The sequence below is a fragment of the Sphaeramia orbicularis genome, chromosome 3, assembly GCF_902148855.1.
Source record: "Sphaeramia orbicularis chromosome 3, fSphaOr1.1, whole genome shotgun sequence".
Taxonomy (NCBI): domain Eukaryota; kingdom Metazoa; phylum Chordata; class Actinopteri; order Kurtiformes; family Apogonidae; genus Sphaeramia; species Sphaeramia orbicularis.
Genome location: NC_043959.1, coordinates 15,295,283 through 15,365,852, shown reverse-complemented (window position 1 = coordinate 15,365,852; position 70,570 = coordinate 15,295,283). Strand labels below are relative to the sequence as shown.

The 70,570-nt window shown below is 41.7% G+C and overlaps 6 protein-coding genes across 12 annotated transcripts; 5 read left to right on the top strand and 1 right to left on the bottom strand.

The window, feature by feature from the left end:
* The first annotated feature begins 4,910 nt into the window (after positions 1-4,910).
* Positions 4,911-13,883, top strand: gpn1 (GPN-loop GTPase 1). The gene is made up of 13 exons (XM_030122131.1): positions 4,911-5,224; positions 6,100-6,193; positions 7,645-7,751; positions 7,921-7,958; positions 8,043-8,121; positions 8,194-8,288; positions 11,052-11,097; positions 11,864-12,010; positions 12,100-12,182; positions 12,266-12,305; positions 12,580-12,670; positions 13,426-13,536; positions 13,606-13,883. The coding sequence occupies exons 1-13, from the start codon at positions 5,048-5,050 to the stop codon at positions 13,710-13,712; spliced, it is 1,215 nt and encodes a 404-aa protein (XP_029977991.1). The 5' UTR covers positions 4,911-5,047; the 3' UTR covers positions 13,713-13,883.
* Positions 13,884-19,384: 5,501 nt separating this feature from the next.
* Positions 19,385-24,652, top strand: LOC115410636 (stathmin-4-like). 2 transcript variants are annotated; one of them, XM_030122372.1, is made up of 8 exons: positions 19,385-19,463; positions 21,764-21,831; positions 21,924-22,025; positions 22,922-23,127; positions 23,264-23,378; positions 23,433-23,473; positions 23,565-23,582; positions 24,269-24,652. In XM_030122372.1, exons 1-8 carry the CDS (start codon positions 19,417-19,419, stop codon positions 24,275-24,277), a joined length of 606 nt encoding a protein of 201 aa, XP_029978232.1. In that variant the 5' UTR covers positions 19,385-19,416; the 3' UTR covers positions 24,278-24,652. The 2 variants fall into 2 exon arrangements, with proteins under 2 accessions (XP_029978232.1, XP_029978224.1); XM_030122364.1 differs by having other exon boundaries at positions 23,264-23,473.
* Positions 24,653-29,553: 4,901 nt separating this feature from the next.
* On the bottom strand, positions 29,554-30,451 carry il17a/f1 (interleukin 17a/f1). Its single transcript, XM_030122451.1, has 2 exons — positions 30,262-30,451; positions 29,554-30,028 (listed from the first exon to the last, which is right to left on the bottom strand). The coding sequence occupies exons 1-2, from the start codon at positions 30,447-30,449 to the stop codon at positions 29,752-29,754; spliced, it is 465 nt and encodes a 154-aa protein (XP_029978311.1). The 5' UTR covers positions 30,450-30,451; the 3' UTR covers positions 29,554-29,751.
* Positions 30,452-45,303: 14,852 nt separating this feature from the next.
* On the top strand, positions 45,304-48,090 carry il17a/f2 (interleukin 17a/f2). The gene is made up of 3 exons (XM_030122472.1): positions 45,304-45,333; positions 47,085-47,242; positions 47,362-48,090. The coding sequence occupies exons 1-3, from the start codon at positions 45,307-45,309 to the stop codon at positions 47,600-47,602; spliced, it is 426 nt and encodes a 141-aa protein (XP_029978332.1). The 5' UTR covers positions 45,304-45,306; the 3' UTR covers positions 47,603-48,090.
* Positions 48,091-51,966: 3,876 nt separating this feature from the next.
* LOC115413453 (membrane progestin receptor beta-like) lies at positions 51,967-55,089 on the top strand. Its single transcript, XM_030126315.1, has 6 exons — positions 51,967-52,085; positions 52,640-52,919; positions 52,995-53,107; positions 53,599-53,755; positions 53,827-54,027; positions 54,778-55,089. Exons 2-6 carry the CDS (start codon positions 52,665-52,667, stop codon positions 55,087-55,089), a joined length of 1,038 nt encoding a protein of 345 aa, XP_029982175.1. The 5' UTR covers positions 51,967-52,085; positions 52,640-52,664.
* A 3,023-nt stretch (positions 55,090-58,112) lies between these two features.
* LOC115410649 (uncharacterized) lies at positions 58,113-67,581 on the top strand. 6 transcript variants are annotated; one of them, XM_030122408.1, is made up of 9 exons: positions 59,048-59,073; positions 59,226-59,265; positions 61,193-61,308; positions 64,203-64,318; positions 64,446-64,506; positions 64,740-64,803; positions 65,395-65,457; positions 65,574-65,648; positions 66,709-67,581. In XM_030122408.1, exons 3-9 carry the CDS (start codon positions 61,300-61,302, stop codon positions 66,951-66,953), a joined length of 633 nt encoding a protein of 210 aa, XP_029978268.1. In that variant the 5' UTR covers positions 59,048-59,073; positions 59,226-59,265; positions 61,193-61,299; the 3' UTR covers positions 66,954-67,581. The 6 variants fall into 6 exon arrangements, with proteins under 6 accessions (XP_029978251.1, XP_029978284.1, XP_029978245.1 ...); XM_030122400.1 differs by lacking the exon at positions 59,048-59,073 and having other exon boundaries at positions 59,105-59,265; XM_030122391.1 differs by lacking the exons at positions 59,048-59,073; positions 59,226-59,265; positions 61,193-61,308 and adding an exon at positions 58,113-58,772.
* The last annotated feature ends 2,989 nt before the right edge of the window (positions 67,582-70,570 follow it).

Genomic DNA, 70,570 nt, shown 5'->3' with positions numbered 1-70,570 from the left:
TTCAGAGGAGGAGGAGTCATGGGTGTGGTTTGAGTCCACCTGGTCCAGAGGGGGCGGAATCATGGGTGTGGTTTGGGTCCACCTGGTCCAGAGGAGAAGGAGTCATGGGTGTGGTTTGAGTCCACCTGGTCTAGAGGAGGAGGAGTCATGGGTGTGGTTTGAATTCACCTGGTCCAGAGGGGGCGGAGTCATGGGGTGTGTTTAAGTGCACCTGGTCCAGAGGTGGAGGAGTCATGGGTGTGGTTTGAGTCCACCTGGTCCAAAGGGGGAGGAATCATGGATGTGGTTTAAGTCCATCTGGTCCAATGGTGGAGGAGTCATGGGTGTGGTTTGAGTCCACATGGTCCAGAGGAGGAGGAGTCATGGGTGTGGTTTGAGTCCATCTGGTCCAGAGGAGGAGGAGTCATGGGTGGTTTGAGTTCACCTGGTTCAGAGGAGGAGGAGTCATGGGTGTGGTTTGAGTCCACCTGGTCCAGAGGGGGCGGGGTCATGGGTGTGGTTTGAGTCCACCTGGTCCAGAGGGGGCGTAGTCATGTTCAGATGCTGTCTGTCTGGTACTGACTTTCTTTCTCTTGTTTTATTTTTTCCGTCCCTGTCATTGGACGTTGAAGGTCCTGGTTGTGACCCAGCTGATGGAAATGTTTGTAGAAGCCCAGTCTCAGGTGAATCTGGAGCAGAACCAGAACCGAGCTTTGGTTTGGTTTCATTTCACACTTTATATTTTTATCATCAGGCCTAAAAACCACATCATTAGTCTCTTTTCCATCGTCCATCTGAGCTAAACTGTCCCCATATTTGTATAAATGTGTTCCAAACAGAAGTGTGTAATGTTGGTTTTTCCATTCAATCCCAAATGTGCTGATTAGTTTCTTTCTTCTGGTAGATGTCAGTAGAAGTCATTCCATAAACATGAACATAAATCTATGTTGCTTTGAATCTAGAATGCTGGTTCCCCCTCTATCTCCTACTAAATTTTAAAATGATGTGGTTTCCTGGTGTGTCCACACATACACACACATTTGGGTTCAACTCTTCTTCTTCTCTTTTTCTAACATCCATCAACATCTGTTTGTTTTGGTCATGTGACTCTAGTTGGACTCAAAGGTCTTTCCATTACAGTTTTGTGTCATATACCAATTTAACTACAAACAAACACCTCTAACAACAACAACTATTCAGAGAAAAACTAGAGTTTGGGTCAAACTGTCATTTTCTCATTAAACACAGTTATATGAACAGTTAAATCACCAGATTAGAGGGAAAATGGAAAACAGACTAGTGTGTGTGTGTGTGTGTGTGTGTGTGTGTGTGTGTGTGTGTGTGTGCGTGTGTGTGTCCACTGAAGATGCAGACGTTCCTCCTGTATCTGAACATGTTTTGATGTAAACTCCTGACAGTTCAAACCCAGGGCACAGTGGACCCTCTGAGTGTAGCTGTTCTTCCTGTCGGTGGATGTGACCAATCACCTCCTGACTGTGTGTTTGTCACTGTCATTACAGCTGATAAAGGTTTAATTGTTTGCTGTGGATGAACAAGCCGACGGCGCTGCTCAGTGAGGGGGCGGAGCCCGTGGATGTAATTATTCCCAGGTCTAAACTGGAGCCGATGATTGAATCCTGCTCTGAATGTGTTGACGACGCTTTAATTAAAGGACGATCAGAGGCTCGTTAACAGTTACTGACCTTCACAACATGTGGACGGAGGAGTCAAAGCAAAGAACAGAAGAGGAAAAACACAGGAAGAACAGCATGAGGTTTACTGTTTACAGGGTCACACTAGGAGTACGATAAAAGGCTCAAAACAGTAACTTCAGTTAAATCAGTGTGAGTGTCTTTAAAGGTGGTGTGTGTAGAATGTGTGAATGTACAGTGGATTACAGCGACACCTTTGGTCTGAATCGGTGGTGGTGGTGGTGGGGCACTTCAAACACCAGCAGAAGCAGTGGTGGAGCTGTTGAATGTACAGTGTTTCCCAGAGTCTGAGACTATGGAAGGACAGGACAGAGAGGGACTGAGAGGGGCCTTTATATTCTTCTTTTTTCCATTTTGTCTTATTTATTAATTTTTAAAATATTTTTCTTCAATTATTTACAGATTTTTATACTGTTTTTCATAAATCTTTCTTCCTTCCTGTTTTTTTAATAGATTAATTTAAAAATTTTCATCTTTTTTAAATACATTCTTCCTCCTTCTCTTTGTCCTCATCATCTTCCTTTTCCTCCTCTTCATCTTCCTCCTCCTCTTCTTCGTCTTCCTCCTCCTCCTCTATTGTCCATCTGTTCCATATCAGGTCTTTGGTCCATCTGTGGACTGGATCAGATCTTCTGGTTTTGGTCCACAGGTGGTATGTATGACACTCCTGGTCTTAAGTCAAACCGGCTCCATGTGGTGGAGAACCTGGTCCTCTTCCGCCCCCTGGTGGACAAACGTACACATGTCCGCCACTGTCTTTTCCTTTTATTTATCACTAAAAACAGCTGAAAAGAGAAAACATCTGCAAAGATCAACTGAAATCAATGGGTTTAATAACTATATATATATATATATATATATATATATATATATACATACACACACACACACAGGGTAGGGAAGCAAAATTTACAATATTTTGAGGCAGGGATTGAAAGACAGTGTATGACCAATTAGTTTATTGAAAGTCATGAGAATTTATTTGCCACAAGAAAATTTCCATCATAGAAAATGTTTTTATTCTATGTGTCCTCCTTCTTTCTCAATAACTGCCTTCACACGCTTCCTGAAACTTGCGCAAGTGTTCCTCAAATATTCAGGTGACAGCTTCTCCCATTCTTCTTTAATAGTATCTTCCAGACTTTCTCATAATAGTTTTGCTCATAGTCATTCTCTTCTTTACATTATAAACAGTCTTTATGGACACTCCAACTATTTTTGAAATCTCCTTTGGTGTGACGAGTGCATTCAGCAAATCACACACTCTTCGACGTTTGCTTTCCTGATTACTCATATGGGCAAAAGTTTCTGAAAAGGTATGGATAATAGTGTTAGGTATGATTATGACATCAATATATGTTTGGTTTCAAAACAATTGACGTAGTGCCTTCTGAGAAAAAGCAACTAAATGTTAATTGTAAATTTTGCTTCCCCACCCTGTATATATATTCTGAGTTATTTCTGCTGTTATTTTGCTGTTGTTTCATTTGCAGCTGCTTGTTTTTTTTTCCCCACTACTGTTTCTTTTTCTTTAATAGTTTGTATATTATTCTTATTTTGTTATAATTTTAGGTATTTTAGGGATTGCAGGTAGATTTATGTCAGAGCAGAGCAGAGAAAAGAAGAGTCTTTATTGTTATTGTGCTACTCCAGTCAGTGCAACAATATTAATAAAAAAAAAACAATGTCAGAAAATAAGAATAGAACAGGTGCAAAAACAAAAACAAAAAACTGGTAAAATAAGAAAATATAATATAAACTTTAACAAAGTTAAATAAGAATAGCACTAAAAGTACAATAAAAGAAAATAGATATAAAATATGAAGACAATATTGTCAGTATTACCAGTATAAAGTCTATAAAAACAGTGCATTTGTAGTTGAATAAATATTGTATTGTTATTGTAAGAACAGATGATTAATGCTTGACTTATTGCACATAATTCACAATTTTATGAGTTTTTTTCTTCTCAGATTCACCCTCAGATGATCTTATTGGTTAAATCTGGCACTTGTGAGATTTAATGTTCAATGCTACTTATCATTTGACCTAAAAGTCTAATAAAGTCTAAATTTGGTTGTCCTCCGTTCCAGACCATGGAGCTCCATCTGCAGTTCCATGGACTCCACTGCTTTAACAGCTGTAGAATCAGCAGGTGTCCGTAAACACAGCACACAGAGTCTGTTCAGGTCAACACTGAGTCTGATCCACAGAAGCAGAAGAACCTGAGCTTCAACAACTGTTCAAACATCTGAGCCCAGATGTGAGAACCCAAACCCCTCCAGGCTCAGATCCACTGCTTCCCCTCCTCCTTCAGCTCAGTCTGGACTTACTGGAGTTCCTTTTTCCTTCAGGATGAACTTAGTGACAGTCTGTTTGTGCTTTTGTTGTTGAGCTCATCGTTAGCTAAAGCTGTGGACTCACCTGCACTCCTTCCATCTTCGTCCTGGTTTTTACTCCTTATGGACTCTATGCACAGCCTCACTACTTCCTGAACGTCAGGCAGCTCCTTTATTTCCTGTCTTTGATTATTGGACACATTGATTAATCCAGGTGTGTCTGCTGCTTCTAGTTGTGACAACTGATTAATTAGGCACACCTGGATTAATCAGTGTCCAATAATGAAAGACAGGAAATAAAGGACCCACCTGAAGTTCAGGAAGTAGTGGGGCTGTGCATAGAGCCCATTCTCATCTGTTCAGGTTCTTCTGTTGCAAAAGGTTCTAAATTATAAGACTGAGGCCTGTCATAAATATATATTTACATATTTATCTGATCCTGGTTGTTGATAGAATTACCGGTGTTGTTAGTGCTACATATTAGCTTAACTGCTTTGACTATTGTATGTTCCTCTACTTTCTCTGATTTCAAAGCTAAAACTGGAAACGTAAACTTAAAGGCTCTGAATGTCACTAACTGATTAATATACATATATGTTCTAAAATCCATTTACTGGATTACTTTCCGACACTTTAATTTGTTGTGTCCTTTTAACCTCCATTTTCTACTTGAATTTTCGCGCTGCTTTTCTTCTTCTACTATTTCATTTCAGTGTTAACATGTCTTCTTCTACTTGTTTTATTGGCGGGTGTTGCAGCTGACGCCCTTCGTCCTTCCACCTACTGGACCGGAAGAAACATTTCGACGTCAATTATTTGCCGTTGAAGTACCTTAAAATCATGGAAGATTTCCCGGAAATGTTATTAAAGAATACGCCACCATTTTATTTGATGTACATGTACTTACTCTTGTCTTTTCTTACTTTACTTCTCTTCCTCTTCTCATAAGCGTCAAGTTTTACGACAGTACCAACGTGTTGACGGCAGCAGGGTCCGGTTACCATAACACCGAACGACATGGCGGATGCTGCACAGTGTCCCGAAGCGGAGCCGGTTTTAATGGACGGACCGGAGAATTCTGGATCCGGGACAGACAGCGGGGCCGCGGGGGCTGCGGGGGCTGCGGTCCGGGACAGACCGGTGTGTCTGATCGTGTTGGGGATGGCGGGATCCGGGAAAACCACCTTTGTTCAGGTAAAGCAGCTAACGGCTAATGCTAGCTAACGGCGTGAGTTAGCATCACCGTCAGATGACAGTGAGAGTTAACGACAGGTGAGGCTGAAAACAGTCTGTAGTACTAAGGTCTTTTAACATAAAGAACTGTCCTGGTTAGTGTTAAATAGAAGCATTAATGTCACAGTCAGGTCATAGGTTTGATCAGTGCTAAATGTTAGCATTGTAGCTAAAAACATTCACGTTACTGAGTCTCATTCAACAGATGATTTTAAAATATCTTCATCAAAGCCTTTGACTGAATAATAAACTCTTATTATTCAACATATACTAGACTTTATTAAGCCTGAATAATTACGTGTAGCCCTTATTCGAGGCATATAGCATAAGCATTTACGTTTTAATGAATGGTTTTCACTTCTATTACAAGTTATTTTTTGGGGGTGTATCTGTTACCTTACTAAATGTAAAAGCCGTAAATATAAGTAAAAACTTCATTATATAGAAAATGACAGTATTTGTCCCAATATACACTGAATGTACTGCTGTTATGAAGACTAGTTAACTAAAGAAACTGTGGTTTTAATCGTAAATTGTGCTTTTCAGACATTACTGTGAATACTATGTTATAACTCAACTCGCTGTGTGCAGTAGAAGTTGTTTCAGAGGTTTATTTAACATGTGTCTGATACACATGAATAGAAATGTTACTTAAAATCAGAGTTCATCAGAGTGGAACTTATTACTAAGATTAGATCAAATTAGAAGGAAAGGAATAGGTCCGACTCTTTGACACATTCATTTCCAGGTTCCAGCTGATCTTACAGTTCTGCTTCTAACCTGTCTGGAACTGAACGGTATGATCAAACTGACTTGACCTGTTTTCTGATGTCCAGAGACTGACGGCTCATCTCCACTCTCACAAATCTCCTCCATACGTCATCAACCTGGACCCAGCCGTCCACGAAGTCCCCTTCCCTGCAAACATCGGTGAGGACTGGTCTATTTCCTGGATGTTCGCTCATACAGGTTCAGAGCAGCAGCTCATATGTGGTAGATTTACCGAACCAGAGGATGTGTGTAAGGAGCTGTCACCTGTGGGGGTGATGTTTCTAAATACTACAACAGAACTAAACAAAACGGTAACATTTGTCACTGAGCCAGTTTACATGACCATAAAAATACTGGACCAATCCCATATTGACCATAATCAGATGTGATGTGTTTACAGTCACTTCAGAAATGCGATAATTAAAAACCATGGTTTACATGTTTCAGTCCATTATTTGGTTTCTTTCAGAGTACGTACCTACATTACGACATAGGACGTACACTTCCTGTCATTTTCAAAACATCCGGTCTTGTCTTGTTACCATGGCAATACCTAAGATGTGAGCGCTGGCTGTCCTAATGTGGTAGGAGCCAATAAGACTACAAAATAGGTCACATGTTGCTGGTATCCTTCCTTTCATTTCATTGTTTGTTTACCCTTTTCCTTAGACTCACACTGTTGCTGTGTAACTTCAGTTTATATAAATTTTACTTTCACCTCCGCCAGGAGGTATTATGATCACTTGCATGTGTGCATGTTTGTTTGTTTGTTAGCAAGATAACTCAAAAAGTTATGGATGGATTTTCATTAAATTTTCAGGCAATGTTGATACCGGTACAAGGAAGAAATGATTAAATTTTTGGTGGTGATCGGGGGGGCAGAACTGTCTTGGTGGAGGTCTGCGCTCTCCGAGTGCTTTTTGTTTACACATGTGCAGATGTAAAAAAAAAAAACAAAAAACTAAAAATCAGATGAACCTGTTTACATGTGTGAAGACATCTGAGTATTGGAGACAAATGTAGGTGTGTTAATCTAATAACTGCTGTTATGGGATAAAGCCACACATGATCCTGTTTACATGATCAATAATAATCAGATATCTGCAGACATCAGGTAATGATGGGAGTATTGGTGTGGATGTAAACAGACTCATTATTTTGTGCTTAACAGCTGGACTAGTATGTGAAGGCTGTCTTTGCATTGGACTAAACCGATGACATCAGTACTACTTTGACTGCTATGTCTGTGTGGTCTACACATTTACAACTGTATGACATCAGAAGGACTTTATGGTTGGTCAATAATAGCAAAATGTGTAAAAAAAAAAAAAAAAAACTAAACAAAAAAAACCCCAGTAATAATAAAATAAGTGTTATTCATTTCCATATGTTTTTGGAGCCACTTGAAAAGGTCTGATGAGCCAAATGTGGGCCCAGAACCACAGGTTGAATCCCCCCCTCCTGAGATGAACCTTTTGGAGTGTGGGAGAGGTCTTGGGTGTGTTTTTGCACTGATGACGCTGTTAATGCCCACCGTCGCAGGAGTGGACATGAGTAAAGACACGTGTGTGTGTGTGTGTGTGTGTGTGTGTGTGTGTGTGTGTGTTCAGACATCCGAGACACGGTGAACTACAAGGAAGTGATGAAACAGTACGGCCTGGGACCCAATGGAGGCATCGTGACGTCGCTCAACCTGTTCGCCACACGATTCGATCAGGTGATCAGTCTAAACTGCCGTGGAAACGAATCCAGTGTTTGGTCCTGAAACTCTGAGCTGACAGTGGTGTGTGTAATGTGTGTGTTTGTGTGTGCGCGTGTATGCGTGTCTGTGTGTGCATCTGTGTGTGTGTGTCCGTGTCTGTGTGTGGTTCTGTGTGTTTTTTTAGGTGATGCAGTTCATAGAGAAGAAGCAGCAGAACCACAGGTGAGTGTCGGTTCCAGTTCAACAGCAGGAAAACCCACTGTGTCAGTCTGTTGTAGTCTGAGCGATGACCTTTGACCCCTGCAGGTACGTGCTGATCGACACCCCGGGTCAGATCGAAGTCTTCACGTGGTCGGCGTCCGGAACCATCATCACAGAGGCTCTGGTGGGTGTGGATTCTACGGTGGGGGTGGTTCTGGGTTGGTGGTGTTCCAGACTCTGACTCTGTGTTTTTCAGGCCTCGTCTTTCCCGTGTGTGGTCGTCTACGTCATGGACACGTCTCGTAGCGTCAACCCCGTCACCTTCATGTCCAACATGCTGTATGCCTGCAGGTACCGGACTCACAGAACCACAGCAGAACCACCTCAGACCCACAGAGCCACCTCAGACCCACAGAATCATAGCAGAACCAACTCAGACCCACAGAACCACCTCAGACCCACAGAACCACAACAGAACCACCTCAGACCCACAGAACCACAGCAGAACCACCTCAGACCCACAGAACCATAGCAGAACCAACTCAGACCCACAGAACCACCTCAGACCCACAGAACCACAACAGAACCACCTCAGACCCACAGAACCACAGCAGAACCAACTCAGACCCACAGAACCACCTCAGACCCACAGAATCACAGCAGAACTACCTCAGACCCACAGAACCACAACAGAACCACCTCAGACCCACAGAACCACAGCAGACCTACAGAACCACCACAGAACCACAGCAGAACCATCTCAGACCCACAGAATCACAGCAGAACCACCTCAGAACCACCTCAGACCACCAAAACCACAGAGCCGCCTCAGACCCACAGAACTACAGCAGAACCAACCCAGACCCACAGAACCGCAGAAAAACCACCTCAGACCCACAGAACCACCTCAGACCACCAGAACCACAGCAGAACCACCTCAGACCCGCAGACCCCCCTCAGACCACCAGAACCACCTCAGACCCACAAGGGGCAATAGGAAACCTGAGGTCAAACACAAATACAGTAGATTTGAACAGTTTCATTCAACACTATTTCCTGTGAAATTGATCTGTTGGTGTGTAATGGTGTATATAGAGACTTCAACTTTTATATATATAGCACCACATCATAACAAACGTTACCTGATGGCTCTTTACATATTGAACTGGAATAAACCAGACTGATAAACCAGTTTACAGAACCAACAGGGGTACACAGTAGTGAGTGCAGACAGAGGAAGGAAAAAGTACCTTTAACAGGTTTAAACTTGGAGTAGAACCAGACTATAGAGCAGGGGTCTCAAACTCAGATCCTCGAGGGCCGGTATCCTGCATGTTTTGGATGTATCCCTCTTCTAACACACCTGATTCAAATGATAAGCCTATTATCAAGCTCTGCAGAAGCCTGATAATGACCGTCAGGTGTGCTGGAGGAGGGAAACAACTAAAACATGCAGGATACCGGCCCTCGAGGATCTGAGTTTGAGACCCCTGCTATAGAGGATGGATATGTGTGTCAGGACAAGAGAAAGGGTTAAAGAGAGAGAGAGAGTGATGTGGGGGGAGAAAGGGGGAGTGGGGGGGGGCACATGGATGCACAGCAAACTGAAGTGGAACTGTTAAATAGCAGAACCAGACTGTTAAACAAATTCACAGACACCAACAGAATCCTCCAGGGGCCAGTCCAGCTGCTGTTCTCCACCTGTTGAACACCATAAAACAGTTCCACGGTCAAAGTCAGTAAAAACACAGGAGGAAAAAAAAAGGAAAATCACCACAACACTGGAAGCAACAGGAAAGACAAAAAAACCACAAGGAAAACAGTGGGGAAAAAAAGCTCAAAGCGTCTATTTTTATACTGAGTCGGCCTCACTCACTGCTCTGTGTTTGACCCCCCACTCCATAGAGGGCGGGGCTTGAACTAAGCATGCTCAGATGTCTATGGAAAGAACAAAGTATATTCTATCAGCATGACTGGAAATGCAACTATTGAACAAACAGTTGAATTTCAATGAATATTTAAATAAATCCGCCATTCACAGACATGTCAGGGGTTAAAGGGTTAACTGTGTTTGTTCTGGTTGTTTATTGGTGCAGATGTTCCATATGTGCATCAAACCAAACATTATTCACTCTACAGTCACGTCTTCATATATTCAAGGTTAAAGCTGCATCAGATTCACTGTGAAGTATAGTTGGATTAAACGTTTACTGAATGAACTCATAGCCCCGCCCACATCCATCAGATCCACAGTGACAGGAAACAGACCCACTGGTGGAGTGGAGTGTTGGATGGAGATAAGAGCTGAACACAGACTGAACATTGAGGGTGGACATTTGGGTCTTTAAGGGTTAAAGGTGGACATTTGGGTCTTTAAGGGTTAAAGGTGGACATTTGGGTCTTTAAGGGTTAAAGGTGGACGTTTGGGTCTTTAAGGGTTAAGGGTGGACATTTGGGTCTTTAAGGGTTAAAGGTAGATGTTTGGGTCTTTAAGGGTTAAATGTGGACGTTTGAGTCTTTAAGGGTTAAAGGTGGACGTTTGGGTCTTTAAGGGTTAAGGGTGGACATTTGGGTCTTTAAGGGTTAAAGGTAGATGTTTGGGTCTTTAAGGGTTAAATGTGGACGTTTGGGTCTTTAAGGGTTAAGGGTGGACATTTGGGTCTTTAAGGGTTAAAGGTAGATGTTTGGGTCTTTAAGGGTTAAATGTGGACGTTTGAGTCTTTAAGGGTTAAAGGTGGACGTTTGGGTCTTTAAGGGTTAAGGGTGGACATTTGGGTCTTTAAGGGTTAAAGGTAGATGTTTGGGTCTTTAAGGGTTAAATGTGGACGTTTGGGTCTTTAAGGGTTAAAGGTGGACGTTCGGGTCTTTAAGGGTTGAAGGCAGACATTTGGGTCTTTAAGGGTTAAATGCAGACGTTTGGGTCTGTAAGGGTTAAAGGTGGACATTTGGGTCTTTAAGGGTTAACACTAGCTAGGGTTAGGGAACTCATCTGTGGAAGTGTCCTCTGGTCCATCTGTAGAAGTGTCCTCTGGTCCGTCTGTAGATGTGTCCTCTGCTTTGTCTGCTTGTGTTCCTGTGTTTGTTTCATATATTTGTCTCTTTCTGTCTCAACAGCATCCTCTATAAAACCAAACTGCCCTTCATCGTCGTCATGAACAAAGTGAGAACACATTTCTTATTTCTTATTATTTTTTAAATTATTATTATTTCTAATAGTACTTTCTAATCTGTAAATGCCTGTTTTTTTCACTGTTTTAATTATCATTGCTTTTTTATTGTAATATTTCTTATATGTGTACTTTTGTTGTGTTGATACTGGAACTCTAATGTCCTGAGGGATCAAGTCTATTCTAATCTAAATCTAAGTCTAAATCTAAGCCTCGTCTAAATCTAAATTTAGTCTAATCTAAATGTAGTCTAATCTAAATTGAAGTCTAATCTCAATCTAGTCTAAATCTAATCTAAATTCAAGTTTAGTCTAGTCTAAATGTAAGCCTAGTCTAATCTAAAACTAGGTCTAGTCTAATCTAAATCTAATCTTAATCTATATCTAGTCTAGTCTAAATCTAATCTAAATTTAAGTCTAATCTAAATCTAATCTAAGTCTAAATCTAGTCTAAATCTAACCTAAATCTAATCCAAATCTAGGTCTAAATCTAAGTCTAAACAAAATCTAAATCTAATCTAAGTCTAAATCAAATCTAAATCTAAGTCTAATTCTAAATCTAATCTAAATTTAAGTCTTAATCTAATTCTAATTTTGGGTCTAACAGATGAACTGAACATTCCATCGTGTCTTTCTAGCTGTAAATTTCACTCTGATTAAATGTGTAAATACCCAACATGTCTTGGACTTACCAAATATCCACTTCCGTCTTTGTCTTGTCGTGCATCTCCATGTCTCTGGTTCTCGACTCCGCTCACAGACCGACATCATCGACCACAGCTTCGCCGTCGAGTGGATGCAGGACTTCGAGGTTTTCCAGGACGCGCTGAACCAGGAAACCTCGTACGTGAGCAACCTGACGCGCTCCATGAGCCTGGTCCTGGATGAGTTCTACACCAGCCTCAGGGTAGGGCGTCTGGGCGTCGCCACGGTAATGGGTCAGGATCCAGGTCTGGGCCGCGCTTGGGTCTGATGGTGTGCTTTCTACATCTGCAGGTGGTGGGTGTGTCCGCAGTGACGGGCAGCGGATTGGACGAGCTCTTCGTCCAGGTGGAGGACGCTGCCAAGGAGTATGACAGGTGAGAGGACAGGTGGGCGGGGCTTAAGGCCCAAGCTGCAGGTGAAACTGGTTTCTGACCCAAAGTCTGGTCTGTGTCCTCAGGGATTATCGACCGGAATACGAACGACTGCGCAGACAGCTGGTCAGTGTCTGTCCATCTGTCTGTCCATCTGTCTGTCCACCTGTCTGTTCAATGTCACTCCACCTGTCTGTCCACCTGTCTGTCCACCTGTCTCTCCACCTGTCTGTCCAACTGTCTGTCCATCTGTCTGTCTATCCGTCTGTCCACCTGTCTGTCTATCATCTATCCATGCATCTCTCCACCTGTCTGTCCATTTGTCTGTTCACCTGTCTGTCTATCCTCATCTTCCTGTCTGTTTGTCCTCACCTGTCCGTTCATCTTGTCCTGCATCCAGGCTGATGCTCAGAACAGGAAGCAGCAGCAGCAGTTGGAGCGTCTCAGGAAGGACCTGGGCGCCGTTGACATGACGACCACACCTTCGACAGGTAAAGATGAAATGTCCATGGTCCAACACGGGGACATGCAGAGACACAAACCGACACGGGGACATGCAGAGACACAAACCACCATGGGGACATGCAGAGACACAAACACAGGGACATGCAGAGACACAAACACAGGGACATGCAGAGACACAAACACAGGGACATGCAGACATACAAACACAGGGACATGCAGAGATACAAACACAGGGACATGCAGAGATACAAACACAGGGACATGCAGAGACACAAACCGACACGGGGACATGCAGAGACACAAACACAGGGACATGCAGAGACACAAACCACCATGGGGACATGCAGAGACACAAACACAGGGACATGCAGAGACACAAACACAGGGACATGCAGACATACAAACACAGGGACATGCAGAGACACAAACACAGGGACATGCAGACATACAAACACAGGGACATGCAGACATACAAACACAGGGACATGCAGAGATACAAACACAGGGACATGCAGAGATACAAACACAGGGACATGCAGAGACACAAACCGACACGGGGACATGCAGAGACACAAACACAGGGACATGCAGAGACACAAACCGACACGGGGACATGCAGAGACACAAACCACCATGGGGACATGCAGAGACACAAACCACCATGGGGACATGCAGAGACACAAACCACCATGGGGACATGCAGAGACACAAACACAGGTTTCGTCCTTCTGGTCAAAGGTCTTGTACTCGATCCCAACGCTGATGTACTTCCTGTATACAGAGGAAGTGGACGTTGCTGGGCCCAGTGATCTCATCATGACCCGCGGTAACCGTGACGACGAAGGCGAGGAGGAGGAGCTGGACAGCGACACAGATGACATCGACCACAACGGTGAGACAATGTCCAACAGTGGCAGCTCAGATGTACGATGGAAACTGACGTGAACGTGTGTGTTCTCAGTGACGGAGGAGAGTAAAGAGACGGATGCCTTCAGGAACTTCTTGAAGGACAGGAAGGAGCTCGTTCACGTCCGAAACCAAAAGGGTTCCACGCCTGAAGGTTCGTGACCTCTGACCTCTGCACTGTGACACCCCCGTCCCCGAGGAAATGACACCAATGGAGGCCAGTCCTCGGTTAACGTCTGCTGGGCACTGACTATTTCCTGGAACTGAATCCAGTTGGACTCTGAGGAATAAATGTTTTAGTTTATTTTCCTGGTTCCATCAGTGCCCCCCACCCCCCAAACTAAAGTTATTCATCCTATTTTTGTATCAGAGGAAACTCTTGTATTTCTGCTGTTGTTCTGTGTGTTTTGTGATGGCGCTGACAGAATCTACAGATCCTGCTGTCAGTGGATTCTACTGATGATCTGAAACTGTTTACATCCTGGGTTCTCAACGTAATCAATGAGGCTGCTGGAACTGCCGCTCACATCTGCACACAAAGGCACTGCTGTGGCATGATGGGAAATTAGGAAACCTGTTGCAGAAAGTGTTCATTTGTGCAGATTAAACCCTGGAGGAGGCGGGTCCCGAATGTGTTACCATGACGACCGTTACATACGATGTCCTGTATCAGTAGAAAACATGCAGTGGAAAAGAAAACTATTAAATATTTGGTCATTTATTCCCATAAAGTCAACATTTATTCATTCATTCATTATCTGAACCTGCTTTATCCTCACTAGGGTCACGGGGGTCGCTTGGAGCCTATCCCAGCTACTTACGGGCGAAGGCGGGGTACACCCTGGACATTTCACCAGTTCATCACAGGGCTGACGTATAGAGACAAACAATCACTCTCACATTCACACCTATGGGTAATTTAGATTAACCCATTAACCTATCAGTGCATGTCTTTGGATTGTGGAAGGAAGCCGGAGTACCCAGAGAGAACCCACACAGACATGGGGAGAACATGCAAACTGCCCACAGAAAGGTCGTCGACTGGTGTTGGAATCGAACCCAGGACCTTCTTGCTGTGAGGCACGAGTGCTATCCACTGCACCACTGTGTCGCCATATGAAAGTCAACATTTTATTTATTTATCTTTCTTTCTTTTTATTTCTTTCTGTTTCTTTCTGTAGGTTGGTGTTTTTTTCTTTTCTTTCTGTGTTCTGCTTCGTGTGAATCGTGCTCAATGACTCACTCGTTCAATCCTCCCTCGCTGTCGGAGTGTGGGCGATCGATGGTAGGAGCGTGTGCTGCAGATGGTCCATGAGTCTGTTCATCCATTCACAGAAAAAAGACATGAATGAAAAGGACACAAAGAGCTGCTGTCACTTAGACACACCTCCACATGCAGAGGACGAGGGGACATTTAACAGCTGATTTACATGAAAACTGTCCCAAAGACAAATGTCCACATACAGTCTGGACCACCAGCAGACCCCCACCTGGTCTTTACTTCTACAAACAGAAAAAGTCTGATCCTGTAAAGCTGGGGTGACCAACCCTGGTCCTCGAGAGCTACTATCCTGCATGTTTTAGATGTATCCCTCTTCCAACACACCTGATTCAAATGATAAGCCTATCATCAAGCTCTGCAGAAGCCTGATAACGACCGTCAGGTGTGTTGGAAGAGGGAAACATCTAACACAGGGGTCAGCAACCCTGGTCCTAGAGAGCCACTATCCTGCATGTTTTAGATGTTTCCCTCTTCCAGCACACCTGATGGTCATTATCAGGCTTCTGCAGAGCTCGATGATAGGCTTATCATTTGAATCAGGTGTGTTGGGAGAGGGATACATCTAAAACATGCAGGATAGTGGCTCTCTAGGACCAGGGTTGCAGACCCCTGATCTAACACATGCAGGATAGTAGCTCTCGAGGACCAGGGTTGGTCACCCCTGCTTTAAAGGTTCTAAACAGAACCATCAGCGGTCCATGTGGACAGACAGAAGTCCTGTGTTGAACACTGGACTGGGTCTAAACCAGACCAGATGTAGATGAACTGGTCCATCCACAGCACATGAACAAACACACAAACAGAAAACAGAAGAAGCATCAGCAGATGGAGATCCTGCTCAGATCTACAGGTTCACATGGGTCTGAGTCCAGGACCGCCTCCAGACCTTCAAATGGATCCATTTGTACAAACTGACCCAGATCCTGGACCTGATGGACCACGACCCAGATAAACCGTCCCCAGGTGAGTTCATGGACATCAGGAGGGTAGGTCCAGTTTTACACACAGAACTGACCTGCTTATCTGATCCACCGGAGCCTGAACGCCTCATGTGAACAGCAGACTACACACAGGAGCCTGAACGCCTCATGTGAACACGAGACTCCATTTCCCATCATGCACCACAGCAGAACACGGTGTTCTCCTCAGTCTGAGCAGATGATGTAATGCAGCTGCAGATGATGTAATGCAGCTGCAGTGACTGTGAGGTTCATCGTTCTATCTCTGTGAGGACCTTTACCAGCTATTCAGATAACATGATGAGGACCAGGACTAGATCCAGATCACAGCATTGTGTGTGTTGTGAATATGAAAACACTTCTCCACTGGTGGATTGTAACGCTGTCAATCATTAAATGTGAGGGTTCAGACTCATGTCATTCCAGGTTCTGGTTCTGGTTCTGCTCCTGTTCTTTATAAAATAGATGCAGGTCAATGCAAAGAGCCTTAAACACATGAAACCTGATGTGTCTGAAGGTGAGGGAGAGGGAGGGGGAGGGGCTGCACAAATGTGGAGGGGGGAGGAGAGGAACCTCCACATCCTAGCTCATAACGTCACCGTGGGCCAATCAGCTGCCAGCTCTGCCCCAGCATTGTACCGTCACACCAGGTTGGAGACTGAGCAGCACAAACACACACCTGCTGATTAATGGCATGATGACGAGGCCTGGCGTCACATCACACAACCTCATCTGCATCAGGAACACGGTTTGACATTAAACATATGAGATGAAGACAACCTGCATCTGTGTCTGCATCTGCGTCTGTGTCTGCATCTGTGTCTGCATCTGTGTCTGCATCTGTGTATGCGTCTGTGTCTGCGTCTATCTTTCATCTGCGCCTGTTTCTGCATCTGTGTCTGCATCTGTGTCCGTCTCTATGTCTTTTATCCGCACCTGCGTCTGCGTCGTCTCCACCTTCTGCAGAACATTACAGAACATTACAGAACCTGTTTACAGCTGAACAGCACCATGTGGAGATGTGGGTAAACACAGGGGGAAGGGCTCTGGAAGGGGGCGGGGCTCTCGTGTTGGATGCTCTTACTGGAAACACTGACGTCAGCCTGCAAGTTTGGGTTGTGAAGTCATCTGTAGATGAACAGAGAGGATCCAGGCTGACGCTGCCTTCAGGTGCAATGGGGAACACAAGCCTGTCCACTGGTGAACGGTGTTGTGTTCAAGTGCAGAAACGGTTGATACTGTCCACTGGTGCATGGTGTTGCGTTCAAGTGCAGAAACAGTTGATACTGTCCACTGGTGAACGGTGTTGTGTTCAAGTGCAGAAACAGTGTATGGTTTTTCCTGATACGTGGGTCAAACCCTTTTGGATGTGTTCATTCCTCTTATCCAGCTCCTTTTATTTGACTTTTGGTCAAATGTGTAAACTATAAATATTCATTTATATATTTTTGGGCGTGGGTGTTTTTTTTTTTTTGTTTTTTTTTTTTGGTGGGTGTTTTTTTTCAGGTGGCGGTGGATGTTCTTTTTTTCTTTCTGGTGGTGGTGGGTGTTTTTTTTTCTATTGGTGGTTCTTTTTTTCTTTCTGGTCGTGGGTGGGTTTGAATGGAGCCGCAGACAGACCGTTCAGCTGATTCCAGATCAGCAGATGGAGGCGTTAATACTCAGATCTGGGCCCGAACTACCCCCCCCCCCCCATTCTGTGACTAACCACACACTGTCAGCTCTTAAATTTAGCGCTGACATTTGATGTGAGCCTGAAAACCAGAACCAACTGGATCGGCAGCATGGTTCAGTCCCTGAAGTTTCACCAGATCACACGATTCAGGTTCAAGTCGTGTTTCTGCCTCTCAGTCTGATTTATTTCCAGCTTTTAACTGTTCTTTACATGTAGGGAAACAAACCTGATGCATCATGGGATTGAATGTGTGTTGAGTTTGTGTTTTGAGTAGAACATGTCAGAACAAACTCCTGTACGTTCAGGTTCTACACTCAGACCAATAGGATCTAAATTGGATCAGAACCAGGATGACAAGAGCAGAGTAAACTACAAATAATGACAAAGACAAGGTTTTCTATTTGTTTTAGTGGAAAAATTAATAAATTATGAAAAAAATTACATTTACAAAATATCCAAACAAAACCAATGTGAATAACCTGGAAAAAAAAGAAATGTATTCAGAAAAACAAGTGGAATTTTAATAGTGTTCTGCCTGTTTTTATCATTTGTCCATGTTTATTACAGATCAGATCCAAAGACACCAAACATTTAATAAACGACCAAATATTTTTTTAATGAAACCGAATTAGTTCAGACTTTTCAGGTTATTCACATTTTATTGATAAAAGATAGTTTGTTAATGTTAACATTTTCATAATTTAATGTTATTTTTTCCATTAAAACAAAGACAAATATTCAGTCATTATTTATTATTTATATGTTGTGTTCTTATTTGACTTTGGATCATTTTGGTCTGAAGGTGGAAAAAGGAGTTGGACACTTTTACATCACGTCTTCATCTTTCCTATTTGCATTAAAAGTGAATCCACATGTCACATCAATGGATTTAACTCATTAAACATTTTAATAACGTGAGGAGGAGAATATTTATGACATTTATGACCAAAAACAGTCCCTGTGTCCTCCATAAACAGTCCCTGTGTCCTCCATAAACAGTTCCTGTGTCCTCTATAAACAGTTCCTGTGTCCTCTATAAACAGTTCCTGTGTCCTCCGTAAACAGTCCCTGTGTCCTGTATAAACAGTCCCTGTGTCCTGTATAAACAGTCCCTGTGTCCTCCGTAAACAGTCCGTGTCCTCCGTAAACAGTTCCTGTGTCCTGTATAAACAGTCCCTGTGTCCTGTATAAACAGTTCCTGTGTCCTCCGTAAACAGTCCGTGTCCTCCGTAAACAGTTCCTGTGTCCTCCGTAAACAGTTCCTGTGTCCTCCGTAAACAGTCTCTGTGTCCTGTATAAACAGTCCCTGTGTCCTCCGTAAACAGTCCGTGTCCTCCGTAAACAGTTCCTGTGTCCTCTATAAACAGTCCCTGTGTCCTCCGTAAACAGTTCCTGTGTCCTCTATAAACAGTCCCTGTGTCCTCCGTAAACAGTTCCTGTGTCCTCCATAAACAGTCCCTGTGTCCTCCGTAAACAGTCCCTGTGTCCTCCGTAAACAGTCCCTGTGTCCTCCGTAAACAGTCCCTGTGTCCTCTATACTCCTCCAATAATGGAGCTGATTTTATTGTATAATATTGTTTAAATTAGTTATAATATGTCAGTTGGGTAGATCAGGATGAAAAGTGTTGGAACAATTTTAAAAAATATGAACAAGATTGAGTCTAAATAAGTAAATAAATGTAAAAAAAAAAGATCTTTCACATAAATATTTTAAATTCAAGTCAGTTCATCTGAAAGATATTAATTTTTTACAGAGTAGAATGTGTGAGATGTTACTGAGGAGTTTAAAGCAGTGAGGTCACCCCTCCTCCTCCTTCTCCTCCTCCTCCTCCTCCTCCTCCTTCTCCCCCTCCCCCTCCTCTGGTCCTCTGCACCAATCAGAGCAGGCCTGTGTGTGGGCCAATGGGAGCGCTGCGTGGTGATGTCATGCTCTGATAGTGTCTGGTGCTGATGCTGCTGCAGCTTCAGTCTGAGCAGAGACAGATCCACGGCTGCAGGTGAGGGATTCACACACGCATGCAGGCATGCACACACACACGCACATGCACATGCACACATCCCTTCAATCTCTCGTGGTTTCTTTTCTTAATCTGTTGTAGTTTGTTCATTATTTGCTGCATCTCCTCTGGACCCACTTGTCTTTCACTCGTCTCTTTCTTCTGTTTCTTCTCTTTCATGTCTTTGACACTTCATCTGTTTTTGTTTTGTTTGTTTGTTTGTCTGTATTTCAGTCTTTTTTTCGTTTCGTTTCCATGTCTGTTTCATCTCAGTCACTTCTGTGGTTGATGCTTCATGTTCTCCTCTGTTCTCCTCTGTTCTATTCTGTTCTCTGTTCTATTCTGTTCTCCTCTGTTCTATTCTATTCTCCTCTGTTCTATTCTGTTCTATTTTGTTCTCCTCTGTTCTATTCTGTTCTCCTCTGTTCTATTCTGTTCTCCTCTGTTCTATTCTGTTCTCCTCTCTTCTACTCTGTTCTCTGCAGAATGTGTTGCATTCACTGTCACCGCTAACGATGACATCATCGTTCAGATTCTGCACACACAGATGCACGCACGCATACGCATGCACGCACACACACAAAGTTTCCACCTTTGCATTTGCATTGATTTTGTGCTTCAGTTGTATTTTTTTTATTTTTTAATTTTTTGTGTTTTTTTACAGACTCGTGCTGTTTGAATGAATGGGTTTGGGCTCTGAGATGCGTTTAAGGACCGTTGTTGTTCTTTGATGGATGTTTGGAGTTTGTCTGTCTGTGGTTTGTCTTTCCTTCTGTCTGTTTTTGTCTTTAATAAATCTATATAAATGTAAATCAATGTAAATAAACGGTTTCTGTGCTGCTGGTGTTTGATGTGGAAGCCCTGGTTGTGTTTGGACTGAACCGGGACATTTGGACCAGACCCTGGGTTCTGGTTCTGGTTCTGCTGTTGGACTAGTTTGATGGGTTCTAGTTCTGGTTCTGCTGTTGGACCAGTTTGTGCTCACTGTTGGATTCTGGGTAATAGAGCGTGGTGTGCAGTCGGTTCTGTTTGTGTCGGTGACTCATCTGTGATAGAAAATAGAAAAGTGTCTGATGAGTAACATCTGAACTTTGGATCAGAACCACATCTTTACTCTGACTCTGACTGACTGAAGCTCACGTTAGATTCATCAAACTAAGAGTGAAATAAAAAAAAAATAAAAATAATAATAATAATAATAATAATAATAATAATAATAATAATAATAATAATAATAATAATAATACATCTGAATAATCACATCCTAGTTTAACCCTTTGAAGACCAGTGTGTCTGTGGTGACACAGTTTAGAACAGAAGGTTTGGATGGGTTTAATCTGGGTTTTATCTGGGTTTAATCTGGGCTCAATCTGGGTTTAATCTAGGTTTTATCTGGGTTTAATCTCTGATTTATCTGGATTTTATCTGGGTTTAATCTGGGTTTAGTCTGGGTTTAATCTGGGTTTTTTCTGGGTTTAGTCTGGGTTTAACCAGGGTTTAGTCTGGGTTTAATCTGGGTTTTATCTAGGTTTAGTCTGGGTTTTATCTGGATGTAATCTGGGTTTAATCTAGTTTTTATCTGGGTTTAATCTGGGTTTAATCTTGGTTTTATCTGGGTTTTATCTGAGTTTAATCAGGGTTTTATCTTGGTTTAATCTGGGTTTAATCTGGGTTTAATCTGGGTTTAGTCTGGGTTTGATCTGGGTTTAGTCTGGGTTTAATCTGGGTTTAATATGGGTTTAGTCTTGGTTTAATCTGGGTTTAATCTGGGTTTTATCTAGGTTTAGTCTGGGTTTTATCTAGGTTTAATATGGGTTTAATCTGGGTTTTATCTAGGTTTAGTCTGGGTTTGTCTGGATTTTATCTTGGTTTATTCTGGGTTTAATCTGGGTTTAATCAGTGTTGTATCAGTGTTTTAGTGGTGAATTCTGTAAGTACTTGTATATATTAATACTAATGCTGCTTTGGAGAATTCTACTGGTGTGTTTTTGTTCAGTTTGACAGTTTTTTCCCCCTGTTTTTCTCAGTATTTGTGTGGTTTGTATAAATGGTTGATAGTTGTATTTGACGTGTAAATCTTCTCTAGATGTGTGTATATTTGTATCTATGTGTAAATCTACAGTCAGATCTCTCCAGGGCATAGACAGATCTCTCAGTGAAATAAGCGGCTCTGTCTATAACTACACCCCAAAGTGAACCCAGACTATCAACTGGATCCAGTTCATGTCTCAGTGTTTGTTCTGCAGGTTTTTCTTTGTCCTTCTAAAGTCCTCTGTTGTTGTTGTTGTTTTGTGGAGCAGGAGCAGACTCTACCTCACCACAGTGTCTTCATCACCCGTGGACGGCAGCGCTACAATGACTCTGACAGGTAAACCTCTGCCTTCATCCTGTCCTTCCTCTGACTCCACACTCCTCTGTGTTGACTGGACTCATGTGTTCTTCTGTGGTTATTTTTGACAGCGTACACACAGAAGGTGCGGGAGCTCCCCCTGGTGTCTCTGTTCTGCTCCTGCATCCTCCGTCAGCATCAGGACCACGACCACGACGACGACAACAAGGAAGGTCCGAACATCAGCCACAACCCAAAGACCACACCCACCTCAGCCCCAACCCAAAGACCACACCCACCTCAGCCTCAACCCAAAGACCACACCCACCTCAGCCTTTAACTGTTAAAATGGAACAAGCTGGCACGGAAAATGTGTTTTTCAGACTTAAACTATTCCACTGACAAAAACTGAACATGTGCGCAGATACATGTGGTCAATGTGAGAACAGAACAGAACAAAATAGAATAGAACAGAACAGAATAGAACAGAACACAACAGAACACAATAGAATAGAATAGAATAGAATAGAAGAGAATAGAATAGAATAGAATAGAATAAATGACCTCTAGTTGATGTTTTTTATTATTACTCACATTTTCAATAAAACACACGTTAAAAGGCTGTATTTAGTTTTATTTTCACTGTTTTGCATTTGAAAAGTCTGTTAATGTTAATGAAATTCTGCTGATTTTTTAAATGTTTTATTGTAGTTTTACATCTGAACAATAATAAAAGAATAAAAAACAGATTTTAACTCTGAGACTTTGGCTTAGAAACACTGAGGAGATGCTGGTTTTGCATCAAACAATTTTGGTTTTTAATTCATATTCAAAAATAAAAAGACAAAATTAAAAAAAAAAAAAAAAAATTCTACTTGAAGTTTTTAATTTTGCACATTTCATATGATCAATCATCAATGACCAATAAACTTCAACTCAGATCATTAATTTTCTTCAGTAGTTTTAAGTTTTCCTCAGACAAACTCCAGGGAGACTCAGCAACTAGTTTCCATCTCATACTTTCCATTTTTATTTATACTCATATTGATTGGAATATTGATAAATCTGTGACGTGGTGTGACTCTGCCCACTAAATGCTGCTCTATGCTCCGCCCCCTCGCTACTGCAGGTGTGGTCGACCTGAACCTGTGTAGCATCCGTGACATGGAGGTGATTGAGCTGAGTAAGAGGGCAAGCGGTCAGGCCTTTGAGGTCATCCTGAAGCCGCCAACCTTCGACGGCGCCCCTGAGCTGAAGGCGACCACCCCCCCCCGGCAGAAACCATCCCTGGAGGAGATCCAGAAGAAACTGGACGCCGCCCACGAGAGGAGGAAGGTAACGTCAGCTCCTCCCACTGCATCCACCTCAGTGCTTTGTGATAGGTTGATGTGACATGTGTGAAAGTAACCGTAGCAACAGTGAGTGAAGGGGCGGGGCTTAGCGAAGGAGCTGACTCTGTGTGTCCTTTTAGTGTCAGGAGGCGGAGCTACTGAAACACCTGGCTGAGAGGAGGGAACATGAACGCGAAGTCGCCCAGAAAGCTTTGACCAAAGAGCGTCAGGAGCAGCGGCAGATGCACCTGAACGCCTCACAGGAGTGGATGCACCTGAACGCCTCACAGGGGCGGATGCACCTGAACACCTCGCAGGAGCGGATGCACCTGAACACCTCACAGGAGGAGGTGAGTGGTTCCGCTGTCAGGTCCATCTCCTCTGACCCGGTTCTGTTGGATGAAGGTCTAAATGAGGTTGTCTTGTGTTTGTGTTTTTCAGGACAAGACCAGCATGGAGGTAAGGAGAAGAGGGGCATTGTGGGTAGATGTACTGAACAGACAGACCTTGTATAGATGGATCCTGCAGATTCAGGCCCAGACCATGGAAACACCTGTAAAAAAAGAAAACTAACAAAGCCTATAAGAACTGGGTCAGTTGAAATTATAGAGACTCTAGATCACAGGTGTCAAACTCTGGTCCTCGAGGGCCGGTATCTTGCATGTTTTAGATGTTTCCCTCTTCCAGCACACCTGACGGTCGTTATCAGGCTTCTGCAGAGTTGGATGATAGGCTGATCATTTGAATCAGGTGTGTTGGAAGAGGGAAACATCTAAAACATGCAGGATACCGGCCCTTGAGGATCTGAGTTTGATACCCCTGCTCTAGATACTACATTACCCATGAGCCTCAGCTGCTGTGACCAGAAGAGGCCTCCTTCTGTTTTTACAAAGAGTCATTTCCTGTTTGTTCTTGTTCCATCTTTTACATCTATTCCATTGTTTCTGAAACTTAGTAGGAACAGGTGGAGCTAAAGGTCTAGGATCACATGTTAGTTACTGAAGTGCATCCTGGGAGTTGTAGTCCAGTATGTTATGTTTGAGTCAACCTGACTCAAAGGGAACATAAATACTAATACTGATGACTGGGGGTGGCAGAGCTTCAGCGTCCTCTGACGTCTGTCTGTCCTGCCCATCCTCTTCCAGGTGTCCTGATGGCCTGATCACAACACAAGCTGAACTTTCTTTGGAAGCCATTTTGGAGGCTGAGCTGAGAGCCAGTTCTGCTCAGACTGGGTCGAGGCCTGGAAGAGGTGGAGCCGTGGATGTCCTCCACCGGGACTCTGAATGAGATGGACTCTATGGAGGACCAGCTCTGTACCTGAAGGACTCATCATCCAATGGGGAACAGGGGTTTACTGTGCTTTGTTGCCATGCCAACAGTGCCAACGTGTCCATGTATGTGTGTGTGAAGATGCTGAGGACTGAGATCAGAACCACCAAAGACATGTCACACCATCATCCTGGAGGAAAACCACCATCTGGACTTCCAGATCCAAATCCAGATCCAGGTCCAGGTTCAGATCCAGATCCAGAATGGAAACACCACTCCTTGCTAAACTGGCTGAGCTCCACCTGCTGGACACTGACATCATGACATCAACTGTAAAACCAGTTCAGAGTCACTGACCCTGTTTCCATGACGATACAATAACTGTCAATAATCAGATCATTATAAGAATCAGTTGTGATGCGTTTACTGTCCCTTCAGAAATAGGATCATCCGTAAACCCTGGTTCAATCGTTTCAGTCCATTATCATATTTCTGTCAAAGTTTGTTTGTTTGTTCGTTCGTGGGTTTGTTTGTTTGTTCGTTCGTTCATTCATTTGTTTGTTTGTGTGTTCATTCGTAGAATCCATCTTCCTGTTGTTGTCGTCTCCATTCTTCTGTTTTCTGTCATTTCCTACTTTTTCCACATGTTCAGATGGAACTGAACTAAATAAACCAGATGAACCTGTTTACATGAAGACATGGAGGACTGGGGCTAACCCAGCTGTTGTAATCTGATTGGATGTAATCAGATTACTGCTGTTATCTGATCAAACAGATCAGATTAGACTGTTTACAGGATCAGTAATAATCAGATAGTGATCTGATTTTTATCGTGGATATAAACAGGGTCAATAACAAGACTGACACCTCCTCCCTGACCCTGGTCTAAGGTGGTGTTCCACAGGGGTCAGTACCGATACTATAGAACTTTGGATCAAACCACTTGAACCTGGGTTATTCACGTTCATGTTGATGCAGACAATTTGGATGGAAACAGGGTTAGGGTGAGACTGGACTGGTACCGGGCTGAACTGGCATCAGCCTGAACTAGTATCAACCTGAAACAGTATCAGCCTGAACCAGTATCAGACTGAACTGGTATCAGACTGAACCGGTACTGGGCTGAGCCGGTATCGAGCTGAACTGGTACCAGGCTGAGCCGGTATCGGGCTGAACTGGTACCAGGCTGAACCGGTATCGAGCTGAACTGGTACCAGTCTGAACTGGTATCAGCCTGAACCTGTATTGGGCTGAACTGGTATCAGACTGAACCGGCACTGGCCTGAACTGGTACCAGGCTGAACTGGTGTCGGGCTGAGCAGATACCAGCCTGAACCGGTATCAGCCTGAACCAGTATCGGGCTGAACCGGTAACAGGCTGAACGGGTACCGGGCTGAACTGGTACCAGACTGAACCGGTATCAGCCTGAACCAGTATCGGGCTGAACCAGTAACAGGCTGAACGGGTACCGGGCTGAACTGGTACCAGGCTGAACCGGTATCAGACTGAACCAGTATCAGGCTGAACCGGTATCAGTGTCAGTTTCATCTGAACATCCTGAAGCTGCAGAATCTGTCACACCATCTGACTCTGAACTTCCTTTGACCTTCGGTTCATCAAACTACAGAACTTCTCTGTTCAAAACAGGTTTAATTTGGTACAAACTTGGAATGTTCAGGTTCCTCTCCTAGCGTATGTTTTCACAGTTTCATCAAAGTCAGGAAAACAGCTGAAGTTAATTAGTCATTAGTCTCTTTTCCATTTTCCCTCTAATTAACTGAATTAAACTGTTCATATAAATGTGTTTAATGGAAAAACCACAGTTTGACCCAAACTCTAGTTTTTCTCTGAATAGTTGTTGTTAGAGGTGTTTTTCCGTAGTTAGATTAGTATATGACACAAATCTGTAATGGAAAGACCTTTGAGTCCAACTAGAGTCACATGACCAAAACAAACAGATGTTGATGGATGTTAGAACAAGAGAAGAAGAAGAGTTGAACCCAAACATGTGTGGGTATGTGTGGACACACCAGGAAACCACATCATTTTAGAATTTAGTAGGAGATAGAGGGGGAACGAGCATTCTAGATTCAAAACAACACAGATTTAGGTTCATCTTTATGGAATGACTTCTACTGACATCCACCAGAAGAAAGAAACTAATCAGCACATTTGGGATTGAATGGAAAAACCAACATTACACACTTCTGTTTGGAACACATTAATATAAATATGGGGACAGTTTAGTTCAGATGGACGATGGAAAAGAGACTAATGAGTAGATAATCATCATGTCATAAAGTCATTTCAGCCACCGCAGGTGTGTTAACATGTCCGTGACAGATCAGTGCTTTCAAAATAAAAGCCCTGCTCAGAAATATAAATATTTCTATACACTGAAACACCGACAGGGCTTTTACTTTGGAACAGTTTTACTGCAGATATGATCATTTCTGTTCATTCAAAACAGGCTGAACTCTACTGTAGTAAAGGCCTGGATCTGATAAACACAGTGTCACCCCTAACCCTGACCCTAACCCCTGACCTTGACCCTAACCCTGACCCTAACCCCTAACCTGTAACCTTGACCCTAATCCTAACCCCTAATCCTGACCCCTAACCTTGACCCTAACCCTAACCCCTAACCCTGACCCCTAACCTTGACCCTAATCCTAACCCCTAACCCAAACCCAGTGTCAGAGTTGCCGTCTACACCCCACTCAGTGCCGTTTCCTCCTTCAGATGCTGTTGGAGCTTCAGTTTTCATCTGTTCTTCTGCTCTGCAGTTTCCCACTAATGTCACGTTTTAATGAATTTTATTTCCTTTTATTTTCATCAGTTTCATCTGAGTTTTTATTTGTTTTGTCTCGATTCACTTCCAGCTGCTGAGGTTCAGGCCAAGTTTATGGACACTAATATGTGTGTGTATATGTGTGTGTGTGTGTGTGTGTGTGTCACGTCTGTTTCCGTGGCAACGTCTGTGTAAAAGACAACATAATGATGATGATGATGATGATAAAGATGATGATGATGACATTGTTGTTGTACAGAAATCACATTATATTTTAAAATCAGAAATAAAATTATGAACACTTTAAAAACTGGTCTGTTCAGAATCTGTTTATTCAGACAAAAACTATAAATACATTCATGAATAAAACCAATAAATACAGACGATTGAAATATGAACATTTAAATAAAACATTTAAATAAACTCATAAATAAAACATATTCACTGATAATCCTTTAAATTAAGCTCCAGTATGAGTGTAGTTTTTATGTTTTCTATTTGGAAATTAATATAGAATGAAAGAAATTAAAAGGAATTAGAGACGGTAAGGGTTAGGTTAGGTTAGGTTAGGTTAAGTTAAGTTAAGTTAAGTTATGTTAGGTTAAGTTAGGTTAGGTTAGGTTAGGTTAAATTAGGTTAAGATAGGTTAGGTCCGGTCAGGTAAGGTTAGGTTAGGTTAAGTTAGGTTAAGATACGTTAGGTTAGGTCAGGTCAGGTTAGGGATTAGGTTAGGTTTGGTTAAGTTAGGTTATTTTAGGTTAAGTTAGGTTAGGTTAGGTTAGGGGTTAGGTTAAGTTAGGTTAGGTTAAGATAGGTTAGGTTAGGTCAGGTTAGGGGTTAGGTTAGGTTCAGTTAAGTTAGGTTATTTTAGGTTAAGTTAGGTTAGGTTAGGTTAGGTTAGGTCAGGTTAGGGGTTAGGTTAAGTTAGGTTATTTTAGGTTAAGTTAGGTTAGGGGTTAGGTTAGTTTAGGGGTTAGGCTAGGTTTTTTTTAGGTTAGGTTAAATTAGGTTAGGTTAGGTTAGGGGTTAGGTTAGGTTAGGTTAGGTCAGTTTAGAGGTTAGGTTAAGTTAAGTTAAGTTAAGTTAAGTTAAGTTAAGTTAAGTTAGGTTAGGTTAAGTTAGGTTAGGGGTTAGGTTTGGTTAGGTTAGGTTAGGTTAGGTTAGGTTAGGTTTGGTTAGGGGTTACAGGGTGGGGAAGCAAAATTTACAATGAACATTTAGTTGTTTTTTCTCAGCAGGCACTACGTCAATTGTTTTGAAACCAAACATATATTGATGTCATAATCATACCTAACACTATTATCCATACCTTTTCAGAAACTTTTGCCCATATGAGTAATCAGCAAAGCAAACGTCAAAGAGTGTGTGATTTGCTGAATGCACTCGTCACACCAAAGGAGATTTCAAAAATAGTTGGAGTGTCCATAAAGACTGTTTATAATGGAAAGAAGAGAATGACTATGAGCAAAACTATTACGAGAAAGTCTGGAAGATACTATTAAAGAAGAATGGGAGAAGTTGTCACCCGAATATTTGAGGAACACTTGCGCAAGTTTCAGGAAGTGTGTGAAGGCAGTTATTGAGAAAGAAGGAGGACACAAAGAATAAAAACATTTTCTATTATGTCAATTTTCTTGTGGCAAATAAATTGTCATGACTTTCAATAAACTAATTGGTCATACACTGTCTTTCAATCCCTGCCTCAAAATATTGTAAATTTTGCTTCCCCACCCTGTAGGTTAGGTTAGGATAGGTTAAGTTAGGTTGGGGGTTAGGTTAAGATTCAGCCTCAGAGCAGCATGTAGACCACAGTAAAGTGGACAGTCATCAGCAACAATGGAGAAAAACCCCCAGAAAAAACGGAAAATATCCACAACCTACGACAAGACTCATGAAATGCTTAAGCCCACGTATTTAGAGAAACAGAAATTCCTCCACCTCTGTTTTCAAGAATATAATAATAATAATAATAATAATAATAACAACACTACTACTACTGCTACTACTACTACTACTACTACTGATAATAAAAACTTTTAATCCACACATAAATCTGCTGTACAGCGCCATCATGTGGTCGAGGTTAGAATAAACTAAGGTCACATGATGTGGATGCTTTTTTTTTGTCTCATACTGAGGCGTTCAGATCCTACAAAACAGAAATAATGGTTTTCAGTGACTTCAACATGTGGATGGAAACAAAAAAACACGTTTTAACAGAAAGTAGATACGCAGCATCAGTTAGATACAGACACAAAGGATTATGGGAAATAAGAGTGTTAAAGGGAAAAACACACATCTGAGTCCTGGAACAAACGTGCGTCTGATCGTCTGTAAATTAACCAAAACAGGAGCACATGGACCTGGTTCCGAGTCCAGAAACTGTGATAAAACCTTAATCAGGTCAGACCTGAGTCATAAAACCTGAATCCAAAACCACGTCCCTACATTAAAACCGTCTCTAAGTCACATTCTACCTGTTTTTTCTTTTTCTACTGAACATAAATATTTGTTTGTCTTTGGTACCGAGGTCCTGGTCCCGGTCCTGGTCCCGGTTCTGGTCTTCAGTCCTGCTGCTGGACGGTGGGTCGGACACAGGTGCAGCCGACGGCGATGAGGCGGGACTCCAGCCTGAAGTGGAAGTTGTGGCCCGCCCCCACCGCCCCTGACCCCGCCCCCAGCCCCGGCCCCGCCTTGACCCGCCGCAGCAACAGAACCTGGTGCATGATGGGTCTGGATTCCAGGCTCAGGTCCTCTTTGCCGTCTGAGTCCAGGCAACCTCGCAGAAGACAGCGTGCCTCGGACAGCATGGGCGGGACCAGGGAGTCGTCACGGGAGATGCTGTGGGCGGAGACACAGGAGACAGTAAACCATCAGACCACATGACTCGGACCTGGTAAACTTAAGGAGTTTTTACATGTTCTAGGGGGCGCCACTGAGTCATGAAGCTCATGCACAGTGATGTTTTGGACACTTTAACCTTAAAATATGTTAATTTGAACAGATCCTAAATATTTCTAAATGTTATTCATCTAAAGGCCGCCACCGCTGCATGCGTGTCCGTGTGGTCGTACTTGTACGTCCAGGGTGAGATGGAGGCGTTCTGCAGCGGACGGAGGTTTCTGGGCGGAACCAGAGCGTCTGGGTCGATCTGCAGCGGAACCGTTTCCAGCGCTGCGCCGCCATCCACTGGCTTCCTGTGTTTGGAATGACCGCCGGATTTCCCCACCGCCGCGTCCGTCACCAAGACGACCGCCATCATCATCATCATCATCATCATCATCATTAGGCCCCAGGATGTCTGAGGACCAGGACATAAACATGTTCATCTCAAATGCAGGTTCAGATGTTCACTCCAGCATGGGTTAGTAGTACGAATGTACGGCGGCACAATAGCACTGCCGAAGAAAATAAAAACACTATCACAACAAAAATAAAGACGAACAAGATCCTGATAAAACCTGTAGTAATAGGAGAATAAAGTCATAGTTTAAAAAAAAAAAAAAAAACCTCATGATTTAACAAAAATAATGTTGTACTTTTATGAGATTGAAGTCATATATTTTGTAAATAAATTCTCAATAATGCGATAAAGTCCTCATTTCTAAATCATAAGCCTTAATCCTTGTTGATGACAGTTTCCAGTTACAGCGAACGCAACAAATGAAGTATCAACTTTCACTTCTGTTGGACCAGACGACTAATGCTAATGAGTTGGTGGTGGGGCTACTAGGCTCAGTATTTGGCCTTTGTGCATAAACCCCAAATTAAAGTAGAACCTCACAGAATGTTCCAGTTCTACATTATGGAACCAGTGGGTTCAACTGTATTCTGGAACTTAGGACATTTTTACACCTGTTTTTAAATTATGACATTATTCTCATAAACTTACTGGTTTTATCTCGATATTTTACAACTTTGTTTTTGTAGTGACCATTGATTTTATTTTCTTATGTGGCGCTAGCACGCCACCATAGAATTGTCTAAAACCAACCAATGGAAAAGTTGACTTTGTTTCCTAAAAATGTGATTCTTGTGAGTTTGATCATCTGCAGTTTGTGTCATTTTATAGATTCACTCATTCATAAATCAATTTTTTTTTAAATCTAACCTTTATTTAACGAGGACAAATCCATTTGAGATTAAGAACCTCTTTTATAAGGGAGTCCTTTTCAAGAAACAATAAATAAATAAAATAAAATAAAACACATAGAACTACGGTGTTGTATTAGTGCCACATAAGAAAATAAAAACACTGTCACTACAAAAATGAAGTTAGAAAATGTCAAGATAATTTTATGAAAAGAACGTCGAGAAAGTCGAATATCTATCTATCTATCTATCTATCTATCTATCTATCTATCTATCTATCTATCTATCTATCTATCTATCTATCTATCTATCTATCTATCTATCTCTACTTTTCTTTATCTCATGCACTGATAGTCTTTTTTCTGCAGGTGCATAAATAAATACATTTCACTGAACATGTGACAAACATGTATTTGATTTAAGAACATTTTACAGTAAGTCCTTTTACTGCTGATACTGACAGTACTTGTCCTCATCATGCAGTACTTGTACTCATCATGCAGTACTTGTACTCTGTGGTATTTAAAAGGACAGTGTTTGTTTGTCTTTTTACCCTCAGAACCGTCTCAGTAAATCTTCCTGTTGTTTTTTTGGATCATCTTCATCAAACGCACACGTTATAGAAGTTCAACCATAACACTGACCTGTTTTCCTTCAGATATTTCATCTTTTTTCATCTTAAAGGGTCTCTTAAAGGGTTCGGTGGTCTGGGTTCTTACCGGGCCGGTGCAGGTTGAAGGCATCTCTACGGCTTCAGTGCTGGAGTCTGGGCCTGGGTTTCAGTTGGGGGTTCCCTGGGCTCTGCTGGAGGTCCGGGTTCTTTCCGGGTCTGACTTTGGTTCTTCTTTGTTGGTTCTGTGCCAGACGTGACCTCGCCTCTGACTTTTATCCTGACAGGTGCGACCACATGGACCCGCCCCCTCTGTGATGTCACATGTGCCTGGGCGTTTGATCGTCAAACCACACAGAGCAGACTTCATGACGACGCTTGACCCACTTTCACACTCAGCATCTGAACGAGAACCTGCAAGTTTTTGAGGTCAACTGATCTGCAGGATGACGAGCACCCCAACGCAGCGTAAATAAGTATTGGAGTGAGTCACACCAAGATAAACATCTGACATCGATGACACCAACAATCTGAACCTGCACAAAACACTCAGACTCATTGACTCTGGATATTATTCAAGTCAACAAAACAGTCACAAAAGAACCTCAACATTTAAAGGACGGATGGACTTTGACTGTTCAAACCCCAACCCTCCAGTCCCCCCATGGACCCCCTTGGTCCCTAGTGGACCCCCTCAGTCCTTCTCTGAATCCCCTCGGTCCCAGTGAACCCCCTCAGTTCGTTTCCCCTGTGGACCTCCCAAACCCCCCTGTGAACCCCCTCAGTCCCCCTGTGGACCTCCCAAACGCCCCCCGTGAACCCCCTCAGTCCCCCCATGGACATCTCAAACCCCCCAATGGATCCCCTCAGTCCCCTCGGGGACCTCCCAAATCCCCCTGTGGACCTCCCAAACCCCCCCATGGACCCCCTCAGTCCCCCCGTGGACCTCCCAAACCCCCCCGTGAACCCCCTCTGTCCTCCCATGGACACCCCCCCCCCCGATTGGTCGGAGCTCTGTTGGTCATGTGACCCTGCGTCGCTGCCTTTGACCTGCTTTACAGTCTTGCTGTGACTCAACTTGGTCCAAACTGCTGCATCATCAGTGCCGTGAACCCGGTGTGATTTGTGCTTCTCCGCCCACACTGCAGCTCCACTCTGACCTGGTTTGATTGACGGCTTGATGCTTATCTGCATTTCCTGCTTCCTGTGTCAGTTACACCCCAGAAGGTTCACAACAAAGTCTGAGGGTCCTCCTTTAATGACCACAGACTAAAAAGGTCTGGATCAGCACTGGATCCTGGATCTGGGTCTTCAGAACCAGGATCCAGTGCACTTCCTCAAGTGGTTCTGGATTTTCTCTGTTCGATAAAAGTGTTTGTGTATAAAAGCATCTGCAGACGTGAAGCAGAGTGGACTAAAACTGAAGCAAAGAGCAGAAGGTTTGGATCAGAACAACAGCATCCTCCAGCATCTGCATCCACCTGGGTTTGGACGGATCCACCTGGGTTTGGACTGATCCACCTGGGTTTGGACTGATCCACCTGGGTTTGGATGCAGCTGGCCTAATTTTTTTAAATTTTATTATAATTTTTTTCTGTAATGAAACTTTACTGAGTTTGACTCATTATTAAATAGAGGTTGAATCTAAACGCTGCTTAGTTTCACAGATAAAGAAAATGATCAAATTATGAAATTAAACCTTTCACAGGTACTGATTCATCTGTCATTCATTCATCATTCATTCATTCATCTGTCATCCATCATTCATTCATCTGGCATTCATTCATCATTCATTCATTCATTCGTTCATCCATCCATCCATCCATCATTCATTCATTCATTCATTTATCTTTCATCATTCATTCTTTCATTCACCATTAATTTATTCATTCATTTATTCATTCATTCATTCATCATATCCAAACTGCTTGAAATAATCCTAATTATGTGACATAATCATCTCCATTTGCATAAACAAATAAAACAGATGAAACTGAATATTTCATCACTATGTTATCGACTGGAGCTTTTTGAATGACTCATTCCTCTTTTATGCTGTGGTTTATTTTGTTGGAAGGTTTTTGTAAATATCAGTAATAGTTCTACACGTACAGGGTCGAAGACTGTGACGTGTGTTTGTGGCTGAACATCGTTTTTACGTCATATCGAGTCAGTCCTGTTCTGTTTTTAAGAACGAAGGACAAACACAAATAGAAGTAATTTGACATGTTTCCACAGTCTGATCCAGGTGAATATGATGTAGTACTGAGCAAAAGGAGGAGGAGCTTGTCCTTAACTGGTTCGTGCTGTTATATGGCATAGATCTGTAGATGTTAATATAGATGGGGTACCACAGGGATCCACATTCGGCCCCCAACTGTTTGTGATATAAATGAAACGTAAAGGGTCAAAGACTGTGACGTGTGTTTGTGGCTAAACGTCGTTTTTATTCACATTTTTTATTCACAAAATATGAAGACAAATAGAATTAATTTGACAAGTTTCCAAATTCTATATCCATAAAAGTCTGTTTGTCTTCATAAGGTTCATCATATAGAAATAAAACACTGATACTCAGAGGTAGAAGGTGACCCCCCCCACCACCACCACCAACAGAAAAACTACAGCAGATTTCAGTTTTTACTCAGCACATTTTCATTCAGGCTTTAGTTTGATGCGTCTGAACACAATTATCTCTTCTCTTTAGTATTTTGTGCATCTTCACTTCACATGTTTATGATGGTAACCATGACAACAGGCATCCTCTAAACCTGAGCAAAGCTTATGCTCAACTCTGGTCTTTCCCCAGAACAAGCAGAAGAAAACACCTTCAGACAAACACAACTGGACGTCAGCGGAGAAGGGAAGAACTACGTCATGTGATCAAAGTCATATTTGAGGTGATGACAGTGGCGTTTATTCCCCATAGGATGATGTATGTAGGACGAGGGGTGGGGACAACCCAGTGGCATCTGACCGCCTCATGTGTTCCACTTCTGGGTTTACTACGTTTACACCTCACAATGAAAATGCTGAAGGAAACACTGAATGGTCCCATGGCCCCGCCCACAGCAGCCCTGCCCACCGCTGGAAAAGTCCACCATGTGTTTGTTAGTGCCAGTATGTGAGGCGTCATGTGACAGTATGTGTCATGTGACCTCCAGCCGCTCTGTTACTGGACCATCTTTGTCCCGTTTCCAAACTGGTCCCGTTACTTTAGCACTTCTCAGATTCTACAAAAACTCTTCATGTGGGTTTGATGATTCTACTGAGAAACACTGATGAGAGCCAGTTGGTCTGGAATCCAACACTGATCAGATGAATCAAATACTGATCAGATGAATCGAACACTGATCAGATGAATCAAACACAGATCAGTAAAGAACCAAAGGATGGAAACAGAATGGACCCATACAGCTGATCAGAACCAAACAGTGAAGAACAGGGTGGAGCAGTTCCTTCTGTTCTGTGGTACAGGTCTGTGGATGTGATTATGTGTGGAGGTGTACCACAGGGGTCCACATTAGGCCCAAAACTGTTTGGGATATAAATGACTTTTATCGGGTCAAAGATAGTGACATTTGTTTGGGGAGGAAAAAAAAATCTTCTAGTCAGAGTTTGGATCTTCTGATGTGATGTTCCATAAATACAGTTGAACTAACTGATCATGTGATTCTACTCATGTTTGACCAAATCTTCTCCATTTTCTACTGATGATTGAAAACATGGGAGTATTGGGACAAATCCAGGTGTGTTAATTTGATTGATTGTAATCACATTACTGCTGTTATCTGATCAAACTAATCAGATTAGACTGTTTACATGATCAATAATAATTTGATAACTGTCTTTATAATAACGGGGTCATTGTCATCAGGGTCCATGTGTAGACCTCCATCTGAACATACATGAAGGTAAACCTATGAATGATGGGGTCTAAGACGGTGCCATGAGGGATCCCATCATCAGTGTAATCAAACACAGACGTATGATCAATAATGAACGGATCAGATACTGATCAAAGTGTTGTTGATCATCCAGGACTAAGGTGTGGTCGATGCTGTTGCTATGGTGACTGGAAACCCCTGCTCTGGACTCGTTGTGGTTGTGGGTAAACCTGAACCTCCCTTCGGGGGTTTCTGAACCAGTTCCTGGTCTCTGTTGTGGTCTGGTCTCTGAGAACTGTCAACTCTGACGTGTGTCCTGAGGTTTATCAAAGGCACGCCATCACAGACTGGTTTCCACTGTGGTCCAGGAGTCTTCATCAGGGTGGTTCTGATCCTGAACAGGACCAGTTCAGAGGAACCACCAACAAACCACAGAACAGACCCAAAAATCTACAGAACATAAGCCTGAACCAACATGAAAGTGTCCCAGAAGAACGAGGAGCTTTCAGTCTGCATCCACGGAACACATTCAGTGAAGGTTCTCGCCCATCTGGAAATTTCTGCCTTCGAATAAATTCTTTGTAACTGCGGTGCAAACATCTGTTTCTACATCATGTCAGATTAGTGATATGTTCTCTATATGTATTTTTGTGTCTATTATGGATCTAAACTCTGCTTGTGTTTACAGTCAGAAGAACCTCCCATTGTGGAACTAAAAACAGGGTTTAAGTTCTCAGATCTTCTGGTTTAAGGTGAAGGTGGATGCACTTATGTTTCAGTTCATATGATGGAATAAGACTCAAACTGTGACACTGATGCTTCTATAACTTCACTTATACGTATTTCATCCCCTCAGACCATCCTGATGCTCAGCTGACTCCCTTCTAACCTGTTTTATTTTTGGTTTCTATGGACAAACATCTGAGTTATAAACTCCACCTGTAGAAGTTCACTCCTGCTGATAATGCACATACGTTTCATTCATGGAGCACTTGGATCAGCTGAGTTTAATTCAGTCATGGTGTTGAGAAGATGCACAATTAAAAATAATGGATAATAATTCACCTGAAATGCATTAAAACTTAAACCTGTTTAAAAAAGGCCAAACATTATGATGAATACATTAAATATATGACTAATACAAAAGGAAATGGACACAAAGAAACACTAATGTAATATAATGGAATTTTTGGAATGACTCATTCCTCTTTTATGCTGTGGTTTATTTTGTTGGAAGGTTTTTGTAAATATCAGTAATAGTTCTACACGTACAGGGTCGAAGACTGTGACGTGTGTTTGTGGCTGAACATCGTTTTTACGTCATATCGAGTCAGTCCTGTTCTGTTTTTAAGAACGAAGGACAAACACAAATAGAAGTAATTTGACATGTTTCCACAGTCTGATCCAGGTGAATATGATGTAGTACTGAGCAAAAGGAGGAGGAGCTTGTCCTTAACTGGTTCGTGCTGTTATATGGCATAGATCTGTAGATGTTAATATAGATGGGGTACCACAGGGATCCACATTCGGCCCCCAACTGTTTGTGATATAAATGAAACGTAAAGGGTCAAAGACTGTGACGTGTGTTTGTGGCTAAACGTCGTTTTTATTCACATTTTTTATTCACAAAATATGAAGACAAATAGAATTAATTTGACAAGTTTCCAAATTCTATATCCATAAAAGTCTGTTTGTCTTCATAAGGTTCATCATATAGAAATAAAACACTGATACTCAGAGGTAGAAGGTGACCCCCCCCACCACCACCACCAACAGAAAAACTACAGCAGATTTCAGTTTTTACTCAGCACATTTTCATTCAGGCTTTAGTTTGATGCGTCTGAACACAATTATCTCTTCTCTTTAGTATTTTGTGCATCTTCACTTCACATGTTTATGATGGTAACCATGACAACAGGCATCCTCTAAACCTGAGCAAAGCTTATGCTCAACTCTGGTCTTTCCCCAGAACAAGCAGAAGAAAACACCTTCAGACAAACACAACTGGACGTCAGCGGAGAAGGGAAGAACTACGTCATGTGATCAAAGTCATATTTGAGGTGATGACAGTGGCGTTTATTCCCCATAGGATGATGTATGTAGGACGAGGGGTGGGGACAACCCAGTGGCATCTGACCGCCTCATGTGTTCCACTTCTGGGTTTACTACGTTTACACCTCACAATGAAAATGCTGAAGGAAACACTGAATGGTCCCATGGCCCCGCCCACAGCAGCCCTGCCCACCGCTGGAAAAGTCCACCATGTGTTTGTTAGTGCCAGTATGTGAGGCGTCATGTGACAGTATGTGTCATGTGACCTCCAGCCGCTCTGTTACTGGACCATCTTTGTCCCGTTTCCAAACTGGTCCCGTTACTTTAGCACTTCTCAGATTCTACAAAAACTCTTCATGTGGGTTTGATGATTCTACTGAGAAACACTGATGAGAGCCAGTTGGTCTGGAATCCAACACTGATCAGATGAATCAAATACTGATCAGATGAATCGAACACTGATCAGATGAATCAAACACAGATCAGTAAAGAACCAAAGGATGGAAACAGAATGGACCCATACAGCTGATCAGAACCAAACAGTGAAGAACAGGGTGGAGCAGTTCCTTCTGTTCTGTGGTACAGGTCTGTGGATGTGATTATGTGTGGAGGTGTACCACAGGGGTCCACATTAGGCCCAAAACTGTTTGGGATATAAATGACTTTTATCGGGTCAAAGATAGTGACATTTGTTTGGGGAGGAAAAAAAAATCTTCTAGTCAGAGTTTGGATCTTCTGATGTGATGTTCCATAAATACAGTTGAACTAACTGATCATGTGATTCTACTCATGTTTGACCAAATCTTCTCCATTTTCTACTGATGATTGAAAACATGGGAGTATTGGGACAAATCCAGGTGTGTTAATTTGATTGATTGTAATCACATTACTGCTGTTATCTGATCAAACTAATCAGATTAGACTGTTTACATGATCAATAATAATTTGATAACTGTCTTTATAATAACGGGGTCATTGTCATCAGGGTCCATGTGTAGACCTCCATCTGAACATACATGAAGGTAAACCTATGAATGATGGGGTCTAAGACGGTGCCATGAGGGATCCCATCATCAGTGTAATCAAACACAGACGTATGATCAATAATGAACGGATCAGATACTGATCAAAGTGTTGTTGATCATCCAGGACTAAGGTGTGGTCGATGCTGTTGCTATGGTGACTGGAAACCCCTGCTCTGGACTCGTTGTGGTTGTGGGTAAACCTGAACCTCCCTTCGGGGGTTTCTGAACCAGTTCCTGGTCTCTGTTGTGGTCTGGTCTCTGAGAACTGTCAACTCTGACGTGTGTCCTGAGGTTTATCAAAGGCACGCCATCACAGACTGGTTTCCACTGTGGTCCAGGAGTCTTCATCAGGGTGGTTCTGATCCTGAACAGGACCAGTTCAGAGGAACCACCAACAAACCACAGAACAGACCCAAAAATCTACAGAACATAAGCCTGAACCAACATGAAAGTGTCCCAGAAGAACGAGGAGCTTTCAGTCTGCATCCACGGAACACATTCAGTGAAGGTTCTCGCCCATCTGGAAATTTCTGCCTTCGAATAAATTCTTTGTAACTGCGGTGCAAACATCTGTTTCTACATCATGTCAGATTAGTGATATGTTCTCTATATGTATTTTTGTGTCTATTATGGATCTAAACTCTGCTTGTGTTTACAGTCAGAAGAACCTCCCATTGTGGAACTAAAAACAGGGTTTAAGTTCTCAGATCTTCTGGTTTAAGGTGAAGGTGGATGCACTTATGTTTCAGTTCATATGATGGAATAAGACTCAAACTGTGACACTGATGCTTCTATAACTTCACTTATACGTATTTCATCCCCTCAGACCATCCTGATGCTCAGCTGACTCCCTTCTAACCTGTTTTATTTTTGGTTTCTATGGACAAACATCTGAGTTATAAACTCCACCTGTAGAAGTTCACTCCTGCTGATAATGCACATACGTTTCATTCATGGAGCACTTGGATCAGCTGAGTTTAATTCAGTCATGGTGTTGAGAAGATGCACAATTAAAAATAATGGATAATAATTCACCTGAAATGCATTAAAACTTAAACCTGTTTAAAAAAGGCCAAACATTATGATGAATACATTAAATATATGACTAATACAAAAGGAAATGGACACAAAGAAACACTAATGTAATATAATGGAAGTGACAGTATCATCAGCATAAAAGGGTAGTTTCAATGATACATTTGACTGAAAAAGCCCCTTTTTCTTCACTTTTTCTCTGTTTTGATTTAATAACCTTTGAATTTACTCTGAGTTGAATGAACATCTACATAATCAGTGAATTAAATATAGAAAATACAGAATTTACACTAACAAACATGTCAAATACAGAACATAATATTGTGATAAATCAGTCAGAAAAGGTTTGATGTTTAAAAAGTCTGTAAAGATTCAATGAGGTTCAGAATTAGCTCAGAAGGACTTAGTTTCACTATGTCATAGTTTCTATCAGGTTGTTTAGTATCATTCTAACAGGTTTTACTGTATGAGTCACATCTAGAACCACAGCAGAACCACAGTGAACCTGGGGGTCCTTCATCATATCATCTAGTCCACCTCTGGACACTTTCATCTAATCAATGAAATTCAAGGAAAAATCTGATGAACATGAAAGAAAAACAAGTAAAGCACAGGAAGAAAAAAGAAATGAACATCTACTCAGAGGTGGAGTTTAGATAGATAGATAGATAGATAGATAGATAGATAGATAGATAGATAGATAGATAGATAGATAGATAGATAGATAGATAGATAGATAGATAGATAGATAGATAGATAGATAGATAGATAGATAGTAATTTATTGGTACATTTAACAGAACATGATATATACAAATATATATACATACATACATACATACATACATACATACATAGTATATACTTACATACATACGTACATACATACATACAGTTTGGATCTCCAAACCAAACATGGGTGAAAAGGAACAGTTTATTTATACTTTATTTACAAGAAAACAAGATGGAACAGTTTAAACAATGATATAATAAAATTAATTATATAATTTAATCCAAATCCTAAACTCATACTGATAATTGTCTTAGTTTATCCTAATATTTTATATTTATTGAATACCTTCGTTGTTGGTAGTTGTCAGCCCTGAGATGAACTGGAGAAATGTCCAGGGTGTACCCCGCCTTCGCCCGTAAGTAGCTGGGATAGGCTCCAAGCGACCCCCCTGACCCTAGTGAGGATAAAGCGGGTTCAGATAATGATTGAATGAATGAATGAATGAATACCTTAGTTTTAAACGTCCTTTTAAATGTGCATGTTTTTAATTCTTTATCCAGGTTCTTCCACCATTTTATTCCAATTACAGAGGAGCACTTGAACAAACTGGTCCTCCTAAGGTTGGACTGGGCCAAGGTCCTGACTGGGACCAGTTCCTGTGCAGGACCAGGTCCTGTGTGGGCCCAAGCCCTGTGTGGGCCCAGGTCCTGTTGTGTACCAGGTCCTGTATTGGGACCAGGTCCTGTGTGCGCCCAGGTCCTGTTTGGAACCAGGTCCTGTTGTGTACCAGGTACAGATGAAAACAACAGTGTGGAGCTTAAACACATCTAATAATTTCACAGTATTTGTGCTGATTAAACTTTTGTTTCTTGGTTTCATTTAAAGGTTCCGGTTCTTGGTCTCCATGATAGGAGGGGGTTCCACTCAGTAGGTTCCTGTTAAAGGGGGGGGGGGGGGGGACTTTCCAGGAAGCCCCTCCCACTCTGCCTCCTGACCCACTGCCGACGTAAACATAAATGATGACATCATATCCCACTGACACTACAACCAATCAGCAGTGAGTAAACCTCAAACCCTGCCCAGGTGTTTTTGGGGGTCTCCTTGGAGTACCTACCCCGAGGCAGGGACTCATTAGCTCCCAGGGGTGGTTCCTGGAGAGGGGGGGCACAACAACCCCAGAGCCTAAAATACCTACAGATCCCAGAAGCCAATACTTTAGTCTGTTATTCTACCATGTGGACCCGGCTCAACTGGACTGGACTATAGACTAGACTGGACTGGACTGGACTGGACTCAGGTTCCAGGTCCTATTCCTGGAGACCGTTTCCATAGTGACGCTGTGTATAACTTCTGTGTCACCTCCTCACAGCTGCTGATAAACTTGTTCGTTGCCTTTTGTTCTGTCAAACTCACACTGAATCTTTTCATTGTCCACCGCGGACAGAACTGTCTGAACCTCCTAGACCGACCACGGTGTGGTTCTGTGGTTCTGTGGACGTTCATCATATATTTACTGTCAACGTCAGAATCTGAAACATCTGTAGAAGACTGGACACATTATTGATAGAATTAGTGAAGTTTGTATTTTACATCTGTGGACTGGACCTGCGGATCTGGATGGACCTGGACCTGTGGACTGGACCTGTGGATCTGGATGGACCTGGACCTGTGGACTGGACCTGTGGACTGCATCTGTGGACTGAGGACCTGGATCTGTGGACTGGGTTTGCTCTTCAGACTTAAATAAATCATTGTTCCAGGCTGATGTTCTGAGTTCTTTAAGTCTATGTTCTTGGTTCATTTGTCATTGTACACTCGTTCTGTTCTTCACACTCATTCTGTCCATCTCTGCTCTGACTGTTCCTGTGGCTCCACCTTCTGGACAGACGGTCCATTTGGTCCATCTGGTCCAACTGGTCCAATCTGGTCCAACTGGTCCAACTGGTCCATCTGGTCCATCTGGTCCAACCGGTCCAACTGGTCCAGCTGGTCCATCTGGTCCAAACCTGCAGCAGTTTTCTCCACCGTTCACTGGTTTTCAGGCGTCATGAGCTGCTCAACCACCAGGTGTCACTGTCATTTCCACATCTGTTTGGAAAGTGCTGACGATGCCGACAGGAAACCGACACAAAACGATGGTTTTTCATTTCCTCCGACAGTCAAACCAGGTCACAGAAGATGCTGACGCTCTAGCAGAAACTGGTTCAGCTCCTCAGACCACATCAAAGCCAAACCACCGTCTACCAGCCCAGCAGGGTCTCAGAGCTCCAAATATGGAAACAGGAAGCTGCAGTGGGTGTGATTTCAGACTAAAGGCCTGTTTACAGACGCAAACTAAAAAGTGCTTATGAGACTCTGAGGTTGAGTGCTTATCTGATGAGCTCTACGTTCACTGATGACACTGTCATTTACCAAAACTACAAACTGGGCTTTTATCGGTGCAACACAAATGTAAAACTGACTTTACAATTCTTTAAAAGGTCAACGTAGGAAATGAGGGGTTTCATCTGAAGACTCAATTAACCCTTTAGCCCCTGAGTCCTGACTGCAGGTAAAGGTTCACATATTAACCCTTTAACCCCTGAGTCCTGACTGCAGGTAAAGGTTCGTATATTAAATTCAGCTGAATCATTCACTGTCATTTCCTCATCTTGTCAAATCCACCTAACCCTAAGCCTAACCCTAACCCTAACCCTAACCCTAACCTAAACTAAACCTTAACCCTGTACAAATCAGATTTTAGATTTGTAGATATAAACTTACAGGCAGGGCTGGACTGGGACAAAAATGTGGCCCTGGACTTTTTGGTCCAGACTGGCCCAGCATAGCCCGCACACAGATGCTGACTCACCCCGTTAATGTACACATCCTGTTTACTGAACAAAACTCCTTTGTCTTCTGAAGCCTTCAATAACACCAGAAAAGCACCTCTGCCAAGGCAGATCTGCCCCCCCCATCACCACCAACATTTAATCATTTGTTCCTTGAGCCAGTATCAACATTTCCTGAAAATTTCATCCAAATCATTCCATAACTTTTTGAGTTACCTTGCTAACAGACAGACAGACAGACAGACAGACAGACAGATAAACAAACACAGATAAACAGAAAGACAGATAAACAGACAGATACACAGATAAACAGCATGACAGATATAACCTAAGCTCCGTCCTCCTTGGTGGTTGTATAAACTCCATAGTCAGTGTGTTGGTCAGAGGAGTGTCTAGATTTGGACGTTGACACAATTTATGTCTGGGCTGTTTGGAGATGATGAACTGGACTCCTCACACATCTGGACTGGATCAGTAGAGGAATATTATGGAATGGGTTAAAGAGCAACAAGATAGCATGCAAAAAATTAGTCTGTAGTCTATATGAACTTTGGCTGAAGGATGGAAAACATCAATAATAAAGATGTAAAAAAAAAAAAAAAAGGACAGTTTGAAACTGTATAGAAAATAAAGCATGAAAGAAGAGGACACAGCTAGAGTGAACTGGCAATCAGTCAACTAATGATGTTCTGATCAGGAGTTATCTGAGCACATAGTAACAGTAGTTCATCAGATGGGACTAACCCAAACCCTAACCCTGACCCCAGCTCTAACCCTAACCCTAACTCTAGCCCTAAGCCCAAACCTAACCCTAACCATGACTTTAGCCCTGACAAACACCCCCATCCTTAAAGTAATTTTCCATTATTGCAATGTCAAAAATGTCAAACCCCCCCCCCCTTTTTTTTTTTTTTTTTTTACATTTTAAATTAATTTTACCTGGGCGTGAAAGTCCCAGGCCCCTTCCACTCCAACATCTCTTTTCCAATAGCTAATCAGATCATTAGGCCAGTGCAATACAGTTTAACCCAAACCCAGAACCCTAACCCTAACCTAACCCAAACCCTAACCCATAAAGTCCTAAGCCTAACCCATAAAGTCCTAACCCAAAGTCATAAAGTCCTAACTCTAACTCTAACTCTAACCTTATCCCTAACCCACTGATGTGAACTCTTTAAGTTGATCATGTTGTCAGTAAAGCATGTGTTCTACCACCACCTCCTTCACACGGTGGAATGTCTGCTTCATCACATGTGGACCATGTTCCTGGTGGTTTCATCATCTTCATCCTCACCACCTGCTGAAGCAGCAGCCATCTTGCTACTAGCCCCACCCCCTGCAACCTCAGCAGATGGAGCTTTTCTTTTCTTCTCCCTCAGTTTTGTGGCACCGCCTTTGCATGTTTTGTTGCATTCTCCATTTTATTCATTTCTGTTTGTTGGTCAGATGATTCCACCACAACTCTGGGGCGGTGGGGTGGGGTGGGGTGGGGGGGCGCTCCTGGGTGCTGGGCTGACTCCTCGTCCTCCTGCTCCTCTGTAAATGACAACTCTTGCTCCTCAGTAGATCTTATCTGGGCCTCCTCCTCCTCCTCCTCCTGCTCTTCAGTGGGTCTTATCTCCTCCATCTCCTCGTGGTGCAGATGAACTCAGATGGATGCTCAGATGCAGATGACCTCAGATGGATGCTCAGATTAGCTGCTGCCACCCGCTGTAGGAATCTCCCCTGGGTTTGTGCGTCTCTTATCGTTCTTCAGATCTGCCACATCAGGCCTGAGGGTCACGGTTCCACGCCCATAAAAGCTGATCTCAGAGCAGTTCCAGTCAGACGGAGACCGACGACAGTGACAGGAACCATGAAGCTGAGCATCTGCAGCATGATGGTGAGAACACAACACACACTGAGAAAGGCTGAAACATGAACTATAGAAGCAAGAACACAACATACAATGAGAAAGACTGAAAGATGAACGATACCAGCAGAAACACACAAACGAACATCCACCCATGGAAACGGTCCAACAGATGCTCATCCATCAACACTTACAGGGTGGGGAAGCAAAATTTACAATATTTTGAGGCAGGGATTGAAAGACAGTGTATGACCAATTAGTTTATTGAAAGTCATGACAATTTATTTTCCACAAGAAAATTTCCATAATAGAAAATGTTTTTATTCTATGTGTCCTCCTTCTTTCTCAATAACTGCCTTCACACGCTTCCTGAAACTTGCGCAAGTGTTCCTCAAATATTTGGGTGACAACTTCTCCCATTCTTTTTTAATAGTATCTTCCAGACTTTCTCGTAATAGTTTTGCTCATAGTCATTCTCTTCTTTACATTATAAACAGTCTTTATGGACACTTCAACTATTTTTGAAATCTCCTTTGGTGTGACGAGTGCATTCAGCAAATCACACACTCTTTGACATTTGCTTTCCTGATTTCTCATATGGGCAAAAGGTTCTGAAAAGGTATGGATAATAGTGTTAAGTATGATTATGACATCAATATGTGTTTGGTTTCAAAACAATTGACATAGTGCCTGCTGAGAAAAAACAACTAAATGTTCATTGTAAATTTTGCTTCCCCACCCTGTAAATACACTCAAAACCACTTAAATACACTTAAAACCACTTAAATACACAATTGGATCAACGTTCATTTATATATGTTTATTGTATAACATACAGATACAGACTGAATATTGGACCAATACTGCTTTTTTTGTGTAAATACAGTCAAACTACATGAATATGTTCACATTTACAGAGACAAAATAATGACACATCTGTATGTGTCATTATTTACAGGTTATTCTGATGGTATTGGAGTAGTTCTGATCCAGTTAAGATCATACCGGTCTGAATGTGGAACCTGGACTGACATGACTGTGCATATTCATAGATTGGGCCAGACCGGACCCTTTGGTGGGCCGGATTGGACCCTTTGTTGGACCGGTTTTGACCCCAGGCTGTATGTTTGAACTCATCTGTGAGTGTGTGCTGTTCGTGTGAATGTGTGAGTTTGAAACGATGATGTCAGTGGTGCTGAACGGAGGACTGGAAACACCAGCACTGGCATGAGGACTCCAGGGACCAGATGTGGGTCAGATGGGACCAGATATGGGTCAGATGTGGGTCAAAGGTCATGTGGGACCCTTCAAGACCATCTGAGGTTGGTTTTATGAACACAATCCAACCCTGAGGTGGACAATGAGCAGGTGGACCCGTTTACGTTGCCATGGAAACATGATCCACAATGATGCATTTACTGTCACCTCAGAAACAGGATTATCCGTAAACCCTGGGTTGGACCTTTGACTCCATTATCAGACTGACTTCAGAGTTGGAACCTAGACTCCAACTTCCTGTTTCTGTTTGTTTCCTTTGGTTCATGTTTTCATGCTGGGTTTAGTTTGAAGTCTAGTCTAATTAAATGTCCTGTTGTTCTGCTCCGCTCATGTTTGATAACATCACTTCCTTATTCTGATATATTTTTTTTTGCACATGCTCAGATGTAACAGAACTGATGAACCTCATACGTGTATGAGGACATGGGGGTACGGGGACAGATCCAGGTCCCATCAGGATCCAAGGACCGGTGTGAATGTAAACAGACTCACTGTCTCCTCAGGTCTGCTGCAGTGCATTGTGGGTAGTCTCCTCCTCTGTGGTTAAAGCTCCTCCCCGTCCTGGATGTGACTCCACGTTGGCGTTCTCCTCTGACGTCTTGTCCTTGTCTGAAGGAGGCGGAGACATCCACAGCAGATCTGTGTCTCCATGGAGATGGAGGTCAGTCAACGATCAATGATCACTGAACCCATAATCAATCACAGAACCCATAATCAATCACTGAACCCATGATCAGTTTCTGATGGAGTGGTGGTCCGGTCCGGTTCTTCTGTCTTCAGGTCGTCCACGGTGAAGACCCGGATCCCATCCACACTCTGGGAGGCTGAGTGCAGCAGCAGCTTCTGTTCCGGTGCCGACACCAGACGGACCGACGTACTGGGCCTCAACTCAGTCCCAGTTTACCAGAACCTGCTGGTCCTGACCCGGCAGGAGGGAGGGGACTGCTTCAACGCCTCGTACCGGTCCGTCGCTGTTGGATGCACTTGCGTCTGGGCCAAAAGCACACCGGGTCAGGACTGAAGGACCCAGACCGGAACATCTGACACCAGAACCTCATCAGAACAAATGCAGAACAGTAGAACCTGAACAGAACATCTGACACCAGAACCTCATCCGAACAAACGCAGAATACCAGCACCAGAACAGAACACACATAGAACACCAGAACCTGAACAGAATGTATGTAGAACACCAGCACCAGAACTGAACATCTGACACCAGAAGCTCATCAGAACAAATGCAGAACAGCAGAATCTGAACAGAATACACATAGAACAGCAGAACCTGAACAGAACATCCATAGAACAGCAGAACTGGATCAGACCCAGACCCAGTGGGCCTGGTTCTGTTAGTTTACCCAGTTGGATTTAAAGGTTGATTGTCTGTGATTTGAACTGTTTCTGTTCATAAACTAAAGGTGTTTGTGATTTTAAACATGAATGTGATTGGATCAGTTTAGGTTTTATTAGTTTTATTGGTTTTCTTAGTTTTATTGGTTCATTGTTGATTTTGTGGATTGGTTATTATTTTTGTTTGTTTATCTCAGTGTTTTGTTCATGAGATTTTCATCTGATCATTAAAACAGTTTCTTCTACCTTTGTCTGGTTCATAGTTTAAAGGTTCTGTTCAGACTTTATCTGTAATCTGTAGAAGTCTCATTTTTATATATATGTCTGATCATAGTCCACAGTTTAAAACGAGATTATCTTCACCTAAACAGGTTATTTCCAAATGCTATTTCCATCTTCCCTGGTTGGTTCGGACCAGACTGGACTGATTTACAGCAGACTTATGTCACTATGACAACAACACACCGACCGGCAGAGTTTAGTAGAGAGAAGTAAGATGAACGAGTGAGGAGTCAGATCTGTCCTTTAACTAAACAAAGGGATTAGCTGGATTTGTTAGTTGTAATCAAGCCCGGATTAACCACATGGGCAACTGGGCAATTGCCCAGGGGCCCGCGTTGTCTGAAGGGCCCTGGGTAGCTCGGGCATAACGAAAATGTCTGGTTATCTTTTGCTTATAAATGAAACTGTCCGCTGTCCGGAGCTATTGCACTGCACAGAAACCCTGCTCCTGCTGTCTGTGACCGTGAGCTGAGACCCTCTCCTCATTGGTCAGTCCAAAAAGCAAATCAGCTGTGACGCAAATCAACGTGCGTGCACTGAGCGGGATGTGAGACGTCAAGAACTATGCGACATACGTACGCGAATCAAAACGATGTTTACATTGCACTTACTTTAACTCTCTTGTTGAATTCTGAGGTGACAAGTGGATTTCTGTTTAACTCTTTCTTCGCCAATGACGAGATTTTCCGTCAATCCGTGTTTTCACTTTCATGCTATAGTTGGAAGTGTTGCGGATCATGTGAAATACTTTCCTTAGTCCAAAAACAAACAATTAAGCAGTTTTTTCGGAAAAATGAAGGACCGGGTTTAACGTTCTCGCACTGGAGTCTCCGTATCCCATGGCAACGCATCCAGCGGCAGTCACTGAATGAGGAAGTGCAGACTGTGCAGGAACCGCGCGCAGTTTCAAAAGCCTTAAAGATGATTATGGAGACAGAGTCTGACAGTTCAATATGTGATGGAGCTACAGAAGAACCATTTAGAGACAGAAACGGAGAAACAGAAGGTGAGGGAGACGGACACGGAACACGGGAAACACGGAGCGGCTCAGGTCCGACACAGAGATGGGATGGGGGGGGGGCACGGAGCGACACGGAGAAAATGACAGACAGGAGGAAGAGAAAAGAGACATTTCTAGGGGACATTCAAGGAGAAGACAGACATCCAGACGTGGGACAAGACAAAGGACAGCTAGTGTTCATCTGTTAGAGTGAGTTCAGATTCAGACTGAGGACACAGAACAGATTCAGCTGTAGAATGTCAGCAGGGACAGAGGTAAGACACTGTTGGATTTAGCTTTTGTATGAAATAAATAAATAAATAAATACATATATTCATCCAAAGATAAATAACTACATGTCCATATAATTATTTACAGATCAAACACAGCAGGTGGTCCAACAGGAGGATGTGGTGCAGCCAAAGAAAGGCCAGAAATTGCAGTATTTAGTGAATTTGTTTCTTTTTTTCGTGAAAATGAGGAATATTGAAGTGTTTATATCAAAAAGCTAAACTAATTTGTTGTTACTTATAACTGATGTATGTCAAAGTGTAAAGTTTAGAAGGAACCTGGTGCTTTAGAAGATGTTTGGTCTAAAGTTTGGTGTGGATTCCATTAACATTTTGTGGAATGATGGGATATCTTAGAGCTGTTTGTTATTATTATTGTTGTTATAATTATTTTATTTTGTGATTTTGAATACAGTGTTACTGTTGGTAAAGAAGAAAGAGTAAAAAATGTAAATAGGAAATCAGTTTTATCTTGAAAATCAGTCTTTGAAAAAATTCAATTTTCTCAGTTTTTTGCTCTAAATTAATTTTTTTCCTGAAAATGACCAATATTCAAATATTCATATCTCACGAACGAATGAAAATAGAATAAAATCGTTTTTTGTGTTTAAAAGTCGAAGTTCTGTTCTTTCTTTTGATGTATTCAGTGTTCACATACTCCTAACACAACATTTTCAGTGAGCCTCCAAAGATGAGTGAAAATGACCAAAAAGGCTGGCGCTGGCTACCAACTCACTGGAAAATGCTCTGGCGGGGAAAGAGTTAAAATTCATATCTGAGTCTATCAGATTATGTTTGTGTTTTGTCTGTGGGCTTTTTCTGACAATTCAATACATTTGTGTTGGCAAAAAGTGTTCTTAAATATATACTGGATACTTTGGAAATGGTTTCTTATTTATTTTTTGTGAAAATGGAGGACACTTCCCTCTCTTTCTAATGTAGTGGATCAATTTTAGATTATACTGATGCTAATGTGTTTTGTTTTCATATCATCATATGCAAGTGAGTGGCCTTGACAAGAGGCTATAGTGGTGCACTTGTAGTTCTACGAGCATTTACACATTTGTACATCAAAATGCATTTGATGATAGTTAGATATTGAAGTATGGGGTATATTTACATATATTCCTGGAACTTATTCTGTATTTTGTCAGATTATAGGGATCCTGGGGTTGTGATGATGGGGCCCTTGAATATTGTTGCCCAGGGTACAATGAAGTGTTAATCTGGCCCTGGTTGTATTGGTGGACACTGGAACTGGAGCTGGACTGGCAGAAAGAAACAGAAAACTAAAGGGTAGAGGGAACAAGCACAGACTAAAACAGATGTAAACTTGTGCATTGAACCCATGGATAGAACTAAGGATAGAGTTAAAGGAATGAAAACAGAGCTGCAGTTGTCCCTCTTCCTTCTCCACAGGTGTAGAATGCTTCTGTTCTTCACACAGATGCATTGGAACATTGGATTGGACTCTAGTGTCTGTTGGTAGCTCAGTCAAACACTTAGTAAACACTGGTGTGTTTGCCACAGGGCTAGCTCTGTGACGGGGCTCATCTGTTGGATTTGGAGCATTGGTTCAGTCCAAACTAAGGGCTTTGGAAGGTCCCACTGAAATGGTTCTGGATGGAGTTGAATGTTCCTGCCGGGGCCTGGATACTAAACTGTCCTTCAGGAACAAGACAATTCTACCAGTGAATTCTACTGTGAATGCAGAAGGCTGAAGCAGCTAGAGCTGAACTGAACTAATGCACAATGAGGAAGATGAAGAAGGACTGAAGTGATTTGGGAAAAGGACTGAATACTTTGTGTTAAAGCTACAGCAAATGTCTATTATTGGGACCCGTCTGAAACAGCGGTCTGTGAGGAACACTGAGGAACTCCAGAGTAAAACACACACAGAAGCAGGAGTCAGACTAACAGTGTGGTTTCACTTTGGTTTTCACTCCAGTTACTAAACTACGACACAAACAGACTTTATGAAGTTTGTTTATTGTCTCGTTTCAAACGTCATTTTGCACCTGAAAGTTACTGTGTGGAAAAAAGAAATGCAGAGTTGGAAAGAGGATCCACTCTTCAGTCATTAACTTCAAAACTAATGCAGCCTTGGACACAGTTCTGCCCTTATGACAGTAGGTGCTAGTGCTCATGGGAAACGGAGTCTGTGTCCTTTAAAAACATCAACGATTCAGACCAAAGGTGTCGCTGTAATCCACTGAAAAAACATTCTACCCACACCACCTATATATGTATATGTGTGTGTGTTTCAGCAGAACGTTGAGTCTCATGACATCTGGCAAAAACAAACCTCCTTCAGACTGAAATCAGCTCCAATTAACTGGAAACAAGAACACATTGACAGGGTTAAATCAGTGGGAGGGGCCAGAGGGAGGGGCCAATGGGAGGGACCGGTGGAGAACAGACAGAACAATGGATGGACAGAGGACGGACAGAACCACGGATGGAAACAACCACAACCAACGGATAGAATAGAATAGAATAGAATAGAATAGAATAGAATAGAATAGAATAGAATAGAATAGAATAGAATGCCGCTGCAGCTGTTCTCATAGACTCAGACTCAGGTTGGTTTGTTTTTCTTCTTTTCAGGTTTTCGTTCATTCTGTTTTTTTCTGTTTTTATGATGTTTAAACCTTTTTCCCGTTAAACCAGATTTTGGCATCACTCCACATCACATAAATGTCTGTAATGATCATTATTCCTCTGTCCTGTTCTGTACTGTTCTATTCTATTCTGTTCTTACTTTCCTGGTTCTGACCCACTTTAGATCACACTGGTCTGAATGTGGAACCTGGTTCTGATCCAGTTTAAATCTTCTTGGTCTGAATGTGGAACCAGGTTCTGATCCACTTTAGATCACACTGGTCTGAATGTGGAATCTGGTTCTGATCCAGTTTAGATCTTCTTGGTCTGAATGTGGAACGTGGACTAACCTGAACCGGGTCTGTATCAGAGGGTCTAAACCAGTCGGTCCAACGGTTCTGTTCAGTGTAATTCTGTGAACAGCCTCTAGTGGCCGTCAGTGGTATTACCCTTTCATTCATAAGCCACGCCCATTCACTCTGACAGGATGGCACGGGGTCAAACTCACTCATTTCTCTTTTTTGAACTATTTCAGCTCCTCCGACGGCTCCTGTCCCATCATGCCTTGGGTGTCATTTGCCGCCCCCTCGCTGGCCCTCCCCTCCCTCCCCGCCACTGTCCGGGACGTGGATGTTCCCCCCCTGTTCCGGGAGCCTTTCATCCTGTCTGGGTACCGTCCCGTGGGCTTGTCGCGCCGGTTCTACGTCCTCAGCCTGTTCCAGATGCACAACCAGACGCTGAGCACATGGAGCCCCCTGCTGGCCGCCGCCTGCATCACCACCCGCTTCCTGCTGTTCACTGTCCTCCAGGGAGGGGTATGTACACGCTGTAAGCCCCGCCTCTGTAGGCCCCACCTCTGTCTGACTGACCGTTGACCTCCTCATCCTCAGGGTGTCCTGGGTGTCCGGCTGCAGGGTCCTGAAGGCCAGGGCGTCTCCGTGGATGTGTCCTCCACACCTCTGGTCCTCTACCTCCTGTCTGCGCTCACGTACCTGAGCTGCAGGTGAGTTCAGCGGGGGTGGGGTCATCTGCTCCGCCCACTGGTTCCTCTTTGATACATAATTATTGGTTATTTTATGACAAAAGCAGAATGTGAAAGTCTCTTCAAGTCAACAGGAAGTGGCTGGCATGCTACTGTTAGCCTTAGCATGTTTACTATAAGAGCAGGAATCTATGTAGGATTCCGCGCCCTGCTATGATTGGTTGACTACAATGTAACCCCCCTTGGAGCTGGTACATGTTGTCTGCATAGCTTTTCATTGGATGCAAATATTAGGACACGCCCCTGAGTCATAAAAAGAGTTATTATATATTTATATAAATCTACTCATAGACTGTATTTAATCAGGGGGTGTGGCCTACTTAACCACTGCCATGTTGTATATTTTGAGATGGAGGTGACTATATTTGGACAAAAGGGGCGGAGTTGTCCGTTCATACATGTTGTGTGCATAGCTGGCGTCATACTCTGTTGTGGTTGTGTTTGTTATCCAGTGGCGCCGCCCAGCTGTTGCAGTCTGAGTCTGAGGACACCCACTATTTGCTGTCCTTCCTGGTCTATGTGAGCATGGCCATCTACCAGTATGGTGCCGCTCTGGCTCTGTGTCTGTACAGCTCCGACGCCGCCTGGGCCCAAAGCATGCTGGGACAGGTGGGTGTTGTCCTGTCATGACGCTGTCGGGTGGTGGTGGTCTGGTGTCCTGACAGTGTCGTCCTTTGCAGGTCTTCCTCCCACTCGCCTTCATCCTGGCATGGTCGTGCTGCGCCACCTGCTGCTTCACCAAGCTGCATTTCCGGCGTCTGTACCTGCCACAGGCGATCTCAGTGGGCGTGGCCTACCTGCTGGACATCAACCCCGTCGTCCACCGTCTGTCCAACTGCGGCTTGACCGGCAGCCCTGCGGTCCCGCTGCACGTCCTGCAGGTGGAGCGCTTTCCTACACAGACTGAAAATGGAGCATATTTAAGGTGGACTGTGTCAGGTGGTTCAGACTGGTCTTAAACTGGTTGGTTTAACCCTTTCAGTCCCACTGGATCCAGTTTGTATGAAACACATGAACGTGTCCACATTAAACCTTTTGTCCAAATATTCATCTGATACCTGTTACAAAACTTAGGTTCTCCAGTTGAGTTTATTTACACTATTTGTGAACAATTAAACGTAATGAGTGAAAAAATGATAGAGGCTAATGGGACTTCTACCTGAGGTCACATGACTGGTCACACAACTGGTCCTTTCCATCGGTTATTACATTGATGTTCAAAAATAAAATAAAGTAAAAACCTGTTTCAGCTCAATGTAACCTGATGTATTTTATCCACAAACTAATAAAGTAAATGTTGTGAAACTCACAGGTTTGTACCCTTAAATGAGGCATCATCGGTTGAGATTTAGTTGAATTTTGTTCCGTTCTAAACATTACAACATAGTCAGTAGTGGAACCAGGTTAAAGGTCTAATCCAGACCTAATACCCTGTAATTACAGTCCCCTCCACAGACTGTCAGTACCAGTGTTTGGACTGTATGTTCTGCTCTGGTCTAGTCTAGTCCAGTCTGGTTTGGTCTGTTCTGTTCTGGTCTGTTCTAGTCTGGTCTATTCTGTTCTGTTCTGCTCTGTTCTCCAGCTGTGTCTGTGTTTGATTCTCACCTGTCATGGCATCTGTTCTCCTCCAGGTGGTGCTGTTTCTTCTGGCCTCCTTCTTCTCCTTGTTTCCTGTTCCTGAATGTTTCTGTCCCGGTCGCTTTGACGTCATTGGCCACAGCTGTCAGCTGTCCCTCCTCCTCCGGTCCCTGTGGACGCTGGTCCAGCAGGAGGCGCTGTTCTCAGACTTCCTGTGGCGCCGTCAGGCCCTGGTACGACGCTTCGGCGAGGAGCGCCTCCTGGTGGCCTGCACCTCCTTCCCCTGTTTGGTGATGTGCTGCGTCATGACAGCGTTCTCCATGAGGAGGCGCAATCACACCTGGATGATGAAGGAGCAGAGATGAAGGAGGAGGAAGAAAACAAAGGAAGAGGAGGAGGAGGAGGAAGAAAAAAGAGGAAGAGGAGGAGGAGGAGGAGGAGAAGGAAGAGGGGGAGGAGGAAGAAAAAAGAGGAAGAGGAGGAAGAAAAAAGAGGAAGAAGAGGAGATGGAAGTGGAAGTAGGGGAGGAGGAGCTCTGACTCCACCTGAGTAGTGACATCATCAGTGGGTCCTGTGACATCATCAGTGTGTATATGCGTGTGTGTGTGTGTATCTGAATCTAAACCCTGTTTCTTCGTTTCTCTCTCTGTCTCTCTCTCTCTCTTTCTGTCTCTCTATGTCTCTGCCTCTCTCTCGCTGTCTCTCTCTCTCCCTCGCTCTCTCTCTCTTTCTTTCTCTAATATTTCATATATATTTATTGTGTCTGTGTTTGATTTCATGTCTTTAGTTGAACTCAAACATTAGATTTTATTGTGTTTTATTCAGTTTTATTGTGTTTTAATCTGTTTCTGTTTGTGTGTTTGAACTGTTTCCTGGTTCCAGATCCTTTATTTTCTATTAAATCTCAGACTAGTTCTGTTCAGATTCGACACAGTTCAGTTTGTTCAACAGAAAAATAAACTGAAATGTTTAAACCATCCTTCCATTCTTCTGTTTTCAACCATCCTTTCATTTTTCTGTTTTCATGTCAAGTTTCACTCAGGAAACAGGTGGACATATTCAGTTACACTGGGACTATTTATAGCAGCGGATTAATCCACAGTAGGAGGTAAAGAGGAGGATCAGATTCTAGATAAACACAGAGGAATGAACAAAGACTTTAATTCAGGTTCACTGTCTATGGCAGCGTGTTAGCGCCACATACCACAGTAACAACACAACCAGAATAAAGACGTCAAATATACTGATCAAACATGTAGTTTCATGAGAATTAAAGTTCAATACAAAAAGAGTCAGAATATTAGACGAATAATAATTTAAAAACAGGTGGAAAATATCCTAATTTACAGAATACAGTCGTACCCACTGGTTCCATAACGTAGAACTGGAACATTCTGTGAGGTTCTACTTTCATTTAGGTTTACGCAAAAAAGGCCAAATACTGAGCCTGTTAGCACCGCCCACCAAATACTGAGACTATTAGCTCTGCCCACCATCAACATATTAGCATTAGTGGAAGGACTTTGAAGACAGTTCATACACGTTTGGGTTTGTTTTGTCATATGAACTGAACAGATTTTGAGTAAATGACTGAACTGACTAAAGGCTGACAATGTCAAAATTATGACTTTTTATCACTATTGTGAATCTATTTTCAAAATATTATGACTTAAATCTCATCAAAGTATGACATTATTTCCATTAAATTATCTTTTTTTTTTTTTCAAACTATGACTTTATTCTGAAAATATTACGACTTTATTCTTGTGATGACAAATGTTTCTGTTTTTCTGATGTGGTGCTCATACGCCGTTGTGTGTTTATATTTGTTGAAGTTGTTCACATTTTATTGTTAAATGATAGTCTGCAAATGTAAATATTTTCATAATTTAATATTTTGGTCATTTTTGGACTAAAACAGAGACAAATGTGGGGTTTTGTATAGGTTTTTATGTTTATGTTAATGTTTATTATTTATTTATAGGTTATCACATTTATGTTTATTATTTATTTATGGGTTGTTGTGTTTATGTTTATTATTAATTAATTAATTAATTCATTCATTCATTCATTCAAAGATAGTCCCACAGGACTGAGGACAGAGACACATGGATAGTTTTCTTTTGCTGTAAAACAATGACAAGTTGTTGGAGCTGTCATTATTGATATGTATTTATATATTTATATATGTCATTATTTATATGCATTTATATATTTTGTCTCATTATTGATATGTAATTATACTGTATATTTATATGTGTCATTATTGATATGTATTTATATATTTTTGTGTCATTATTTATATGCATTTATATATTTATATGTAATTATTCACCTATATATATGTATATATATATATGTATATATGTATATGTGTGTATATATATATATATATATATATATATATATATATATATATATATATATATATATATATATATATATATATATATATGTGTGTGTGTGTGTGTGTGTGTGTGTGTGTGTGTGTGTGTGTGTGTGTGGTGTCATTATTTATATGTATTTATATATGTTGTGTCATTATTCATATGTAATTATATATTTATATGTGTCATTATTTATATGCATAAATTTATATATGTCATTATTCATATGTATTTATATATTTTGTGTCATTATTTATATGTATTTCTATGTTTATATTTGTCATTATTTATGTTTATTTATATATTTATATATGTCATTATTTTTATGTATTTATATATTTATATGTGACATTATTTATATGTATTTACATATTTATATATGTCATTATTTATATGTATTTATTTGTATTTATATATGTCATTATATATTGGTGTGATGTACCATTATTAAACTCAGTTTAAATCATCATGTGGACCCTTCTATGTCCGGTTTTAGTCCATGGGTCATATGTTTGACAGCCCTGTTTTAGTTGTACTGGTGATATTTCCCATGATTCTTAGTGGTTGTGTTATCTGTCCGTCACAGGTGTGTGCTCTGTCAGTGAAGCTGAACTTGTGGGTTTCAGTGTTTGGGAGGAGTTTCAGATAAAGTCCAGTTTCAGTTGAAGGTTTCATGGTCTGTGATCTGCAGCTGCTCCTGGACAGAGGACGGAAAGGGGAGGAAAAAACACCGAACAAAAACACCTGCACAGCCCCGAGGAGGAGAGGAGGAGGAGGACAAGAAGGAGGACAGGAGGAGGACAGGAGGAGGAGGAAGAGGAGGAGGAGGACGAGGAGGAGGACAGGAGGAGGACAGGAGGAGGAGGAAGAGGAGGAGGACAAGGAGGAGGAGAGGAGGAGGAGGAGGAAGAGGAGGAGGAGGACAAGGAAGTGGATAGGAGGAGGAAGAGGAAGAGGACAAGGAGGAGGAGGAAGAGGAAGAGGACAAGGAGGAGGAGGAAGAGGAAGAGGAGGAGGAGGAGGAGGAGAGGCAGTTAAAGAGTTAAAGAATAAAAACTGCTGAGGCTTTAATCAAACAGTGTTGCAGCTTTAATCACTGTTTGCACAGTTTAAAGTCCTGGAAGGTGAACGACACGTTAATACGACGGTAAATAGGATGAAAACCAGCGTCCACGATGACACAGTTCAGTAAAAACTCAAATGAAAGGAAGTAATGAAATAATAGGATGAAAACCAGTGTCCAAGTGGACACAGTTCAGTCCAAACGGATGTGAATAAAAGCTTCACCTTGTTCTAGTTCAAGCACTGACATGACAAACCGCCATTCAAAACACACTAGAAAGAAGAGAAGAAGAAAAGAAAGCATCAATTCAACATAAAAGAAACATTTGATCTAAAAACAAAAGAGTCTTCATCATAAATATAGTCATAAAATAATAATACAATCACTTTAGCCAATAAAATCTAAATATTGTGCAGTTTATTGTCATTATTCATGAACTGGATGATTCTTTTTTCACCAAATCATTGGACTTTTGACTCTAAAGGGTTAAAAACATTGTTCTTCTGGGTTTGACTGAAGGACTTCTTTTCCCTTTTCCTCCTTGTCTTTTATACATCTGGACCTTCTCCTCCATGTTCCAGTTTGGATGCATCTGAAGGTCAACCATCTGTTCTTTGGATTTTCAGTCATCATCTGATTTTGACTATAAAATAATAGAATTAAATAAATAAATAAATAAGAAAAAAATAATAAGAAATAATAAGATACAAAAGACAAAATCCACTGGTGTTTCCAGTGTGTGGGTGTGGCTGGTTTTTGTGTGTGCGTGTGTGTCAGTGTGTAAGTGTGGGTGTGGCTGGTGTGTGTGTGTGTGTGGGCGTGGCCTGTGTGTGTGTGTGTCTAAGGACGTCCCCCAGCTCACTGTTTGTTCCATGAGTTCCTGCCTAACTCTACTAACTGTAAGTTTTACTCTATTAACTTTAACTCTACTAACTCTAACTCTACTAACTCTAATAATTCTAACTCTACTATCTCTAACTCCATTCACCGTACAAACACACACACACACACACACACACATACACACACACACACACACACACACACACAGTCCTTGGACCCAAACTGAAGCTGAACTGCGTCTGTTTGAGGTAAGACTTTACACATTATTCCAGAGTTTAAAACAAACAGGATTTAATGTTCACATATTCACTCTTTATGTGGGTTAAATACGACGAGAACATTTCATTAATGTACAATGAAGTATTTTATTGTTTACTGTTTTAAATATTAGCAATAAAAGACGAGAAGGAACAAACATTAACATCAACATGTCAGTGATGTTTATTATTTAGAACAGTTGGGTCGTATTTACTCAGATCTCTTTCTCTGCTTTGACATGGAGCCTGGTTTTAAACAGGCCTGGTTTTACTTTGTGTTTTCTTAGAGCTAAAACACATTGAATGTGATAAATGTGATAAATGACTCTTAAACATGATTTTTAAACATGTGGAGGGTAAAGGGGCATCTGCAAGGCTTTTATTTATAGACTTCTCCTCTGCTTTTAACACAATCCAGCCCCACATTTTAACCAAAAGGCTTTTAGAACAGTTTAAAATCAGTAAAAATCTGATGGGCAGGATTTTAGACTTTTTAACGGACAGGTCACAAAGAGTGAGGATAAATGGGGTTTTGTCCGACCCAGCGTTCTCCTCCACTGGTTCTCCTCAAGACTGTGTCCTGTCACCACTATAATACATTCTCTACACAAATATGTCAGAGTAAATATGAAAACAGGGCCATCATTAAATATGCCGATGACTCACTTATAGTCAACCTAGTCAAAGAGGGGGAGACCAGTCATGGCCCTGTCATTGATGACTTTGTCCAGTGGTGTGAGGAGTCCTACCTTCACCTGAACGTATCTACAACAAAAGATATGGTCATCAATTTTAGAAAACAACAGGACAGGCACAGAGTCACTTTAATTAAAGGTCAGACTATAGAGCAAGTGCAATCATACAGATACCTTGGGACTATAATCAATGAAAAACTGAGTTTTAATGAAAACTGCAGATCTGTGTGTAGAAAGGGTGGTCAGCGCCTTTACTGCCTCTGAAAACTGGCACACTTCCACATGGACCGAACCATTTTAACTTTATTTAGTCATTCCTTTATTGAGTCTGTTTTATCTTTCTGCCTGGTGGCGTGGTTCGGTCAGACCTCAGTTGCAAAGAAAAACTCACTGGATCAAATAGTCAGATGGTCCAGTCGCCTGATTGGTGAGTCCCAGTCTTGTCCCGCCTCCCTGTACACTAAACAGGTCCAGAGGATGGCTTCATCAACTCTTAGTAATGACTCCCATCCTTTACGAGGTGAATTTCAGCTCCTTTCCTCTGGACGGAGGTTTTTAGTCCCCAGGTGCAGGACACAGCATTTATAAAAGCAGCTTTGTTCCTGTCGCTGTCACTGAGCTCAAGAAGAAATAGTGACATTGCACTTTATTAATTTGTTTTAGTTATTTATCCTATCTCTTTGCTCTATTTATTATTATTGTGACTTCAAATTTTTTAATTTTATGTTCTTATCCTGGTTTTTTTTTATCTCAGACTGTTGTTATCTTCTCTGGGTTTTTATTGTGTTTTATTGCGTCTTGTTTTAATTTATTTGATCTGATTTATTTATTTTATTTTTTTACTTATCCATGCTGCTATACTGATGAATGGTGGAACACTGAGCACTTCTTGTCCTGTCTGGAAGCTCAATCAAGTACCTGCCTAACAGGTTCAATGTATGTCTTGCTGTAATGCCAAAAGCAATCACCTCGCCTGCAAAGCAAATCTACCCACGGGTATAAATAATGTAACCTTGAACCTTGAACCTTGAAATGTGATAAATATGGTAAATGTAGTAACTGTGGTAAATGTGATAAATGTGATAAATATGGTAATTGTGATAAATGTGGTAAATTCGATAAATGTGGTAAACATGATAAATGTGGTAAATTCGATAAATGTGGTAAATGTGGTAAACGTGATAAATGTGATAAATGTGATAAATGTAGTGTGTTTTTGACAGGATGCAGTATCTGGATGATGTGAACACAAACTAAACCTACAGGAATCTGATGACGACGCATCGACTACACTAAATAAACACAGACGAAGCCTCGATTTCATCTGCTGATGTTTGAGGTTCATTCCATCTTCATCTGTTAAATCATCTTAAATACAGATTAATATGATCAGAAATAAGTCAAACAAATAAAACATGAAAATAATAGCATGTCATTATGAAAATATTTACATTCAAAAATGATCCTTTAAAAATTGGATGCACATCGGACCTTTATTCAGATAAATGAGCGTAATGGGACCAATATTCAGTCAGTTTATCATTTATTCATGTTCATTAGAACGTACAGATCAAAGAAACACACACAAACAGACACAATATTAGTCCAGTTACACTGTTTATATGAACACACTTCAGTTTGGTTAGTTTTGTGTAAAGGCTAGTTTGTAAATGTAAACATTTTCATGTAATTTAGCTTTTTTTTTTTTTTTTTACACTTGAACAAAGATAGAAGTTTGTATTTGTGATTATTTATAAGTTATTATGTCATTATTTTTACTGGTCGGCCCAACTCATGATCTCAATCATTTGTTCATATCTTCAGTGTCATTTTTGAACTTCATGGGTCAGATTGGACCCTTTGGCGGCTGCTTTAGGTCCACAGGCCTAATGTTGGACACCCCAGTGTAAAACAATGTCAACAGAAAACATGTCAACAGCAAGACTAAACATACAATAATAATAATAATAATAATAATAATAATAATAATAATAATAATAATAATAATAATAATAATAAGCCATGTAAATAAACTGACAACAAACAAACAAATAAACAAACAAACATTGTCCACTGGAATAAACATGGAGTTTGTTGTTCTATAAAAACTTTAATTGCTCTAATTATAAGAACATAATAATCGCACATTTCATATGTTTGAGGTTCAATTGAACATGTGATCTTTGTTCATGTATAAAAGCCCAGGTGTGACCTTTGACCTGTTGCTGAGTCTTCTTTACATATGACTGTCATTATTTTTATATGGAATCCATAAAATGCAAATGTACAAACAGTGTAGGTTGTGTTGGAACACTAATGAGTGAAATGACCTGATGTGACATCTGCTGTGATCTGTTCTATCAGAGTTGAATGAACTCCAACAAACCTGACATTATGTTTGTTGGTTAGCGTCTATTTGTTTGGATTTTAATTATTATCAGGTTCCAAAAACCAGTCAGCTGAAAAATGAAACTGTGAAGAAAACTCAGAACTGTACAGAGTTGAAAGGTCACAGACTGGAAAATACTGGGCGAAGGTGACAACTACTGAATTATAGCTCTGTTAGCTTAGCCATTAGCTTAGCTCTGTTAGCTTAGCTCTATTTTTAGACTAAAACAACCTCAGTAAAACTACTAATCCCCTCTGTTAGCTTAGCTCTGTTAGCTTAGCTCTGTTTTTAGACTAAAACTGCCTCAGTAAAACTACTAATCCCCTCTGTTAACTTAGCTCTGTTAGCTTAGCTCTGTTTTTAGACTAAAACTGCCTCAGTAAAACCACTAATCCTCTCTGTTAGCTTAGCTCTGTAAGTTTAGCTCTGTTTTTAGACTAAAACAGCCTCAGTAAAACTACTAACCCCCCTCTGTTAGCTTAGCTCCGTTAGCTTAGCTCTGTTTTTAGACTAAAACAGCCTCAGTAAAACCATTAATACCCTCTGTTAGCTTAGCTCTGCTAGCTTAGCTGTGTTTTGTGTTTGTTTGTGTCATCAGTAACTGAACTAAAGATCTGTTAGAATCCAACAAACAGAACTGTCACAGTTTAGTCAACCACAGATCAACAAACGGAAACTTAGCAACGATAAGAGCATCCCATTATAACTGTGTACCTTCATAATCCTGTGAATCCAACTGACCCGTGTATTAGAGACGCTGACATTTACGTCCAACTCCATGCATACATTTACAGCTGAATCCAAAACAAAAACTATTAGAACACTTCTGTTCAAGACTGGGAGAGTTGGTTCTTTAGGGTTCTCATCCTGAGAGTAACTCACTACTCCCTCTAGTGGTCACATGACACATGGAGAAATTTAGTCCATATCTCTAACAAATTAGAATGAGAACCTTAACATCAGAACTCAACTTTTAGGTCATTTTAACTACAAATACTAAATGTATTATCTGTACTGATGCTAACCCCTAATGCTAATGCTAGGTACTTTGTGTGTGTGCATGCATGTATGTGTGTGTGTGGGGATGTAAAACACAGAATTTTGACTGAGTTAACTATTCTCCTTTAAAGCTGAGGTAGGCTTTGGTCCCAGTTTGTCCTCAGATCTGTCCAACCTCAGTCATATCCTCAGTCTCATTCGTCCATTCGTCTGTCTGTCATTCCTCAGCTGAATCTGTTCCTCATGAACAGATTCTTAGTGTACTCCACCACAAACAAACTATGTGTTCACAAACAGAGCCGGGAGGTAACTACGGCATCTGAGGAATTTTGTCACAACGTGCATTGTGGGAAGCGGAGGTTCATGCAGTCGCTTGGCAGTGGAAACAAACACCACATGGAAACAGCTGGAGGGAGGCGGAGCTTCAGCTGTTACCATGTGGTGTTTAGTTCCGCTGCCAGGCGACTGCGCGAACCTCCACTTCCCACAATGCACGTTGTGACAAAATTCAGAATGGAACAATTTACAGACAGACTTACAGATTGGTGATACTTCAGATATGACCGAGATTTGACAGATCTGAAGAAAAACTGGGGACGAAAGTCTCTTTAACCTTTAACTGTTTAAATTTATAAACAGAAAAAGAACAGAAAAATGACACCGACTGTAAACATGGAACCAAACAGCAAAACGCAGAGGGTGAGGTCCACCAATCAGCTGTTAGCTGAGGGTGGGGCCAGGTTGACCATCTACTGAGGGCATGGCCATTCTGTCAGGGGTGGGGCTAGGTTGTAAACGCTCTGTGAATGACCTGATTGGCTCCCGTCTCACCTGTCTGTTCTCAGTCTGGGACGATGGCGGTCATCACAGCGGAGGTCGTCCTGTCGTCGGGGGTCATCAGCGCCGTCATCCTCCTCCTTCTCGCCATCTTCATCACGGCTCTGTGCAGCGACTGCAAAAGGTGGAGAACAGTCTATAGATGTGATCAGGTTCAGGATGGACCATGTGACCGTAACTGGGTTTGTTCTGACAAACCAAAGGTCAAAGTTCAGCCTGTGTTCATGGTTTCACCTGTTTGTCACTTTCAGACGTTCGTTTGAGCTGCAAGAATCTGGTCTGGACAAACATCCATCCACTCTCATCAAAGTGGTAAGAGATGACCTCTGACCTCCGACCCCTGATCTCCGACCTCTGACCCCTGACCTCTGACCCCTGACCTCTGACCCCTGACCTGAATCCAGCTGAAAGTAAATCACAGACCAAATCACAATGAGTGACTGATGTGATGTTTAATTGGTTGATGGACAGGTGTGTTTGTTTTGATTGACAGGTGAGATTTCTGATTGATTGGTGGGTGGGTGTAATTTTTGGTTGATTGACAGGTGAGGCTGGAAGATGCTGTGAGAGAGAATCCGATGATCACTGACATTCGGAATGATGAGAAAGGTGAGTGTTGTAACAGTGAAGCCTTCATAACCGTCTGTCAGTCCAACTGTTTTCAGTTCATTCATCTGTTCAGATTTTCAATAAAAGTCTGACATATCTGTTCTTCATCTCATGACATCATTAATGGACAGATTTGAACAGTTGACAGATGATTTCATCTGGGACTTTGAACATGTAATAATAATAATAATGATAATACTGCTACTACTACTACTACTACTACTACTACTAATAATAATAATAATAAAAAACTGTTTTTTGTTTTATTAAACCTGGTCTTTGTTGGTTTGGATGTTCATCTGGAGCTGAACTACAGTCTATTATATATATATATATATATATATATATATATATATATATATATATATATATATATATACATATATATATATATATATATATATAATTTTGTGATGACTTTCTTTTTTCCATGAATGACACCAACAGCAGAACAGTGGACCTTCTGTGTTCAGGACTTTTCCTGTACTTTTACGGTTCATCTGCTCCAATATCCATGTTTATTAATTATGAGGTTTTATCATGTTAATGAGGCTAAAATATGGTTAATTGTGATAATTGTGTTTGTTCCAGATGTTCGGACCAATGGCTGCGCAGCGATTGGCAAAACAGGAAGTTCCTCCGATGCCACAGGAGGTACCGTTAATTTGTGGATGAGAAAAAGACAGCAAATCCCAGTTAAAAACAAAATAAATAAAAGGACTCAGTTTCCCACGATTCCTCCATCTGCTCTCCCTTATGTTTGTGTGCAGAGTCCAGTCCAGAGGAGGAAACCACGGTGACGTTCACCCCCTGGAGGAGCCACCTGGGGGCGCCAGTGGACCAAGGTGACCAAAAACAGACAGAAAACAGACAAAATGAAGAAGGATTTATAAAGATGCAAAAAAACAGAAGAAAACAGAACCAGTGGGGTGCAAGCTCCTTCCAAACTGTAATCTATTACAGATTACTAGTTTCTTAACAGTAGTTCCTCACTTAATACTATTACTGTCTGTGAAATGTAATGCGCTCCATGACTCCTGTGTTACTTTGGACTCCCAGACAGACTCTCCTCATAAATGGAGCATGTGCATTAGAACACCCCCCCCCCCCCCCATACCCATACATAGCGTCCTGAAGTCCATGTGGATGGTTAGCCCAGCAAGTAATACTACGGTCTACGATGTTCCAATCCCAGAAGGAACGCTTACATTTATTCAGCATTGTCCATGTTCAAACAGGGGGCAGGGTTAAGGACACTGCTAGGGAAATCGACCATCAATACAGAATTCGCACTAGTCTCAGAAACGTTAGCGTCCCTTGTCATTGCTGATCACAGGGGTCATGCTAACATGCTAACTAACTTCAGTAATGAATCGGTTAGGGTTAGTCATGAACATACGTCCATGTGGACAATGGACTTTCTTCTGCCGTCTTCACCCATTGGCTGAATACCAACAGGAAGTAGAACTTTACTGACGCATGATTGATTCCTTCAGGTCTCACAGTCTGGCTGGTTTTTGTTTTTTTCATTTGAGCAGTTAAATTATGGGCGAAAAGTGTGTTTTAACGCAAGCGCTAATGAACATGTACCGAGAAAATATCAGTAATGCATTACACTACTGCATGACAGCAAAAAGTAATCTATTACTGTAATGGATTACTTTTGTAACACGTTACTCCCAGCGCTGAAAATGATGAATAATTAGTCAAATGAAGAAAAGTCAGTGAAACATCTGGAAGAAAGAAGAAATCTAACAAAGAAAAGAATGAAAAAGATGAAAAATGTTTTTTAAAAAATAGGAAAAGTATGATTTTTAAAAGTGGTGGAAAAAATTAAACATTAACACAAATGTTCAAAAATGTGTAAGTAAAGTTCAAATGTCCTTATATGTCATGTCTCTACAGAGCCAGACTCCACCCACATCTACCACTATATAGGACGTGGTAGCATGGATGCCAATGCATCGTCCAATCACGATGACAGAAGATCGGCTGACGTGGATTTAAACGGACAGTCAGTGTATGCACAAGTGGGCAAAAGGGAACGACAAGCCACACCCCCTCACCACTCACCTGAGAACGCACAGGTGGACAAGGTGGACGAGGTGTCCCCTCCACTGCCCAACAGGATGGCAGAACTGGACGGATGAGGACGGATGACAGATGAGAAGAATAAGGACTGATGAGGACAGATGAGGATGGACAAGGACATATGAGGATGCATCAACCCTAACCCTACAGATGAGGACAGATGAAGATGTATGAGGACAGATGAGGATGCATGAGGATGCATGAAGACAGACTAGGACATATGAGGATGCATGAGGACATATGAGGATGCATGAAGACAGACGAGGACATATGAGGATGCATGAGGACAGACTAGGACATATAAGGACATATGAGGATGCATGAAGACAGACGAGGACATATGAGGATGCATGAAGACAGACGAGGACATATGAGGATGCATGAGGACAGACGAGGACATATGAGGATGCATGAGGACAGACTAGGACATATGAGGATGCATGAGGACAGACGAGGACATATGAGGATGCATGAAGACAGACTAGGACATATGAGGATGCATGAGGACAGACGAGGACATATGAGGATGCATGAGGACAGACTAGGACATATGAGGACATATGAGGATGCATGAAGACAGACTAGGACGTATGAGGGTGCATGAGGACAGACGAGGACATATAAGGACACATGAGGATGCATGAGGACAGACTAGGACATATGAGGATGCATGAAGACAGACTAGGACGTATGAGGATGCATGAGGACAGACGAGGACATATAAGGACATATGAGGATGCATCAACCCTAACCCTACAGACAAGGACATATGAGGATGCATCAACCCTAACCCTACAGACAAGGACATATGAGGACGCATGAAGACAGACTAGGACATATGAGGATGCATGAGGACATACGAGGATACATGAGGACAGATGAGGACATACTGTGACAGATGGACGTCAGACATGATGACTTGAACTACTAGTTAATGTAAATCAGATCATGGTGGTTCCAAACCATGGCTCGGGGCCTTTCTGGGTCAAAGGACATTTTATTTGCAAATAAAGTTAAGTTTCACACATTTAAGACAGGTTTTAGAATTTGGACGGTCCATCTGTCCGTCTATCACTTGCGTGGACGTTCTACCTGCTGGAGGGTTCATATAATCAGACCATGCAGTTGTTTTATTGCTCTGTATAAAAGACACCTGTTTTTGGACGTTTGGGAACCTGTTCATGTGCTGGATCAGAGTGGTCCTGGACCATTCATGTCCATGTCCAAACTCAACCATAAACCCTGTGTCCCACTGTTTTTCACACATGTTTAAAACACTTCAGTGTATTTTTACAGGGAATCCTGTGGTTTCCACTAACGTCAACACTTGCAGAAGCCACCAGAGGGCGCCACAGGATGGACATTAACACCAGTGAAAAGGAACGAAAGTCACAGGTTCTCATAATGTTTCAACAGATCTGCTGTTCTGCTTTGTCATAATAAACTGAATCTATTTCAGCTTTGGATGTGTTTAGAAGAAAATACATGATTTTGAAAAGAGAAACTTCTGTGACATGACTGAACCTGCAGATGATCTCAGTGATTCTAAAATAATCTGCAGGTTTAATGGGAAATGGAGTCAAAATGTTCTGAACTTTAACTGTTGTAGTTGTTACAAACTAAATGTTATATGTGATATTATATATATTATCTGGTTTCTGCAGAGTCAGAGGAGGAAACGCTCAAAATGAACAAAAACTAAAGAAACTGATCAAAAATTAAAAAAAAAAAAAAAGATCAAAAACTGAAGAAAATGAACAAAAACCGAAGAAAGTGAACAAAAATTTTTAAAGAAGATCAAAAACTGAAGAAACGGAACAAAAAGTGAAGGAAAAAAAGATATAAAAAAACTGTGAATGAAAATGAACAAAAACTGAACGAAAAAACTGATCAAAAATTGAATGAAAACTTGAATGAAACTAAACATGATCATAATGTGCAGGTTATTGATGTTGAATTGAGTAGAAATGCTGTTTAATTTAACTTCATTTTCCACTGAGTTGAAACTAAAGGTTACATTTCATCAACAGTCATATTCACTGGTTTCTGCAGCGTTGCAGGAGGAAACACTGCATTCTGCTCTGTGATTGGTGGACAGAGGTCACATGTCAGCTGAGTCAGGGAGGGGTCATGTGACCTGTCACAACCTTTAACATCTTGCTGTGTCAGAGACAGAGACATCTGAAACATTTCTGAGGAAAAATTAAGAAATAACACAAAGCAGAGTTCACAACCTTGAATGAACACAAACCTCAAAAGAAATGATGTAGAGTTAAACTGACCAAGAATGAACAAAACTGAGCAAAAAAATGAATAAAACTGAACAAAACTGTGCAAAACTGAGCAAAATGTGAATAAAACTGAGCAAAAAATTAATAAAAATGAACAAAACTGATAAAACTGAGCAAAAAATTAATAAAACTGAACAAAACTGAGCAAAAAAAGAATAAAAATGAACAAAACTGATAAAAAACTGAGCAAAAAATGAATAAAACTGAACAAAACTGAGCAAAAAATGCATAAAAATAAACAAAACAGCAAAAACTGAGCCAACAATGAATAAAACTGAAAAAAAAAAAAAAAAAACTGAGAAAAAACAAAACGGAGTGAAAATGAATAAAACTGAAAAAAAAAACTGAGAAATAAATGATTAAAACTGAGAAATAAATGATTGAAACTGAGCAAAAAATGATTAAAACTGAGCAAAAAATTAATACAACTGAAAAAACTGAGAAAAAAAAGATTAAAACTGAGGAAAAAAAATTAAAACTGAGAAAAAAAGAGATTAAAACTGAGCAGAAAATGAACAAGACTGAGCAAAAAGAACACGTAGAACACGTAGACAATGTAGAACACGTAGAGAACGTACAACACGCAGTGTCTGTTGCTTGGTGCAGCAGTGTGAAGGAACACAGGGGGAGGAGTGGGTGTTACGTAAGAACTGAGAGCAGACACACAAGCATCTGTGATGTCATCAGTGGGACACAACAAATACACTACTGATACTACACACACATATACACACACACACACACACACACACACACACTGTACTAAACTACACACACACATACACACTGTACTAAACTACACACACACTGTACTAAACTACACAAACAAACACACACACACTGTACTAAACTATACACACACTGTACTAAACTACACACACACACACACTGTACTAAACTAAACTACACACACACACACATACTGTACTAAACTACACACACTGTACTAAACTACACAAACACACACACACTGTACTAAACTATACACACACAGTATTAAACTACACAAACACACACACACACACACACACACACTGTACTAAACTACACACACACTGTACTTAACCGCACACACACACACACACACACACACACACACACACTGTACTAAACTACACACACACTGTACTTAACCACACACACACACACACACACACACACACACACACACTGTACTAAACTACACAAACACACACACACTGTACTAAACTACACACACACACACAGTACTAAACTACACAAACACACACACTGTACTAAACTATACACACACACACACACACACACACTGTACTAAACTACACAAACACACACACTGTACTAAACTACACACACCCACACACACACACACACACTGTACTAAACTACACACACACACACTGTAC

Excerpts from the sequence above, each read along its gene's own strand:
- gpn1 (XM_030122131.1), top strand. The coding sequence starts at position 5,048 with ATGGCGGATGCTGCACAGTGTCCCGAAGCGGAGCCGGTTTTAATGGAC. Across the intron at positions 8,122-8,193 it reads CCATCATCACAGAGGCTCTG|GCCTCGTCTTTCCCGTGTGT; the intron begins GTGGGTGTGGAT and ends TGTGTTTTTCAG. Across the intron at positions 8,289-11,051 it reads AACATGCTGTATGCCTGCAG|CATCCTCTATAAAACCAAAC; the intron begins GTACCGGACTCA and ends CTGTCTCAACAG.
- LOC115410636 (XM_030122364.1), top strand. The coding sequence starts at position 19,417 with ATGCTGCTGCAGCTTCAGTCTGAGCAGAGACAGATCCACGGCTGCAG. Across the intron at positions 21,832-21,923 it reads CGCTACAATGACTCTGACAG|CGTACACACAGAAGGTGCGG; the intron begins GTAAACCTCTGC and ends TATTTTTGACAG. Across the intron at positions 23,128-23,263 it reads CCGCCCACGAGAGGAGGAAG|TGTCAGGAGGCGGAGCTACT; the intron begins GTAACGTCAGCT and ends GTGTCCTTTTAG.
- il17a/f1 (XM_030122451.1), bottom strand. The coding sequence starts at position 30,449 with ATGATGGCGGTCGTCTTGGTGACGGACGCGGCGGTGGGGAAATCCGGC. Across the intron at positions 30,029-30,261 it reads ATCTCACCCTGGACGTACAA|CATCTCCCGTGACGACTCCC; the intron begins GTACGACCACAC and ends CTCCGCCCACAG.
- il17a/f2 (XM_030122472.1), top strand. The coding sequence starts at position 45,307 with ATGAAGCTGAGCATCTGCAGCATGATG. Across the intron at positions 45,334-47,084 it reads TGAGCATCTGCAGCATGATG|GTCTGCTGCAGTGCATTGTG; the intron begins GTGAGAACACAA and ends CTGTCTCCTCAG. Across the intron at positions 47,243-47,361 it reads GTGTCTCCATGGAGATGGAG|GTCGTCCACGGTGAAGACCC; the intron begins GTCAGTCAACGA and ends TTCTGTCTTCAG.
- LOC115413453 (XM_030126315.1), top strand. The coding sequence starts at position 52,665 with ATGCCTTGGGTGTCATTTGCCGCCCCCTCGCTGGCCCTCCCCTCCCTC. Across the intron at positions 53,108-53,598 it reads CTCACGTACCTGAGCTGCAG|TGGCGCCGCCCAGCTGTTGC; the intron begins GTGAGTTCAGCG and ends TTTGTTATCCAG. Across the intron at positions 54,028-54,777 it reads TCCCGCTGCACGTCCTGCAG|GTGGTGCTGTTTCTTCTGGC; the intron begins GTGGAGCGCTTT and ends GTTCTCCTCCAG.
- LOC115410649 (XM_030122385.1), top strand. The coding sequence starts at position 59,047 with ATGAGTTCCTGCCTAACTCTACTAACT. Across the intron at positions 64,507-64,739 it reads CATCCACTCTCATCAAAGTG|GTGAGGCTGGAAGATGCTGT; the intron begins GTAAGAGATGAC and ends GTTGATTGACAG. Across the intron at positions 65,649-66,708 it reads GGGGGCGCCAGTGGACCAAG|AGCCAGACTCCACCCACATC; the intron begins GTGACCAAAAAC and ends ATGTCTCTACAG.